Source organism: Notolabrus celidotus, chromosome 13 (genome assembly GCF_009762535.1).
Source record: "Notolabrus celidotus isolate fNotCel1 chromosome 13, fNotCel1.pri, whole genome shotgun sequence".
NCBI classification, from domain to species: domain Eukaryota; kingdom Metazoa; phylum Chordata; class Actinopteri; order Labriformes; family Labridae; genus Notolabrus; species Notolabrus celidotus.
The window spans coordinates 14,596,223-14,668,311 of record NC_048284.1 but is presented as its reverse complement, the minus strand read 5'-3'; the positions used below and the strand labels follow the sequence as shown (position 1 = coordinate 14,668,311).

General features: G+C 43.2%; 1 protein-coding gene across 1 annotated transcript; it reads left to right on the top strand.

Annotated features, from left to right (window-relative positions):
- The first annotated feature begins 30,279 nt into the window (after window positions 1-30,279).
- Window positions 30,280-64,516, top strand: LOC117823926 (prospero homeobox protein 1-like). The gene is made up of 6 exons (XM_034699207.1): window positions 30,280-30,353; window positions 33,257-35,332; window positions 39,162-39,269; window positions 44,782-44,976; window positions 59,688-59,869; window positions 64,102-64,516. The coding sequence occupies exons 2-6, from the start codon at window positions 33,323-33,325 to the stop codon at window positions 64,124-64,126; spliced, it is 2,520 nt and encodes an 839-aa protein (XP_034555098.1). The 5' UTR covers window positions 30,280-30,353; window positions 33,257-33,322; the 3' UTR covers window positions 64,127-64,516.
- The last annotated feature ends 7,573 nt before the right edge of the window (window positions 64,517-72,089 follow it).

The following is a 72,089-nucleotide window of genomic DNA, read 5'->3' as shown; positions in this document are numbered from 1 at the left end:
TGTTGAACCAAGGAGTGGGGGCATCGGCTATCGCTAATCACTAACACTGATGCTAACGGTGGTGCAGTGGAGGCAGTAGCCTTGCAGCCGTGTGATCTCCAGCTAACCTTGCCCACGGGCCTCTTTTGTCTGCACGCCGCACACGGCTGGCTCCATCCTCTCTCTGTTATGAGCGGGTTTGGGGGGGGCTTAATCAATGGCAAATCGCTGGCACTGTTCTCAGGACAGTGACCGAAGCCCAGTCTGTTGGCCCCCTTTGCCTCCCTTCCACCAAATAACCCCCCTACTTTCTCCTGCCGTCCCTCGACCGGTCCTCCACCCCTCAGCCACCGCCGACATCCCCCCTCCCCTTCCACAACCCCTCCTGTCTGATTGACACTTGAAAGGTGGCCGAGGACGGGGCCGGAGGCGATGTTCCACGCTCTGGAACCCTCCGTGCAGGGGAACAGCTGGTGACATCTGCAGAGAGGCCCACAAAAGGCAGTTGAAGCGTGCAATCATGCCCCCTCCTTCTCTTCTTCCCTTGTCTCCCTCACTCTCTCCTTCTCTGCCTCCCCCCCTCACCCCTCTGCTCATTCGTTCTCTTTCATTCTCTCTGCTCCTGTCTCCCCCTCTTTCTTTCTCTCTGCCTCAGATGTCCCCTCTATCTCCTAAGAGCTGGCCCTTTTGTCTAAAGCAGTGATACAGGCACCGAAGCGCCTTTGAAAAGCATGCTTTAAACTTGAAGAGCGTACGCTGTAGCATGTGTGTCTGAGCAAACTAAAGAGGGGGGACAGAGAGAAAAGGGAAAAAGAGGGGGGGGCGGCAAGTAAACGCCTGTATGTTGTACAACAGCAAAACAGAAACACTTTCCTCTCTTTTAAACATACTCCCTCCAGTCATTTCATTTATTTATCTGTCTGCTTCTTCACTGAGAGTTCGCCCAGTGTCTCTGCGTTTGATCTTCTTACATGGAAAACTATCAGCCGTATTGATATCCACGTGCACACGCCCAGTTAAAGCTGCCTTTTAAGAGGCCCCATTGTCCCTGTTCCAATGGCATTACCCCGGCCTCAGCTCGCAGTGAGTGCTTGGGCAGCGGAAGGGGGTATCGACTCCCGTTAAAAGAATCCAAACGCGTTCACTGACGAGACACACATCGCCCACAGGAATGTCAAACTTCCGACCCGTTCCCCGCTCCCTCCCTCTCTATCTTTCTCTCATCACTGCATTTCACTGTCCTACAGTCAAAGGCTAAATCTGTGTTATCTCTCCTTTAGTGTGTGTTTTTCTCATTTTTTATGTCATGGGGTTTTTTTATCCTTTGAAATTGATGCAACTTTCTTTGAGATGGAATTCCTTCAAAGTGCCTCTTATTTTCATCTCCTGTATTCGGTGATTTTCCGTAAAGCAAAACAAAGTCTTTCCAAAAGTCGACCAGCTTTTCTACCTGGCCACACCCCACACTTCCGGCCTGCTATTCCTCCTCCCTCCATCTCCACCTTTAAGAATGTAAAGGAGAGGTCAAAAGGTCGACGTGCTGCAGGTATCAATATTTCAGAGCTGTGTGAATCCCTCCTTTCAGGTAGTCGGCCTCGCTGACTGAAGGTATCTTCAGGACCCAGGGGCCGGCTGACGGATGAGCACAAAGCGCCCGTCAAGCTCTAAGCTGTGCGGTACCTTGCACTGTCTGGGTGATGTGTGTGTGTGTGCGTGTGTGTGTGTGTGAGTAAGCGGAAGGCTCGGGCAGCTCCCCTGCGGTCTCCTTTGTTGGGCTAACCTGCTGTTTGAATGGAGCAGGAGCTGTGAGTGACAGAGTAAAGTGTAGCAAGCGGGTAAAGTGAGATATTGACCTCCCAATCGCCATGGAGGATGAGCTGGGGGAGTAAAGCGCTGTGTGTGTGAATGTGTGAAAGGTGTCTGCGGCCTATGAATAAGATTGTCGATCAAGAGAAAGAACCAGGATGTAGAGTATTTGAAAGCATGCGTGTGTGTGCACACAAACTTGTCTCTGAATGTTTAAAGAGCGAAGAGCTTCTCTCAGATGAAGTGACGGCGCACCCAGCTAACTAGCTTAGCCGCTCAGTAACATGAAACAAGATTCCCCCCAATGATAATATTCAGTTTCAGCTCTGCCAGCGCGTCCTGTCTGCCCCGTCCTGAGCCCCTCCAAGACAAAGGGGGAAGGAGCCCGGCGGGGAACAGTAGCTTCTTGTTATTATGACACGCTGTAACATGAACTCCTTGGAAGACTTCTCCTGTCATCCCGGCCTGAGGTCCTCTTTATTCCACGGGCAGGGGAAGTGGAGGTCACGACCTCCCGGACAGATTATGTTGGAACACGCCGCGCTGTGTTGAAACTGACTTGATAAGTTTATTGGCTAAGCCGCCGACGGCTCTTTGTACCGACTCCATTGGGAGGCTGAATACAGATTAGTCCATGGATTGACTATTCATATCAGATTGTGTTCACCCACAGTTTTCTATCTCTTCTCACTGTCTTTACCTCAGCTGGAGGAAATCTGCTGCAGCACAAACAGAGGATGGTAGCGTTTTAAATTTGAAGAACTATTTTTTATTCGTTTTAATGTCAAAGAACCAAAGGTTTTTATTATTTGTGAGGTTGATGATGATGAACTGTGATGTGAGTCAGACTTTATACTCTGGAGTCACCAGAAGCATCAAAGTTTTATCAGTAACAGACTGTGTCAAGCTTTTAATTAACATCTTTTAAAGTTAAACTATTAAAATATTATGAATACTAGTTTGTAACTTAATTTCAACGCCATCAATGTGTCAGTTTTGTAGTTTTCATGAAATGCAGCTTGATGATGTGTGACAGTGTGTCTGGGCCAGGTTACAGGAAAGACATTTCAAGAAAGAAGTTGTGAAGTAACAAGGATGAAGTCTTGCACTTACAAGCACAAATGGAGGAAATTGTCATAATTTTAGTCTGCATTAGCCTGAATTTTATTTTGAAAGGGAAGCTCAGAAGAGCAGCCTGCAATAAGATGAGGAGCGTGGAGCATTTTGTGAAGTTAAACTTTAGTAAAGGTCTCATAAATAACTTCATCTTTTTGCACATCAGCACCACCTTGTCAAAAGTATCCTGATACTGAATCCATGGTGCAAAAGAGAGTTTATTCTTAATAAGGGCAGATTAATAGGCAGCTTGTGCACACTTCTGCAACCGCTGTCTATCCTCAGCTGTGGAGTGTAACTTCACAAGATGATCCACACTCCTCGTTTCAGTGCAGACAGATGGCTGGCCTGTTATCCCCCTATATGTTATTATACACATAGATCAACCATAGCCTACAATATGACCTCTTTCTCATCAAAATTAAAACTTTATTCTCATGAGATTACAATTTAAATCTTAATTTATGACTCTTGTAAATTAGTGACTTTCATCTCTTGTTACTTTACTTTAGTACAGTAATGACTTTATCTCATTATTTTACAACTGACTCACATAATATATGACCTTTATTTCTTACGACCTAATTCTCATGAAATTAAAACTTTATTCTCATAGAATAACACTTCTCTTGTAAATGTAAAAATGTTTTTTTCTCATACCACTTTATTCATGCAAAGTTATGAGTACACTCTTGTAAATTTACAAGTTCTCATAAATGTAGGACTTTTTTTATAACCACTTTCTTCTCATGAAATAACAACTTCATAATTATTATCTTTCAACTGTGACTTCATTCTCCTTAAGTTACGACTTCAAACTTTAAAAAAGAAATCCAATTTTTTTAGAAATGTAAGGCATGGCAAGGCAAGTTTATTTATAAAGCACCATTCATACATAGAGCAATTCAAAGTGCTTTACAGAGTTAAAAACAAAAACCAGAACAGTAACAATCAACAAAACATACAGCAAACACTTCAAACATTACAATTTTATATGAGGCCAGTTATGTTTGATCTTCTCTCTCTTTCTCTCTCTCTCTCTCTCTCTCTCTCTCTCTCCTCTCTCTCTCTCCTCTCTCTCTCTCTCTCTCTCTCTCTCTCTCTCTCTCTCTGTACTTATGTAACTTAAGGTACATAGTAAATAGTGTTGGGTCTTATTATTTATTTAAATTAGGAGGGATTATTATGAATTATGAGCCCCCTTCGCTGCTCTGAAGTCCATAACTTGCAGAGTCTCACTGTCACGCCGGACACAGAATCACAACTGGTCTTGTCTTCACCGAAATGAACCTTTAATTATTCGGTTCATCTCAGAACTTCTTCCCAAGGATTAACACTCACACATTGAATCTTTTCTGTCCGTATGCCTTTTTTAAATCTTACGATATGTTTCTTGTAAAATAACTTGATTCTCATGAATTTACATCTTTTGTAACCATTTTATATTCATGAAGTTACAACTTCATTCTGGTTATATTACAACCTGATTCTCCCAAATGTACAACATTTTTTTCTTAGGATTTTATTCTCATCAAGTCACGGCTTCATAAATGTAGGAGTATTTTATTGTAAATCAAAGGCTTTTTTAATTTACTAGTTTGGTCTTAAGTTTTGACTTCATTCCCATGACTTTCTTCTAGTACTTTTAAGACTTTTATTTCTTACACTTTTTTCAATTTTCTCTTAAAACTTTGTTTTTATATTATTCAGACTTTATTCCTGAAATCGCACTTTCTCACTGTCACCCTTTTCCCTCTTTGTAAGGATGAACTTGAACACTGAACAGTTGCTTACTGGCACCTGTTACACTTTAACATTGATATAAACACTCACTCTCTTGAACTGTAAGTATTCTCTGTCCTTCATCCTTAAATGTTCAAGCTTAAGATTGTGAATGAGCTTCCACAAAAGTTGTCTTAAACTTTATCAGATTTGTTCAGTATAAATAATTTGGTGACAAACAACAAGCATTTATTCCGATCATAAACCATGTGACGCATTTGACCTCCTACAGGTCAGTCTGCAAGACAAAAAGTGTTAGTGACACCCGGCCTCTGACAGAAGCCTGCTATTTTTAAGGTCTTGTTTGTTGCACTATTAATATTCTCACTCTGTAGTCCATGGCAGGGTTCAAAGGCACACGCCACGGTGCAGGAGATGACAAGTCTGCTGTGGCACCAAGCGAGCCAAAAGACTGACAGCGACGTGGCCGCTCGCTCTTGTTAACGAAATAAATAAATGTGCTCTGAAAAGCCAATAAGCGGCAGGCGGGAAGCGGAGCCAAGGATCGCTGCGTCAAAAACAACAGCTCCAGCCATTAATCTCTCTAACTCTCTTAGCCCCCCTTCTCACTTTCTCTCTCTCGTTCTCTCGCTCTCTCCTCTGAGAGAATTACTGCCATAGATGTATAATTCACGGTGGTTTGGCTTTAGAAGGCAGCGGTTCTGTTGGAAAACACGGTGACAGCCAAGTTAGCGCACCCTCTCATTCAACTCAGCCACCTGTTCACAGGGGAGGGGGCAGAGAGAGAGATGCTTGATTTATATTTCATCTTTCCTCGCAGTCTAATGACTTTGTTGCACGGCCCGGGCTGGAAATCGTCTCATGTATTAAAGATGACAACTTAAAGGAATCCTAAAGCCCTGACATGATTGAGCACTTAGGCGGACACTTTTGCTTGTATTTTAGATTGCTTGTGTCAAGTTTAACTTGTCAGCTTTCTACTCCCGAGACTGACTCGTCATTTCAAGTCCAATCAGTGTCATCAAGTTAAAAAGAATGGCAAAACTTTGTGCTTTCGTGTGTATTAAACTCTCATGAGCGTTTTGGCAGCCTTCCCAAACTCTCTCTGGAAGTTTGATTTAAAGCAACACTTCTTCGTCTTCCTTCAACTCATTCAAATGATGATGAATAAGCTGTGTATTTGTCTGTGATGTATGTATCTGTACCTGTGACACTGCAGCTGTACACGTGGACGCCCGTGTCAGCGCCATTTATTAGCATGGCGTGATTTTTGGAGGTGAGGAGAAATAACAAGTTAGAGCTTTGGCAGCCGAATGCTCTTGCCCATCTGTGCAGCCCCTGCATCAGTCTCAGGGTTTTCCTCGCCGATGATGAGGGCTGTCAGGGGCTTTTTAACCTCCTAACTGCTGCTCCCCACCGGCCCTAATCACACATTAATGACATCAGTAGGACCCCGGGGCTGGCCGCGTTGCTGCCTGCGCAGACAGAGTACTGATGAAGAGGGCAATTACCGAGCAGCAAATAGCATAACCTCCACTGATCTGTACAGAGGTTATGGGCTATTAGCGCGCAGGTTACACTCTAAAGATACAGCAGAGGCTTAAGAAAGGATCTGGTGCTGGGAGTAATTGGGGAGCTGCGTGTGTCTGCGTGTAACTGTGAGGATGTGTGTGTGTTTGAAATAATGGTGAAGGAGGTTTTATTGTTATTACTAAAAAGCAGTTGCCAGTCATTGTTTTAATTTCCTCCTGGATCTGTGGCCAAAATCTCACCTACAACAAAAAAAGTGTGACAACTGATTAACATGCACAAGATATTTAGCTGTGAAGCACCTCTGAGTGGGAAAACTATTCATATTTCATCAAAATGTCTTTGATTTCAGGCACACACTTGCCCCTTCACACAGACACACACACACACACACACACACACACTCACACTGCGCTCTCAGCCCTGTCCGTTTCCTTGCTCCGAGATGAGTGAGAGTGTTTTTATGAAATATTAACAGGCCATTTGCTCCTCTGCTCCTCTGTTTGAGAGCTGGATGTTGGCCCCGTGTCTCTGGTCCCCTCTTTGAGGCCATCTGTTGGGTACGGGCACCAGGGAGGTTTTTTTCCAGGAGGGGGCCCTGTCACCCAAGCAGGCCAGCCCAGAAAGCAGCACCACCCTGGGGATCGATACACCCGACCTGCTGGGTGACAGAGCATCAAAGCTCCCCAACCTGCCAGATCACTGTACATGCTACGAGGGGCCACTGATATGTAAACGCTGCTGCTTACCATGAGGCCCTCGGGGAGCTGTGGCAGTCTTTGTGCCACTTCTGAGGGACTGTTTTCACTTCAGTTTATGTGCTATTTATGTTAACCTTTGTAGAACAGCAGTGTGGTCACAGAGCACTTGACAAAATGCCCAGGATCCCTTTGGAGAGGTTATCTCTACTTTGAAGGCTTTCTTTTCTTGTTTGAAAAATGTTAATTATGATTTCCCAATTCTTGAAAATTTAAGATAGAAATGACGTCTTCATTTTAGACTTCTGGTGGAATTGAGGCAAGCATTGGGATGTCCCTCGAAACCAGTAAATCAATCATGAATAGTGCTGAAAAAAAAACACCACCTTTTTTTTGTACAACCAGGAACAAAAGTACAAACTAATCACAGAGGCATGTCAATAATTACAGCCACTGTTTCTTTCCCTGTACAGTTATTGTAGCATTAGACAGAGACACTTTCCTCTCATGATATCAATCAATTTAGACAAGTATATACAATCTGTGTGTGTGTGTGTGTGTGTGTGTGTGTGTGTGTGTGTGTGTGTGTGTGTGTGTGTGTGTGTGTGTGTGTGTGTGTGTGTGTGTTTGTTGACATTTGATGTCCTTGTTTTGGGTAATGGATTTGTCCCTGGCACAGAGATAGGGGCTGGGCCAGAGGCAGTCTTATGAGGCCCCTGGGTTAAGGAGGCTGCATTAGCCCACTGCTAACTGATTACTGATCAGACAGCTGGTGCGCACACACACACACACACACACACACACAGACACACACACACACACACACACACACACACACAAATGCCTGCATGCATACATATGTGCAAACACACACATACATGCATGCATGTGCACACTCACTCACTACTGAGCTATTATCGTGATTAAATGCTTGAAATTAAAACGCACTAATGTAGATTGTAGACACAAGGAATTAAAAAATAAAAATCTAAGGTTTTAAGATGATGTTATTTCTTTACAGAGTGATGAAGACACAATCTTTTTTTGTACTTTTGTTGTTTGTGGTAATAATTTGCATATTCTTAATGGCATTAAAAGCATTGCATGACCTAAATAAGCCCAATATGAAAGCCCTGCAAGAGGATATAGCAAAGCAAAGATTAGATTTATATTATAAAGAGATGGATTAGCATTAGCATGGGGGTATCATCATTACATTTATCTGCATTCCAGACCAGCATTGGCTTTTTCTCAGGCAGAGAAATCACACACACACACACACACACACACACACACACACACACACACACACACACACACACACACACACATACATTCACAGGCAGAAACAGAAACAGATTCAGAAGTTGTACACACACAATCCTCTCAGCCATACAAACCACGTCTTGGCCCTTCTGGTTGGCCGGCGTGTGCCAGGACACTGGTGCCATGAGTGTGTCCATGTGTGACGCTGGCAGCACCTGGGGCCTCACAATAAAAATACAGCCATCATCAGAGGTCTTATTCACAGACCAGCACACCGTTACCTCTCAAACACGGGAGCGCCTGCTACCATCCTCTGGCCTCTATCAGTGAATTCAAAGACGACTGATCTACACTTTATTTGTTGTAAAATAACACAAAATAATCAATTTTATTTAAAAAAAAATGTAGGCTTTAAAGTCAGGCTTTATTCTTTCACAAAATGTGCACAGTCAGTGTTTTGGCTTTAGAGCCGTGAACATATCTTTAGAGACCGTATCCTGTTACCATTCACTGTGAGCTACATTAAAGAGGCTGGGAGCACTGAAGCCACAAATGGCTCATGGAAGTGTGACACATCAGAGAAGAATAGATTTGATAGTGTGTTAATGGACAGTTTTAGCATCGGATTACACCCCATGGGAGCAGCTATACTGCAAAGTGTATGCTCACAATGAGGTTCAAAGGGAACTCTATAACACACACACACACACACACACACACACACACACACAGAGAGAGAAGCACACACAGATTTTGCTGTTTAAAATTGGAATACAATTGTTAAAATTGTGATTGGTTGTCATGTATAAAAAATGTGTGTGTGTGTCAAAGCATATTTAGCAGAAACAGGAGTGATGCATTTGGGTGTGTGTGTGTATGAGAGAGGCAGCGTATGTAATGGTTAAATAAGGCAGATTGAGGTGTTAACATCATTATTGCGCATTTCCTCTCATGAAATAAAGCATTGTTTCCTCTGTTGCCATCGTGATGGGAATACCATAATCCCAGATTAAAAAGGGATGGGTTAGCGGACACACAATGAGCCTTTTGTGTTTGTGTGTTTGTGTGTATGTACTTGTGTGTAAAGCGTTATTGTTTACTGTACAGCTTAAACACCTGCAAGAGAGGGAGGGGGAATGTTCTCATGCGTAGATTTTTTTCCAATGTGCAGCTCTCTATTCAGTGCCAATGGTGTCTTTGAATGTGGGCACATGGTTACAGAACCAAAAGAGAGGTCTCATATTTTAGGTACTTGACAGGATGGAGTTGGAAGTTTTCCTATCCATTTAAATGTGTCCTGATTTGTATATTCCTCCCTTCATAGCCTGACAGTGCATAAATACAAATCCAAACATTGAGCAGATTCCGCGATTCACTGTTATCTGTCATGTCTGCTCCATCCTATGGGGACTTTACTTATCTAGGCCCGTATGGGGTCTCCCAGGCTGTGCGCAGGGGCTTAGGCCCCCTCTAAAACTGTCATAGTTCTTGGTCAGTCATGCAAGAGAATCCATGGGTCACAGAATGGGCTGGAAAAAAGCAGCTCACAAGTTGTTCACTGCGACAGATGTCCTCTGGAAGATTTCTCCATCCACCCCCTTCCTCCTCCTCCCAGGCCACTCTACCTCCATCACCCATCCCTCCCATCTCACTCTCTCTCAGTGCTTCTAAGCTGGGAGAGAGCAGCGAGAGGTGATCCCGGCCTGCTTAACCTACTTCCCAAGACCTTGCTCTTAAAATGTGTGTGAGTGTTTGTTTGTGTGTGTGTGTGTGTATGTGTGTATGTGTTTATTAACCAGGATAAACTCTCAATACTGTCTGAGTGTCTGCATTTGTGCCTGCAAATGCTACTGCTAGACTCAGACTTGATGAGATCTTCCATACTTGTCAGTATGAGTATATGAGTGTAACATAGTGTGTAATGGAATGTACATTAGTGGCAGTGAACACATGGATTTCAGTGTTATTATTCATGCTTTCGAACAGACTTGAATGCTAACTTTTCTTTCACTTTCAAATTGCTTTTAAAGTATTTAAAATCATGGAAATTACATTCCCAGAACTTCTTGTGATGGTGCCACTCATAAATGACTGACTCCTTGCCCAATTTCATTAGGTAAATTTGTTGATGATAAGTTGATTGGAAGCAGACTTTGGGTTGTAGTGTCATCCAGGTATTGGGTTTAGACCATAGACTGTATAAGATATGGACGTAGTATCCGGGACGTCACCCATCTGTTTCTGAAGCGCTGTTTTGAGGCCAATCGGCGGCGGCAGCCATATTGCTTCTGTGGAGCGATTGTGACGTAAAGAGACGGGCTTTGAGCCTCCTAGTCAACAGCTACAGTGTTCCCACCTGTCAATCAAGTCAGCTGTGCCTCTCATTGGAAGACTCGTAATCTGAATATCTTCAAAATTGCTGCGTTAGAAAAAAATTCACCCCCCCTACAGTGTGTGCCCATCAAGAAATTATCTATCCAGACTACACTCGTCTTTTGTACCAGGCTGTAAACATGTTTATTTCTGCTGTAAAGATCATCTTTTTTGAATTGCGGTGTAAGTGATTTCCGGAGCCAGCCTCAAGTGGATCCTTGACGAATTGCAATTTTTAGAACTTCCACATTGGACTCATATTTTTTGACCAGAGGTTGCCGCTTGGTCCTGACCCTGCACGTCAATCAGATCAAACACATTTCTGATAAGATGAAAAAAAAATAGTTTTAGTGACTGTCACTGCATTGATGGAGACACAATGACGAATCTATGCGCATGACCTTAAACAGACCATTGCATGAAACCTGGAATTTATTTATGTCAAAATCATCTTTAAAATGTGTTTTTACTATTTTTTTTTTTTTTTATATTTTTGTGTAAATATGTCAAACAGTGCCATGGCAGTGTTACATTATCTCATCCCGGGCAAAACACCTTAAACAGAATAAATAGCACTTTGTAGAACCATCTTTTGTAAACAGTTTGTGTCTGTAGAGCTAAAGTCAGCCTGACACTCTGTCCCCATCACAAAGGATGGATTAAGGGCCTCATGGTAACCAACTCTTCATGTAATTTGCAGTGAGACAAAGATCAATCAATCAGATGAAGGGGGGGAGTCTTTAGATAAAGAGAAATTAAACAGAGGGAGGCAGCAGTGACGGGAGGAGGGAGTCTCTTAAATAAAGAGAAATTAAACAGATGAAGGGGATGGTGTCTTTAAATACCGCTCAGCCACTGTACAACCTCCCTCATCCTTTAATGTAATGAGAAGAGGCAGAATAAAAGGCTTGGCCTCAGGATGAAAAGGTGATAGGTTTTTATTCTTCTCTTTTTTTTTCCTGAGCGGTGAAAGCCTTATCCTAATGTAGATTAGATGTTAAATCTGACAGAAGGGTGAAGCTTTGGTTAGAGTCTGTTCACCTCGTTTCACTTGGCCGCCTGGCCGAGGGTGACTGCAGCCAGATTGTGCGACGCTCTGATAAAGACTAAAATAGAGAAGAAGAAAAAAAACAGAAAGAAAGGTCTGTGTGTGAAATATGACTTTAAACTTCTCCCAAAGCGTGTACCTTCCTGTCATTTATGTAGACTGGTTAATGGAAGAGTCTGGGTTGGAATGTGTCACAAAGAGGCAATGACTTGTCACACACACACATGCACGCACACGCACACACACACACACCCACACACACACACACACAAACACACACTCCTTACCACACACTTTGAAGAATATCACAATGTGCGTTTGTCTAACTGCAGTGAATCTGAGGATAAATATCAATTGTTGGTCAAGCAGGTCATTAGTGAGTGACAGAGAAGAAAAAAATGTGTGTGTGTGTGTGTGTGTGTGTGTGTGTGTGTGTGTGTGTGTGTGTGTGTGTGTGTGTGTGTGTGTGTGCATGTGTGTGTGTGCGCGTCCGTTTTTTTCTGTAATAATAATCCCTATGAAATCCAGATTTCTCAATCCGGTGGCTCAAGCTGACACTTTAAATAAAATCATTCTAATCCCACATGGTCAGAGAAATGAAAATGAGGAGATTAACATGGAGGGGGTTGAGGGGTGGGGGGCTGGCTGCCCTCCTCCCCCCTTATCCTGTCTCTCACTCTCACTCATCTCTCTCTCTCTCTCTCTCTCTTCCTCTCTCTGCCTTGAACTCCTGTTGCTTCCTCCATTGAGACTTTCCCTTTCTACCATCATGCTGAGGACGAGAGAGAGAACATGGGCTTGTTAATTGCTTAGGTTATCCAGTTCCAGTTTTTACCTAACACACTTCCTGTATTTGTGTGAAAATAGTTTTGAGTGCAACAACGGTTATTACTGATATTTACCTTTTAAGCTGTTAGTATTTACAATTTATTTTTCTAAAGTTATATTTTTGGGGGCTTTTACACCTTTATTTTATAAAGGAGAGGATAGTGTATAGTGTAGGAAAATGGGAGAGAGTAGGGGAATGACATGCAGGAAAGGAGCCGCAGACTGGATTCAAACCTGGGCCACCCAATATATGGGCGTGCAACTTAACCATTAGGCTAAGTCCACACCATACAATTTATTTTTGGGTTAGCAGTGCATGAATTAATTAAATATATGTGCAAGGGGTTGCTCATGAAGCCTAATTGCCCAGCAAAAAATATATAAATTTAACTTAGAAAATAGTGGAGTATTGAAAATTGTAGAGACTGTGTTTCCCAGTAGTTGGTGGAGACCAAAAACAGCGCTCAAAGTGAGCAAATATTGGATTTTAATTTGTTTGGAAGACATACTGGACTTCAGACATTCAATACTTTGCTCCATGTTATTACCTGGATTTCTTACTAATCCACTGTGTTAAATACTTGATTCTGATTGGTCAAAACTCTATAACAACGATTATTCATTATGACTACCAAAAGGGTTGCTGGGCACAATCTGATCACACACTACAGTATATATCAAATTAATCCACTGAAAGGAGTGTGGCACAATTACAAAGTTTTTGATTTCACCTCTTTTTATTTATTTATTTATTTTACCTTTATTTTACCAGGTAAAAAATGTTTTAGAACCAGTTCTCATTTACAAACATGACCTGATGTGGCGCCAACAGGAACAGATACACATGTAAACTACAGTCACATATAATCATAACATAGAACAAAAGTGAACAAGTAAGAAGCAATGTGCGTGAGGTGTAAGAAAAGTACGTGTATATATAAGTATGCACGTAAGTAAAGTCCAAAGTGATCAGCAGGAGCAACAGTTGACTACAATCTGTTGAAGTTTTAGCTTGAAGGTTGTGAGTGGAGTCAAAGTTGAAAGTGTGAGGGTGTTTTGTAAGATATTCCAGTCGTTAGCTGCTGCAAAACGAAAAGAATTACGGCCGAAAACAGCAGAAGTACTGGGGATGATGGACTTGATGTATTCACTGGACCTAGTGCGATATGAAACATGGGTGATGTGAAGAAGAGAGGACAGGTAGGGAGGTGTCCTGCCCAAGGACTCTTCCTGTTGACAATGTTGCAAATCTGTTAGTTTTCAAAAACATGGTGAACAACATTGAGGATAATTTTAACATTACCCTCAGTATATTTGGAAAGAAAAAAACGAGGAGGAAACTAGCGAAAGTTGTTAAAAAACACGAGGAAAGAGACATACGCTCAATTGAAGAAAACAAACAGGAAGTAACCACAAACTTTAACACAGTGTGGGCTTTGGCAGCATTACAAGACTGGTTGAGGTTTAATAAATAAATAGTTTTTAAATAATTAAATACTCTTCAATAAATCAAACCTCACTGTCAATTTGTTTGTACTTTTGCTGGGTAATAAGATTGGCGTTGGGTCTTGTCTCACTTTGTGGTGAGTCTATTTTGCATAACCACCAACTAATCATATAACATCCCTTACTTAGAATTGATGTTTCATGTCTGTGCAGCAGTATAGATATATGGTATATGGAAGGATGCATGAATGGATGTACGGTTGGATGGATGGATGGATGGATGGATGGATGGATGGATGGATGGATGGATGGATGGATGGATGGATGGATGGACGGACGGATGCACGGATGGATGCATGGATGGATGGATGCACAGATGGATGGATGGATGGATGGATGGATGGATGGATGGATGGATGGATGGATGGATGGATGGATGGATGGATGGATGGATGGGTGGGTGGGTGGACATATAAAAAATATGTTTGATATCAAATTGGCTACATCAACTTATTACCCATAAAGATTTTTGGTTGTAGGTATTATCATGTCACTTAGAATCGATGTTTCATGTCTGCGCAGCAGTATAGATATATGGTATATGGAAGGATGCATGAATGGATGTACGGATGGATGGATGGATGGATGGATGGATGGATGGATGGATGGATGGATGGATGGATGGATGGATGGATGGATGGATGGATGGATGGATGCACGGATGGATGCACGGATGGATGCACGGATGGATGCATGGATGGATGCACAGATGGATGCACAGATGGATAGATGGATGGATGGATGGATGCACGGATGGATGCACGGATGGATGGATGGATGGATGGATGGATGGATGGGTGGGTGGGTGGGTGGGTGGGTGGACATATAAAAAATATGTTTGATATCAAATTGGCTACATCAACTTATTACCCATAAAGATTTTTGGTTGTAGGTATTATCATGTTAAACTGTTGGTTTATATGATCACGTTTTTTGAGGCTACATTTTTCTGTGTACGTCCCCAGTTCTCAGCTGTTACTTTAGTTAGCTAGTACTATATGGAAAAACCAAGAAACAAGACCCATGCTATAATGCCTATTGATTCTCTAAATAGCCCTTTTTTGTTATCCAATCGAGTACATAAAATAAAGTAATTTAAAAATGAAATAAGAAAAAAAGGTTATGTAATCAATCTCTAAAGTAACATTCTTTCTGTATTTTAACTATAAATCACTTCTTCCACTGGATTGCCTCTTCTCCTGTTGCTGTTTGACAAATACAAGTTGGCGTTTACACCCCATTACCCATAAAAAGCAGAAGGTCCTCAGTTTGGTCAGTGAACACTTCACAATCCTTGTTTTTACTGCTTAATCCAGCCCTTGTCCTCATCCTTCCTGCTTCCTCCTCCTTTTATCTCTCCATCTCTGCCTCTCTGTCAACCTTCCTCCGCTCTCTCTCCCTCTCCCTTGCTCTGTCACCTCCACCTCAGCTTTTCATTTAGTCGTTTCCCTCCATGCCATATTCCTCTCCTCACTTTTTTGTTAACCCTCTCCCACTCACACTTTATCTCCATATGATTCATTTACCCTCTCTCTATCTCTGCAACTGTCCTCGCAATCTCTCCCTCCATCCGCCCCCTCTATATCCACCTCTTAAGCACATCCTTTTTCTCCTTTTCTCCTCCATCTCCCTTCCTTTTAAAGGATAATCTTCAGCTAAATGGACAGCACTTCGCTCACTCTCGCTCCCTCTTAAGTGAGCATCCGATAATCTGAGGATTCTCTGTTGAAGCCACACACAGAGGGGAGGGTGGACAGATCAGAAAGCCCAGAATGAAAGGCCTAAACTGGGTCAAGAAAAGGCCAGAGCCTGGGTCCACTGGGGGCCGCTGGGAGCAGAGTGGGATGGAGAAACGATAGATGCCAAACTAAGTTGGAGAGAGATCATCAGAGCAGATGGACATGATCTCGCTTTCCTTCTATATCTTTCTTTTCAAGGTCATGTGGCCTTGATTTTGAGATGATGAAAATACACAAAATAAGCATGTAAAAACTGAAATGTTTCAGTAAAGTGCAGATAAAACTAAACATGAGGACATAGAAGGGGTGAAAAGAGGGAGGCTGCAATTATATTGGTGTTGTTGCCAAAAGGACATGACACTGAATGCAAAAACACATACAATAACACAGACGCACCGGCTCACAGAGGTTGTGCTGATGGTACAAAATTGGACGCACCTCCTTACACGAAAGAAAAGAAGCCCTTAGTCAGGTTACACACTCACACACACACACGTTCTTGTTTTTTCTTTCTTCCGTTGTCCTCTTTATGGGTCAGCGGGTGAATCAAACCTCTGTCACTTTGCTTTGGGAGACATCAGTGACAGGCGGGCTGACCACGATAAACTTCCGCACAGGAAGAGGAGATTCCTGCAAGGAATAGGCCAGGAGGATCAGGAACGGCCCTGGGCATCACTTGTCCTCTGGCTTAGCGAAAGACACTGACAACAGCACCAGCGTGTGTGTGTGTGTGTGTGTGTAGAGGAGGAGGAGGGGACTGGGATATGGCCTGAGGAAAACATTAGCGTCCTGCTGTAACAGAATAACTCAATTGTGGGGTTATATTTTGGACAAATAATCTGAGATATTTTCAACTTCAATGGTATTAGAAAACGTATTTATTTCTGAGTTAGAGGCAAAACTCTGATCCATTAAAGATCTGATCCATTTTTAAGAGCGACCTTTTGTTGTTCAAAAAATAAAGATTTTTTTGTCAGTGTTTTGGTTACTGGTACAACTTTTTATTCTGAGATATTATTCATGGTTTGTTAAGTCGAAATTGGTTTCACCACATACTATGCAAAACTAAGCACAGAATGGCTTTAAGGTACGATGCTAACGTGCTTCTGTTAAAGGTACAGTAATTGGGGGCATTTAAAAATGTTTAAATTAGAGTATAATCACCTAAATAAAATAATTGTTTTGTTTTTGCTAACTTAGAATGAGCCTACATAAGAGGCAGTTCCCCTTCCACAGCTGTAATCTCGAAGGTTTCTACAGTAGCACTGAATAGACAAACTAGTAACATATGCATTTTTGTACTCAGTGATTGGCTGTGCAAAATGCATCTGTTAGAAGACAAAGAAGTAGAAATGAATGGTTGTTTTGCACAAAAGATAATGTATTGAGAGATGTTTTTGATGGTAGAAACGTGACAAATGGAGGATCATACTTAATAGGAATCACATTACACTGGAAAAAATGCCCCTCCAAAAACAAGAAAAAAAACTTATTTCAAGGTACTTTTACCTTGAAATAAAAAATGTCTGCCAATAGAACAAGTGGAAATCTGCTTGGTAAGATTTCTTAAAATAAGACATATTATTTCGAAAACTGTGATCTTAAAATTAGCAAGGAAAACTTATTTTAAGTAATATTTTACCAGTATTTTAAAGCTTAGCGTCTCAGAATAAGCCAGGAATGCTAACAATTAGTATTTTTCACTCAAAAAAAGATTTCTGCGCTAATGCATTTCATGTCAACTTCTTCATTTGAGATGTATTCACCTTAATTTGAGTTGTATTATAGCGGTACTTCTCTAGGTTTAAGACCATCTTGTACTTGATGTAAGATTACAAAGTTTAATTTGAGCATTGTAAGATATAATGTCTCTCATAGTTAGCTAGATATACCAATATTCAGTCATGTTGTTTTTTAGGATAAGCCAGCTATGCTCAAAGTAGGTGTTTCATTGTGTGCATGTAGTTTGAGGATGTTTATTTTTATCTGATTTAGAAGAAACAGTGCCTGAAAACTGTAACCCACCCTTAAAAAAACAACTTTCTTTCTTTCTTTCTATTATCAATGGAGCTGTTTTCTGATAGATTCTCCAATAAAATGCATTTACTTAAATCAAGTAAAGGGTTTGTCTTAAATCAAGATTATCCATCTTCTACAAACAAGATCTCAGCTTGAAAAATGTATGAAATGTAAAATAAACATTGTTTCTTCTAAATTACAACTCAAAACAAGATAATTTCAAGATTGTTTGACTTAACAAGATATTTAAGATGCATTGTCTTAAAACAAGTCCATCTGTCTTGCTCAAATGTTACTTGTTAAGTAAATTTATCTTAAATCAAGTGGGATAAGACAAAATGAGACAAATTCACTTGGTAAGATTTTGAGTTTTTGCAGTGTAGCTTCTCATCCTCGCAGACCCCCGTAGCCCCCCAAAGGGAGCGTTTCAATCTAGAATTTGGCCGCTAGATATCGCTGAATATTCCAGTTTCTACACTCTGTAGCTTTAAGTTGTTGTCATGGATTCATTTGTTTTTAGGATAACATAGTTTTTGTGATTTGCACAATGAGGTAAATACAAATGCTGACCAGATAATGGTGCTGGATTAAAAGTTAACCACCGATGTTCATCCCGTTTGGGACCAAGCAGCAAAAAACTGCAAATCCTCAAGTGTCCACTTGAGGCTGACACTGAAAAACAATCAGTTTTGAAGATACTAAATCAAGAGTTACACGTAAGTTTGTATAACTGGGAGCGTGGTTGAGTTAACAGGCAGGCAGGCATAACTGTTGGCCCACCTCAGCTCCACCTTTATGTCTATTCATAGGTTGACCAGAAGTTAAGTCGAGTCAGTATTTCCAATAATGCAACCACCATGGTTTGGCTTCATAAGAACTTTTCAGACACATCTCTGAGACTACATCCATGTTTTACACAGTTTATGTTGGAGACCTGTAAACTTTGTACCAAATCCCATCGAATGTCAGAAAAGGATTCAAATACAACATCAAAAGTTAATTTGATTGTGGTACTTGAAGCTGTTTTTTCATTAAAACTTATCTCTAGTTTGAAATATTTGTGGTTAAAAAGGATAAATATTGTCTGAGTAATAGGTTGGATGCTACCTTTCGCCTGTGTTACAATAGACTAACAGAGTACAATAGATTAAGATAGAGATAAAACTGTAACAGCAGACTTTTGATTATATACTTTAAATAGGATAAGACCCTCTGCACTTTCTCTCTGGATTAACCTTTGTCATTTCCTTCTTCTTCTTCATTGGATGTTCTCTTTTTTTTTCCTCAGGTACCTTCTCCTGCTGTGTAGAACAAAAGCTGCACCTTAAGTTCATCTGAGAACATTAAGAGGAGGGAGGAGGGGACATTATTCTTAGAGCACATATTCATACCAACGGAACAAACGAGACAGCGTCCTATTATGGTCCTTTCCTTTGTCCTAACACTGGATCTGTACTGGCACAGGCCATAGGTAAAGCATGGGGCCCAGGTATGGCTCTCTCTGACAGACACACACACACAAACACACACACACACGCACACACATGCACACTTTGTACAACTGATCGAAAGATTCTGCTTATGGGTGTATAAAGGGATTACTTCACTGTCTCTTCCAGGAACTGTCCAGTGAGCCTGTGTGTGCCTGTTGGCTCAAGTTTGCATGATTTGTGTGTGTGTGTGTGTGTGTGTGTGTGTGTGTGTGTGTGTGTGTGTGTGTGTGTGTGTGTGTGAGAGAGAGAGAGAGAGAGAGAGAGAGAGAGAGAAAGAGAGGAGAAAGAGATAATGGGTGTTTCTGTTCATGCATAGTGTATTTTAAGTTTGTATAGTTGTACTTTAAATCAGTGACCAATATGTATGAGCTAATATTCCCCCCTTGACAGTATCTTACAGTATTGAGTACCATGCATGATTGCTCATATGGGTGTAGGTGTACATGTGGCTATGTGCGTGTAAGTGTGTGTGCACGTGCACAACAGTAAGATCTTTTATCTCTATAACAATGATGCCACAAATAGGCACATGCCTCGCTATTCTTGTCCTCTCAAGGCTCCTCTGGCGTTGTGGTGAATGTACCCAGGCATACGAGGGGCTAGAGAGATTTGGACCTGAGTGTATGTGTGTGTGTGTGTGTGTGTGTGTGTGTGTGTGTGTGTGTGTGTGAGCAGTATACACTCAAATGAAAATTCATGTTTGTGCCATTGTGCTTGTACATGCATTTGTTTTGTAACTAAAGGAGTCGTTTTGTTCCAAAATTACTTTTCTGACATCAAAAACATGCGTTTCCTTTTTCTCACACTCTGCCTTTTTCAAATTAAAACACACTGTTGCATATCAGTGAATTTACTGGCAATTCTGAGGCTTTTACTTAGAAATTGAATTTTAGAGGAGGTGATTATCAGAGCGGTTGCATGCCAAAAATCACACAGGAGGGTTTTATCTTTTCCAAAGTGGGTTTTGTTGTAAAAAAAAAAAGAGTTAAACTGAATGCCAGGAGCTCTGTGTAGGCTGCTCTGTTTGCTTTACTTCTCACTCTGCAATAAGAAAATCAAAGGAAACGATCATGAGATAACCCAACACTCCACACATACTTTATCCTTTGTTCACTTTTATGTCTCTGTTGGGTGGTGAAGCCTGCACACAGGCAGTAAAATCCTCTCCTTTTCTTTCCAGAAACATTATACTTCCTCCAGAGGGGGACATGACGGAAAGGTGCATCATCTCAGCCAACTAGGGCACACCCTGAGGTAAAAGGAGCAGAGGGATCTGATTGGCCCAGATTACCTAAACTAAGCCGGCACACGACAGGATGAGGGTGTCGGCACCCTCCTGTTAAATCACGCTTCCTGCTGTTTTTCTGTTGTTTTTCTCCCTTTTTTCTTCCACTCATCCCACTTTTCAAGCAGGAAGTCATTGGGATGAGGGGTAAAAAAGTGTTAGATGAAGATGAGAAGGGGAGTTAGGGTCAGTCCAGGCAGTCAAAGCTCTACCAGGATGCCCATTGCAAAAGCTGAAATTCCTAAAGATAGATGAGTTAAAGAGAAGAGGAGGAGTAACAATGGCAGGGGTGAGATGAGAGATGAGATGAAGCAAGGGAGGAGGAGGTGATGAGGGTGCAGGGGTGGGGGTCTTCTCTAGGGTCGTGCTCTGAGGGCGTCGGGCAGCACGAGAGGCAGGATGTTATGGTTTATTCAGCCCAGGAGTGGGGGCGATGTGGACAAGGTGTGCCTTGCCCTCAGCAACAGCCTCAGCGTGATTTATAGCAGCGCTGGCAGACGCCGCTGTCCACGGGGAAGTCTTTGAAAATGCCGGGAGTGATTTGCATGGATGTAGGCCTGTGAACACACTGTATGTAATAAAATGTGCAGCCTCGATGTTTGTGTTTAGTTTTTATGTGCGTGCATTCACTTGTGTTCTCGTTTCTTTATGGGCTGATGATTTTTAACCTGTGGGTGAAGAATGCTCATGCAAGCACCCAACAGAGGATAGACGGTCAGGCCACTCTGATTAATTACAAGCTACGCTGTAGATTACTCTATAAAAAGCCTGGATCCTATAGAGGCAATGCACAGGAATGTAAGGAGAAAAGCTCTCTAATGGAAGATGAAATCACAACTCGTACTATAGTAAAAGAAGCGCTACAAGACTGTCAAATACTCAATCATTGTTCTGTATTCAATAAACCTGCTGCATGTATCCAAACAAGCAAAATAATTCTAAGATCAAGACTCTGAAGAAACCTGTCCTCTTGTCAGGTTTGTGGATGCTGCAAGGAAAGTGAGACACTAAAATATTCAAAAGGTATGATGTCATAGGTTTGCTTTAACATCTAGACTGACCAGCAGTAACATTATAACCCATCTGCCTTATATTGTGTCGGACTGCATACCCGACGGAGCCATTAGACCTCAAGTAGCTCTTAAGCAGGGTACACACTAAAATATATTCGGGCCGATTTTGGGCCTGATTTCCTCCCATCTGATGGTCCTCAAGAAAGATCTTGCCAGACTCTAATGTGGTGTGAGATGTGTTAAGGGAGATTTCCCTTCCCCTGATCTGCTCAGAAGATGGCAGCCCTTGTTCAATATTTTCAATCCTGTTGTGTCGGGGAACCCTGAGGAAGACCGAGCATGCACTCTGTGGATTATCACAAGTAACAGAATGACAACAAATCAGGAAGCAAGCTGACTAAAGAAGGAAGCACATCAAACACAGCTAAAACAACGATAGTAAACACAAAGGATAAACTTAGATGGATGTCATAAATGGAGGACAAACTTGTTGACTTGTGGAAACATTGCAAGTTTTTTTGACAGCGTGGATGGTAAAACCATTGACTGTATAAAATACGGACGTAGGATCCGTGACGTCACCCATCTGTTTCTGAAGCGCTGTTTTGAGGCCAATCGTCGACAGCAGCCATATTGCTGCTGTCAAGCAATTGTGACGTAAAGTGGCGGGGTTTGAGCCTCCTAGCCAACAGCTAGTGTTCCAGCAGTCAGCTGTGCCTCTCATTGGAAAACTCGTAATCTCAATATCTTTGAAATTGTCGCATTAGAAAAAATTCATCCATCGTACAGTGTGAGCTGATCGAGAAATGAGCTATCCAGACTACACTTGTCTTTTGTACCAAGCTGTAAACATGTTTATTTCTGCTGTTAATATCAGCTTTTTTGAATTGGTGTGAATGTGGTTTTCGGTACTTCCAGAGCCAGCCTCAAGCGGATCCTCGATGAACTGCAGTTTTTAGTACTTCTGCATTGGACTCATATTTTTAGACCGGAGGTTGCCGCTTGGGTAAAACATACCACAATCAAAATGACCAGTAGCGGAGTTGAACAGTCATTGCTACAGCAATAAATGTACCCAAAAGCTAAGCAGCTCACAACAGTTAGCACCATGTTTGTTTCTCTAAAGTTACGCTTGACCACAAGATGTTATGAGATTTTTAGTTTTGACAGTCAGGACTCTGGTTGCTAGTGAAGGGTATTTTAATTAATTTATTTATTTTAATGTGTGGAGGGCTATAGTGGCAAACTCATTGCAAACCAGACTACAGGAACAAAACTGTTAAATCTGTTTATTATTTATCATTATGTGTGGGGTCTCTCACATTTCTCAATCAGTTAAGATTAAAAAAATATTTTCATGTGTGCTAGGCTCTTGTCTTTGCTCCCTATGTGCACCAGTAAACCTTGGCCACTCAAGTGCCTGTGGCCAGGTTACAAGTTTTCCTTCCTTGGACCACTAATGCTAGGCAGGGGTGTGCCTTGAGGTGTGGTCAGGTGGAATGGGTCACCTTGTGTGTTGTGTGCACATCCTTCATGCCACCTCTGCATAAATCAGAGCACTAGTTGGGCCACCCCAGTCAAAAAAAGTCTAGACACACCCCTGTTAGTGGGTTCTGACCACAAGTGAGCGCCCATAAGAGTTGCAGTTTCAGAGATGCTCTGACCCAGTCATCCAGCCATTACAATTTGGCCATTGACAAAGACGCTGACATTCTTACCCTTGTAAATTTATCTCATTTCCAACACATCAACTTCAGGATGACTCATTGTTACCATGTTAATGTATTTTTGTGTTTTTTTTTAGGAGCATAGGGACAGATTTGTAAACTAACCTCCATTGGGATTAGCACTGTTTTCATTGTTACATGTTTGTTTGGGGGCTGCTATGGCTCAGTGGTTCAGTCCATCATGTCTCAATCAGAAGGTTGGTGGTTCATCATTTTTAGTTAGGAGACTTGTATTTTTTTTTTTATTAAAAGTCAAATTATTTAAATAGACTTTTAATTTAAAAAAAGGAATACATAGCATATGCATTGATGTGAACTCCACCACATCCCTGCATGTTATATAGTGTAGTGCTGACAAGAGTCAAAACAGTGTATATACTTGTTTTTCCTCCATTGGAAAAAAGTGATGCATCATTTTGATGGAGATAAAGATTATACTTTCAACCATTAAACAAATAAATTAGTGTCTTAAATAACACTTTCCTAAGTCAATGTGTATTTGCCTGTGTCTGTCTGTGTTTGCAGGCCTATTATACAAGTGTTACCCTCCGCCTGACCTCCCCTGAGGCAGTCAAACCTCCTCTGATGTGAGGGGTCATGGAGAAGTCAGGAGAGGTCACCGGAGAAAGGCCTCTGTGTGGTGCTGAGGAGCCTCACTGGATAGCAGACCCAAACATCCACACTGAGGGGGGGTTCAGAGGTTACGCAGATACATAAACCAGACAATAGGGTGCCAACAGGTACAAGACGTGTGAATGTCCACTGCTGTAACAGGATAGCAGAGTGTTGCAGGGAGCTAAACTTATAGTGTGTGTGGCGAGAGTGGCACTTTAAGCTACTTAAGCCTTGTAAATGTCACTTCATACCCTATAGACGCCTCTCTTTATGGTATTTGGGGAAGTGCAGAAAGGCTGAAGCACAGGTAACTGATCACTAATTACTCTCAATTGCAGCAGTCACATGCAGCTTTGCCTGTGTGTGTGTGTGTGTGTGTGTGTGTGTGTGTGTGTGTGTGTGTGTGTGTGTGTGTGTGTGTGTGCAAAAGAGAGAGGGAGTAGCTGTTTAACAACCATACAGTCGTAGAAGCCATTAAAATCTCATTAACCTGCGTTTTATTTGAAGCCCCCTGCCCCTGTCCATCAAACCCTTAATGTGTTTTCCGTGAGGTTTTTTTTCCCTCCTTCAGATTTAATTTAGCTCCTCTTTGATTTTTACAACTCGCCCCTGTTATTGTAGGATATCTTCTCCTTTTCCTTGTAATTTTATTTTATGGCATGGAGTGAGTCGAGTACAATACGCCCCCCGGGGAGGACCACTTACCTCCACGCCAACAAATATAATTACGGCTGATCAGAGGAGTGAAAACAGACCGCCGCTTATCTCCCACAGCCCCTTTCTTTTTTTTCAGTTTTTCATTTCCAGTATATTCGCAGTGGAGGATGATGGACATGGAAATCTAAATCAACAAAAACGCTTGGAGAGAAGTGTACCTGCATGAGGAAGAGCGCATGTGCCAAACTGTATTGGAAAAAGGTTGAATATTGTTGCTTTGTTAAAGAACAACAAATTAAAAGAGCACAGACAAATATGATGATATTGCATGAATCAATTAAAAGCAGTTCTTAAGTACGGGTAGCATAAAGTACCATAAAGCACCTTAATCAAAGTCAACCTGTTAACTCATTCCTCTCTCGTGCGTGTGCAATCTGCACCAAGGGGCGGCAGCGAGCAGTGTGGGTAAAATCTTGGGTAAGAGTTGATCCACGTCGAATTGATGCAATCATGACAACTTGGATGAACGCCGATTGCATCCTATTGACCGGGGACACATGCGTAAAAAAGTATGTACGTCTTATCTCGCAAACTGTGCAGCCAAGGAACGGTCGTATTAATATTGACATATTATTGAACGGAGTTTGGCGTGGATTTAACCTCGCCTTGACACGCACTCAAAAGCACCCGGAGAGCCAGCTGTGACCGCGGCCTTGCAGTGGGGGGGAAATAGGCTAAGTTGCCGGCAGAAGTAAACAGCTAAAGTCCTTTCGTGTTTACCAAGTAAAGTCCTCTGCTCCATGTTGACAGGTGAGAGTTCATAGGAGCAAAGTTGGTCCCCTCGCTCCCGAGCTGCCAGCCCCGGCTGTGTAACCCCCAAGAAATGGTTAGTGTGTGCGCGCGCGTGAGTGTGTCAGACAGAGGCAGAGATAAACAGGGAGAGTTGCTGAAGGGGCTCTTTGACTTTGAACGCATAAGCCTTTATTTCATGGTGCCATTGTTTGTTTTAAGGACGACAGGCTTAATACAGTTCCAGGCGATTTCCCAGCATGTCTGTCCGCACAAGCACCTCCAAGGCGCTCTGTGTGTGTGTGTGTGTGTGTGTGTGTGTGTGTGTGTGTGTGTGTGTGTGTGTGTGTGTGTGTGTAATTGTGTACGCGTACTGACGTGTGCGCATGTGCCCTTTTATTCCTGTTGACTTTAGCCTAACTGCTTTCATAGGCAGCGATTTTTTTTTAAAGCGTATACTTTCAAGGTTGTGCGTAAGACATTTGAATTGACCCAGACTTTTTGCAGACTTTACTGCGTCATTTTCTGCGGTAAAAACGTCAAATATGTGGCTCATTTCGATGATATTTCAAGTGATAACGAGTAATCGTGATACTTGGAGTGTATCTGTGATTTTAATGAGTTTGACTGCAGCCATATTCCCATCAGCTTCACTGAGCAGCATCCTTTTAATTGCCTATTATTTTCATCTATGCAGGCCAGACATGGAGCGTTATTTAACAGTGGAGCAAACAGGTTTGAAATCAGGATTTGTTCAGATGTTCAGAGAGAAGTGTTGCAATACTGTTCTGTCAAACTGTGTGTGTGTGTGTGTGTGTGTGTGTGTGTGTGTGTGTGTGTGTGTGTGTGTGTGTGTGTGTGTGTGTGTGAGGAACCGTTGACATGGTCTTACTGAGAGAAGTGTTCTATGATTGAAAACTGTAATTTCTTCACAAAAGAGCACAGAGAAGCCTGGCATTAGGCTAATGGTTTTCATTAATCACCTCGTTTTGTTTCTCATATTTCATTCATTGTTTAGTGTGTGTACGATCTCGCTTTTACTTGTTACGATTTATTTCTAACATTATGTCATACATTTGCTTCTGCACCAATAGTTAACACCCATTCATGCAAATAAAGCAATGTTGAGAGATAGTGTTTGTGTAGCATTTAATAGCTTGCATAAACAGGCCACAGAGGATGACCAACTTCTGTCTCTCCATCTCTCTCTCTCTCTCTCTCTCTCTCTCTCTCTCTCTCTCTCTCTCTCTCTGTCTCTCTCTCACACACACACACACACACACACACACACACACACACACACACACCCGCACGCCTCCATAATCAGCACTACTTGTAGCCCAGAAAGAGGGATGTGGGTCATTGGGGGCCACACTGTTCCAGCTATCACAGCCCTGGCAGCCAATAAGTAATCTCACCAATAATAACATCAATGCAAATTTCTGCCATTTTTCTGCAGACGTTCCTTATATTATCCTCAAACATGCAGACTGTCTTTTTTCATAAATGGATTTTACCTTAACAGCAGAAACAAGTGTGATGCTCCACATATTTTCCTCATCTTTGCTGCTGAAAGCTGAATACATTAAGTGCTGGACATGAGGCCCAACAATGACTGTAGAGGCTGCTGAGAGTCAGACGCCTACTCACTTTAGTACACTTGGACTAATCCTGTCTCCTCCTCTCTTCTCCTCCTCTCCTCTGTCCTGTCTCCTAAACCTTTTTATTCAGAGACCCGGAGACCTCTCCGGAACAAAACAGCTTTTAGCGCTACCATCTCTCCCTGCTTCTGTTTTCGCAAATAGCTCGCCCCTCTCTCTCTCTCTCTCTCTCTCTCTCTCTCTCTCTCTCTCTCTCTCTCTCTCTCTCGCTCCCTTATTCCTCTTAAAAACAGTCTGTGAAAAGAAATGGAGCTGTTGTAGGAGCTCATCAAGTCATTATCTGATTAAAGCTATTTTCTGACCGTTGCTGCTCAAGAGATTGCTGTTTTTTTCAAAATAAAATTCAATCTTTCAATAATAATAATCCACAGAACTACAACTCAGGCAACCTGTGTGATGACGTCTGTTGATTTTCTGCATTCAGCTCACTTAAAAATAAGGCTAAAGGGTAACATCCATGCTGTCATAATAATATTAATAATAAAAATAATAATAATAATAATAATAATAATAATAATAATAATAATAATAATAATGTTGACCTGTCGTTGATCCAAATAATTGCTGAGGAAAAAAAGGCCACTGGCTTCTCTCCATTTCGCATACCATCACCTCGTGCGCGCTTTTATTATCACATTATTGTGTTCAGAACGTGTTAAAAAGTACCTTTATAGCACCCCTGGGAGAAATATTGTTTTCATTTCCTCCCTTCTTCTGCCTTTGGGCCCGGCTGTAATAAATATGTCAATAAATTCAGCCATCAGTGCGCAATGCCAGCGCGCATTATCAGTCTTGGGCATCGAGGTGTGTCGCTCTCGACCCAAAAGAAGAGGGGGGAAAGTGAGTTTGAAATAAATCCCCGGGCTGATCCACCTGGACTGGGCCGCTGATAAGAGCAGCCAGAGTTAAGCAGCACGTTTCCTCTACACCTCATCCGAGTCTTCCTTTTCCAAACACGCGTTTCTTTAATGTCCCGGCCTGTTTTTCCAGCCTGTGTGCGCACCGACGGCACCCAAGGGAGCCGAGGCCAAACGAGCCGCATGCAGGCCAGTGCAGGGGAGCAGAAAGGGCCGGCACACCTGCTTTGGAAAAGACACTCCAGACACTAAAAGTTTGCTGACTTCGTTGCAATTCGTTGGTCCCAAAAAACACTTGCTTGCGGCATGGAAAAGAGACTCGCCTTTTCCCTTTTGGCAGCTGACAGACGAGCATATGGAAAATAAGATTTATCGTTAAGTACCTCAGGATCCTGTTTGTGCAGAGGATAAAAAAAGAAGATTCTGTGGGCAATAAATGAGGCCAAAGTGAGAAGATGGAAAAAAAGATCAAAAGCTCTTTGAACTGATTACTGTGAATGAGAAACGCTTTCTACACTGGCGTAAAAATGGGCAAACGTCACTTAAATTACCACTGATAATGATGATAATAACATGCATTTCATACGTTCGTTATTAGAGAAAATGTATGTTCATTTCTTGCCTGAATTCTTAATTCGAGGCTTTGTCTATTACCTTAAACCTAGACTGAGTCAGGTGGATGTGACCTGTTTTTATCCGTTAAAAATAATTATTTTACGCACAAACTAAATACAGTGGCACACAAATATCTAATTTGCTTAAAATTATAACGAAACAATATGTGTAACATATACACCTGTGGTAAATATCGAATTTCAAAGTATTTCAAGAGCGCAAAATATGTGATGTAGTTATACAAATTGTTCGAATAGAGGAGGATGAAGACGAGCAGCCATAATCATTTCATAAATCTGAAGCGTCAAACAGTTTTTTTCTGCGGACAGGATCAGATGTCAGAGTCGGCGGGGCTCAGCCTAACAGGTGGGGAGGTTTCAAAATATAATAACTCATTAAGAACAATTTAAATTTTTATTAAAATGTGAACATGCTCTCCATTTCTTTACGATCAGTTTGACTTGCTAATCGTTGTGTGGTGACGGTGCAGTCTTTGCGCGCGGGGGGGATATTTCAGTGGCAGCCTGTGGATCCGAGTGACAGACGTTTCATGATGATATTCGGCTCTTCACTGAGCGTTTCCACAAAGAGACGTTTAGCTCTCCGCAGATATTGGCTTCCCTAGATAATCTGAATTCCAGAGCAAAGCTCGGAGCCTCTGTGCTGTTCTGCTTGTCCATAAATCAGACTTTGCTGCAACCAATGAGGAAACTGCACGTAAAATATCTCTACATGCCACTCTGAACCTCCAATACCCAGAGGATGCAGCAATACTGTTATTCTATTTGAGAAGTTGTGGTCTAAATATGTAACTACTGATGTCTGAGTAGAAGAAAAAGGAAATGTGTGTATTAAAAATAATCGTATAGCCTGGAACATTTAAAGATCAAATTACACAGTTGGCAATCTTTAAAAATGACTGGGCTTCAAGGAACGTAAATGTGTTTCAATAGATCCTCATAAACACCTTTGAAACAATAACACGAGCTTTAAAAAAGGTAATAAAATTAAATGGTCCATTGGTGATTTTACAGCCACAAGACTGAAAAGTGTCTCAAACATTAATCATCCATGTTACAAATCCATTAAATGCAACATTCTCGTTAAAGTCTTACTTTTTTACTTTGATGGTAATAATCTAAAAAAAAAAAAAAAGAGGGCAAGACAATTTCAGTGTTTTCTATACGAGTCAATTTATTTTATGTTTTGTCTGAGCAAATAACGCGAAAGTGTCCTTACTGTGATTTCTTACACTTTATTAGATATCTCTCGGGATAAAGCGACAGTATACGACATCAAAAGTAATAATTGAAACCTTCTCTTTTAAACTATAACACACCAGTGACTATCATCCTAAATTGTGGAACATGTGTTTTAATAGTGTAATGTCAAAGTGCGTAACGATTCTTACTCGCGCAGTCGTTGATTTGAGAAGAAAGAGATTAGTAAGAGTGCTATTTCCTTTTTCCTCTCTCTCTCTCTCTTTAGTTGCATGCTCAAGTCCCATTCTCTGGTCAAGTTCAGTGCGTTGTTCTCCGGACCGGACGGACGCTTCTTATTGGTAGGTGGCGACAGTTACATCACGCCGCTCGTGACGCGCACGTCTTCCTGTTTCCTTCAGCCGCATCTTAAAGTGAATCTTAGTGGCGGAGGAGCGCTCCAGCATCCAGTCCTCTGCATCCAGTGCGCCTCGGAGACGCACACACGCAGTCTCTCTCTCTTTCTCTCTCTCCTTCTCTCTTTCACTCTCTATGTCTCTCACTCTTCCAGTCACAGCAGAGGATAGCGAGAGAGACCGACGCGCAAGAGCTCTTTTCATCTTCTATATTTTTCCTGTTTTGTTCCTTTCGCTCGTGTTGCTGACTTTATTCCAGCTCTTCCGTATCTGAGAATTTTTTTATAGTATCCCAGCATCCAGCTGTCCACTGCACAGAATTCTCTTCTTTTTCTCGCCGTAGGAGTTAAGGTTGTCCCCCTCTTCATCTAAAGGGTAAGTAACCTTGTCCTCGGATACCTCCCTCTCTCTTGTTCTCTTTCTGCCTCGCCTGCGCGCGGTGGGCGGAAAACAATAAACAAACCAAACATCATTAACGCGTAAATATATTCCGGTGATCAGCAGCTAATCATATCTATGCGACATTTATTTGCTCTGTTTCGTTCTCCTCATCTGGATGTGTGGTGAAGAGTTGCGTGAGCAGCCCGTGTTTTTTGCGAGGATGATTTGCGGACCGTAGCCCAACCTTCCTCATCAAAGCGGAGATCAAGTTGATTTGAAACTTTGCGAAGTAAGTTTGGGAAGTGAGTGTTTTATGGCAAAGAGGGCACCAGATTTTAACAGGGGTTGATTTTGGACTAAAACTGAGATTTACCTACGTTTCATCCTTCATGTGAATTTGCTTTTATTGTCTTTGTCCTGTGGGCTAGGTCTTCTTTCAGCACCTCAAACAAAAATCCTTATTCAGGAAGCTAGAGAGAGGGTGTTTGGTGTCTGTTTTCCACGGCAGCACTTTAGGTCATATTGTGATGAAACGCTGCAGGCATATACAGTAGTTGTGTGTTAAGTGTACACAGGTCTATCTATCAGTTTCCATATCTTGGTCTGTTCCTGAACATAAATTGTGCCAGACAGATCCAGATTGAAGTGTAGCGTTGATGTTGCACTTTCAGTCTAACCCCTAAATTGACAGGAGCTGTATATTATTCTAGTTTTGACCAAGTTCCAAAAAAATTCTTTCATTATGTTGTCCTTTTTGCTCTTCACAGATGTAAAGGCTCAGGCTCTAAAAAAGTTTCCATGTGTAGACAGAGGTTTAAAAACTGTTTGGAGAGCTATAAAAGTGGAAGTTGTGTGCACATAGCCAGTTGTTCTCATGTGTGGTTCATAGCTTGAAATTGTTGGAAGCTGTTTTTAAAAGAGAGAGAGAGAGTGCGCATGGGCAATGAGAGACAGGTGCGCCTTCAGAAAAGACAGGTGCTTGTGACTATTTCAAGCTCATTGTTAAGATCCTGAGGCGATCAAGTCAAGTATTTTTCCTTGGAGATAGATCAGCTCTTGTTTGAACTGCTGATATGGCTGTCAAGACTTGGACCAAAGCCATTTTTCAAAGGGCTACAGTTTAAAGCAGTGTTGATAATAGGATGAAACGGAAACCTTCAACCTAATCTATCCTCCTCAGTACATTTTTACTTTTACAGTTTTATCTTGAGAATTTAGAGGATGTTTAAGAAAGTGAAAAACCTTCCAATATATGGTACTTGTGTGCTGCAACACATTACACTGCATAGCATATAACAAAGCCAACAGCAAAGTTACGTGTGTGCGCCTCTGTGTGCAGTGTGTTTTTGAGATAAGGTGGAAAGATAGAAGCCAGTCTTCATATAGATACTTTCACGCAGCGTTTTAACAAAAAATAATACAAATTATTTTAGTTAGAGCAGATCAAATTTAAGAGAAAATGTCCTTCTATCTAAGTTGAGTTTATTTTTCCAAAGGAAGGCTCAAACTGAGCCTTAAAATTATGTGTTGGTGGTGTTTTTACTCTCAGAATCTTGATGCAACATTTTTGTATAAGAAGAAGGGTACAAAATGAAAAGCTTTTTAAATCAATGTAAACATTAAGAATATTTGAAAACTTTCAAATTTAAGTAAAGAAAAGAATATTGTATTTTTAACATTGCACATTTTGTATCTAAGCTTGTATGAATTTTAAATGATGGTGATGTTTTCCTCACGAGTGTGAAAAGAGAAATTAAACTGTTGCAGCACCTCTTTCTCTTTTCTCCTGTTAGGAAAACACTATCAAATCTACAATTTACAAACATGACATACATTTTTTAAAGACTCATACAGATTAAACTCTTTCTGACGATATCACTACATTTGAGATTTGATGCAGCTGATTCGACTCTGACTAAGACACTGCCACTGCTGCTTACATAGCATTATTGATGCAGGCCTGTTCTGACAAAACGTTTTGCTTTCAGAGGGGCATTAGGGTTTTTGTATGAGCGCTTTAAGTTGCTCCTTGCCAGAGTTGACCCGTGCGACCTATTCATTTGAGCAGAATTAACTGCCCTTGCCAGATGAAAAGACAAACAAAAAACACAGAAGTGAGCTCACGCTGGCACCAAAATCAATAGGCCTATTTTGTGTTTCTTTTATGTGTCACCCTCCCCATTGCTTAATATACGACAGTCATATTGATTAATGTGAACATGAATGTTGAACTTTAAAACTGCACATTTTTAAACATGTTGCATTGAACATTTTGTTGAACTTATGCAACCACAGCTTACTTACTTTATGAGGTTTTGTGCTTATTAGGACATGCTCTATTCGGTATTCCTCCCCTTGTACGCCGCAAATTTAAGATACTCTTAACCTTGTTTCTTTTAATTTTATTTTGTTAGTTAATAGCTCCTATGTTGGCTTACACCACACAAATATGGAAATGAGGACAAGTACTTAAGTAATTATCATAATTTTATGCAGCTTTGTGTTCCGTGGGAACTGGTTCAGTGTCGCGCGGCGTGTAACAGGGGACAAGATAAAATGTAGGACTTTGCCCTGGAATGTCGAGCCGAGGCCTGATTTTGACCTCATCTTGCGTGTTCATTTTCCTCATCCCCTTATACAATATAATAAACGTGTTGTTCTTGTAAAAACATACAGGGGGGGTTGCTTGTTTCCTTTTTTACACAACTCTTTAGTTTAATCCAAAATATCAGAAGTCAATAGATTTGATTGACTGCATTTATCAGCTTTTCTTTTTAATGCTGTCGAACTTTTATAATTGAAGTATTGTAGGACATGTTCTGCCTAAGTGTGTGTGAGAGACTTAGAAAATATTTTTCACCTCTAAGAGTCTTGTATCTGTTCATTTTTGCCAACAGGTACTTCAAGCCTTTGATCCTAGAGGACTGGGTTTGTGGGATATGGCCCAATAGCAGCAGCCCGTGATGCCGGACCATGACAGCGACTCCCTCCTGAACAGACAGACGAAGCGAAGACGTGTGGACATTGGTGTTAAGAGGACCGTGGGCAGCACAGCCTCCGCAGCAGCAGCCACAACAACTACTGATAACATTGCCCGCGCCAAAGCAGCCATTTTCAGTGCCATGAACTCTCTGAGCTCCCACTCTCACCACGGATCAGACACCGACTCCATGGAGTGCTCTGTAGTGCAGCCACATGGTGGGCCTGGCGTTGTATCAGCCAGTGACAATGAGTCCAAGTCCAATGTACTCCGAAAGCTACTGAAGAGGGCCAACTCATATGAGGACGCCATGATGCCCTTCCCTGGCACCACAATTATCTCCCAGCTTCTCAAGAATAACATGGCTAAAAATGGAGGAGGGCCTGAGAGGGGAGAAAGAGGGGACAGGGGTGATAGAGGGGACATCGGTTTCCCTGGATCAGGGCTTTCCAATGCAAGTTCAGATGCTCCCCAGGAAGATGCCTGCAGTAACTCTTCGCAGGACAGCACCCCTCAAGAATGCTTGTCACCTTTTGGTCGTCCTCCTGGCCTGGCTGCCTTTGACATTGAACGTCTCAATGATGAACACCTGCGTGCCAAGCGAGCCAGGGTAGAGAACATTATACGTGGTATGAGCCACTCACCCAGCGTCGTGGTACCTGCTGCCTCACGCCATGAGCGCGACCATGAGATGGATGGAGATAGGGAGATGGAGCTAGACTGTCCACCACCTCAGTCTCAGCAGCAGGCCCCAGGCAGCCCGAGGGGAGGAGAGGTGTGCGGCGGTAGCAGCCGAGAGAACAAACGCAAGCAGCGTCTCCCTCAGCAGCAACAGCAGAGCTTCACCCAGCTGGTGTGCCAGAGGAAAGAACAGAAGCAGGAGGAGCGGCGACAACTGAAGCTTCAGCTAGAGGACATGCAGAAACAGCTACGTCAGCTGCAGGAGAAGTTCTTTCAGATATACGACTCAACTGATGACTCGGAACACAACGACCTCCACAATGACCTCCACAATGACATAGGAAACATGTCAGAGGACAGCCCAGTCAGGTCTGATACTGGCGGTGATGACCGGGGTGGAGATGACTTGCGCTCTGACAATGAGATGTCTGATCTGGACCCAGGCCATTTCCTGGACAGGGCAAGGGCATTACTTCAGGAGCAAGCCCTGCTGGCAGATGGGCAGAAGCCAAGAAGAGAGGGGCTTGGCCGGAGCAAAGGACAGGGAGGTCCAGGCTCTTCCATGCATGCTGAAGGTAAACAGCTGGCAGAAACACTGAAGCAGGAACTCAATTCAGCCATGACCCAGGTTGTGGACACAGTGGTTAAGGTGTTTGCCAAGCCTCCCCGCCCTACACCCCAGCAGGCCTTTCCCACCTTGTCCATACCTCCAGAAAGATTTCCCACTGTTGTGAACGGAGACAACCCCAACTTCCACACCGCCAACCAGAGGCTGCAGTGCTTCGGTGATGTCATCATTCCCAATCCACTAGACTCCTTTGCCAGCATGCCAGGGATGCCAGGCGCCACCGATGACCAAACCGAGGCACTGCCCTTAGTTGTGAGGAAGACACCCAGTGAGCACCACCACCACCACCACCACCAGTCCTCAGCTGTGGGTGCCCATGGTGGACACCACCACCCCGTCCTTCACCCCTCCTCGCTCTCTGCCTCCATGGGCTTCAGCCCTCCATCTTTTAGACACCCATTTCCACTGCCTCTAATGGGCTACCCTTTCCAAAGTCCCCTTGGTGCACCTACAGGTGGCTACCCAGGAAAGGACCGCTCCTCACCAGACTCCATGGACCTGTCCCGGGAGACCACCAGCCTCAGGACCAAGATGGCATCAGGCCACCACCTGGGGCACCACCATCGTTCTCTTTCACCAACACATCCTGGCAGCACAGCTGAGGGACTCTCCCTGTCCCTCATCAAGTCCGAGTGCGGTGACCTCCAGGACATGTCTGACATCTCGCCCTACTCAGGCAGCAATGTATCCTTTCAAACAATCAGTGTGCTGTGTGAGAGCGTGTGTTTTTAGGAGTCGTGAAGGTAAACTAAAAGTCTGATGTTTTAGTCCTGCTAAGTCCAGTTTAAACCAACTCAAGCCAGGAAAAATCTTGTGTCAGGTGGTAGGGGTAGTAGAGGCAGGTGAGCAACATTATATCTGAGCCACAAAGAGTTAAAAATCAAATCTTTTTTAGCCTGTTATAAACTAGCCTAAGAATCTGAGAAATTGTTGATGAATCACTTTTCCTCCCACTGCTGTTCTCGTCTCCATTGTACTGCATTGTTGTATTTATTTTTACACTCATACCTCTTCCTTCTCACAGCGCTGAGCTGCCTTTTCTTCCATCTTCAATCCTAAGTGCCTTAAAAGCTTTCTTGTCACATATCACTTACTCACAAAGATTAGGTCCCCCCGACATTTACTGCCCCAATTCCTTTTATAAAAAATGGCCTGAAAGAACAAGGAGGAAGATAACATCCTGAAACTTGGCACACAATGGTGTTATATAGCCTCCCTTATAGGTTAACCCCAGTGTGCCCCAATCATACCCTACGGATAAAGAGGCTATCCCCTATGGGAGGCTCAAATTGGATCCCCTGGAGACTCAGGACTAATAGCTTAAACAGATACGTTCAGTCCCTTCTCTGTTTCCCATTTACCTCCATAGCCTGTAACTATTCAACACCCCGTAACCCTTATGAAAGTTTGATTCATGTAACAATGGCTCTCCTTAGCAAGCAATGTCTTCAAGTCACTGAGGTTCATTACTTTCTTAAGAAATTAATCAAATTGCTGCTGGTTTGCATCTATCTACCTGTAAAAGAACGAACGTATTTAACACTCTGGATGCACTTCCAGTCTCTTGTTTTTACCTGAGTGCTTTGCAGGTGTGTGTGTGTGTGTATTTATCTTTTGTGTGTGTGCGTGTCACAAAAGGTTCGCCTGAGGACTCAGTAAAGATGTATATTTATGATTGCTTGTGTTTTCTCTTGTGTTCCTCTTATCATCCATCGCTGTTGTAAAAAGCCCACAATCATTGTCGTTTCTTTTCTCTTTTTTTCATTTCATAAAGATCTGTCAACAGCCCGGGGGGCCCTTCGGCTGTTGCTTGGCAGCCAAATACTTCTTTTTTTGTTTTCCCTCCCTGCACACCCTCCCCCCCTCCTCCCTGTCTTTTCTTTGAAGCGGACGTTAACAGGTGTTTGCAGCGAGCTGTTTATCTTTCATTACCTCGCCTTGTCTTGTCTTCTGACCCAAGGGTGAACGCTTTCCAGAGATCCATAATCCTTTGCTTCTACGGGCTCCCGATGGAGGGATGAAAAGAGAAAAGGGAGAGAGAGACGTACAGAGACAGAGAGAAAGTAGAAAACAATCAAACAATAACCACATATGCCAGATGCTGTGGCTTTCATGGTAGCATTTATAAATTCAGGGCATTAACAGATGTACTCCCCTAAATGAAAAGAAAGCGAGAACATGTCAATACACTTTTTGTGTTTTATGTTTCATTTTTTTGATCCTACAGGTATATGGACAAAGTTTGGCATTTACAGGATTCAGTTGTGTGATTTTTTTAATTAGAAAAAGTCTTACTTTTAAGAAGGAGTTTATCTGAATTGTTCTTTCTGTTTCAAAGCGGGCTCCTCGGACGTAGACATTTTTGATATTTCAGTCGCTTTCTTGTTTCAGTAGCCTCTGAAGCCAGAGGCAGCTTGTCAGACATTTTGCAAGGTGCGTTCAAGTTCACCAGCTTTCGGCGACGTTACAGAGCAGATGGCCGCTATCAATTTCCCCATTTGTTCTCAGACCGACTCCAAATATTCTTGTCCTTACACCTGGAATTAGGAAGTGGTGTAGCTATTTTCTCTCATGACTTTGGGCTTTGGGGAAGTGTTGTGAGAATGATGATGTCTTGTCAGATGTGGCAGGCGAACACTGGGCCAGCTGGTACGAGTGCACCATCATGACAAAATAATAGCCTTGCACGTCACCCCTAAGTCCAATCACAATTACATTTGCAAGCTGTGAGTGAATTGGAGATGAAAATGCCTCATCAGGAGATATGAGGCTTCTTAATTGTCGTCTGAAGGGAGGTGATACTGTGTTTATGGCCGGAGTGGTAAAAACCAGGACGTCTTTGTTTTTAAAATAATTTTTAATTTCACTGATAAGGGGAAAGCAAAGCTAATCCTAATTGAAAAAGCAAAAACAAATTAATCTAAGTGTAAGTGCATAGCTTTCAAATAATTCCACCTTGCCTTGCCTGGAAAAGAGCTCTCTTTCTCTCTCCCTCTCCCTCTCTGTCTGAGGATCCATTGTATCCCCTCCACTTGGAGCAGATGGTGTGGTGTGGAGAGTGAAGTGCTGCTCTTTTGGCCAGGCCTGACAGAGTAACACCAGTCTGCCAGGGTTTCCCCCACAAGACCCTCGCTGCGTATACAACCAACTCTCTCTCTCTCTCTCTCTCTCTCTCTCTCCCTGAATCAGACAAAGTAGACAGGGTCTTTAAGGAGCCAGCCCAGTGTGGTTCAGCAGTTGCTGGCTTTGCTGTATAACCCCGAGGCCAAGGGCAATCCAATCTAGCAGCTGATGCCTTCTTCCCATTCTATAGTTACAGCTACATCTGGACACTTGACTGATTTTAATGATCACAGCCTCCACGGTAGATCATAAATAATGTCAAGCGATGTATTTTGTCCACTGAAGTGTAAACAGTCTTCATGAAAACTTGGGCTTGTATCTTCGGTGTAATTTAAAGCCCTGTCTTGCGTGTGCATGATGGAAAACCCTTGTTGAAACAGCCTGAGGTTTTAACATGCAGCCCGCCCCCCCATCCCCGTTCCCCTTTTCAATGTCTTATCCTCCAGATTGATATTATCAGATGCATTATACGGCCGTTAATTCACCATGGAAATGGCTTGGGCCGTTCGGTGGCGCAGATGTGTTTCAGTCCCCCCCCATTGCTGGCTGTGTCCAAAGCCTCAGAGCCCCTCTTCTCCTCCTTCTTTTTGCTCCTCCAAGGGTTTGGCAGCGGCAGAGAGGCTGGGGGGCAGGGGTGGAGCAGAGGGAGGAGGAGGGGGATGTAATTGAAGGTTGGAACCATACTGTCCCTCAAGGTGCCCCCACCAGCCCATCTCCTTCCTCTCTGCTGTTCAATCCAGGGGATCCATTAGGAAGACAAGGCCTCTGACATGTAGTTTTGAATATGGCCTGTGTGTGGGTGTGAGGAGGTTTTTTCATGTTGCTTGAGCCAGTGTTTGGTACCATCTCCTGGACCTTGTTTTGTCACTGATATAAAGCCAACTTCAGACAGTCATATTCAGGCTTGGCATGTGTTGTCGCCAAGCCATTAGGCCTTCTTGCCCGTCACTGGCATTAACTGCTGTCTTTGTCTGTGATATGCAAATGTCTCCTTTTTTCTTCCTCCTTTTTTTTTGGGTGGAGGTTAGCGCAGGGTGTAGGCAAAGGCGTTTGCTTACTTTGACTGTGAAATGAGCCTCCTTATGTAAAAGCATCGGCTGCCGTGCTGGACAGCGTTTTATTTAGCGTGACGCTCTCACTCCTGAAATGGGTGATGGTAATAGCAAACAAATGGTTCTGCTTTAGTGCACTGTCTTCAGACTCACCCTCCTTTGAACAGTGCTGCCTTCATGCCTGAAAGGAAATTTGGTTACTCATCATCCAAATGATTATTTCTCAACAAACCTTCTGCCAGTTATTAGCACGCACATCTTGTTTTGCATCCCTTCACCTGCCTTTAATTTATTCCCTCTCAAAAGTTGTTGATTTCCTTAACAGCAGCTTTTCTCAGATCCAAGAGGGTCTCTCTCCGAATCATCTGAAGAAGGCCAAGCTCATGTTTTTCTACACCCGCTACCCGAGCTCTAACATGCTCAAGATGTTCTTCTCTGATGTCAAGGTAAGTCCAAACATCGTCTTCCTCTTCAGTCTTTAGTTTAGAACCTTTAACAACATCCTCCTTTTCAATGCCAACACTTTCAAATCGTTTCCATTCAACTAGAGTTGTTCTGATGTCTGTACCATTATTGTGTATTGGTGAGTATGCCAGTCATTGAACCAGTCCCATACCAGAAACAATAAGCCCCTCAAAATTACAGCTAGCTACAAGTGAATTTTTATGCAGCTATAACAAATAACAACAGGGGAACTGGTTGGCCGAGCCATTCAAGAGTGTGCCCCATGTACAGAGGCTACAGTCCCCGTCACTGGTCTGACTCCTGGCCCAGACTCTTTGCTGCATGTCTAGTCACACTTTCTGCTGCCTACATGTCCAGTCCCCCTTCAACAAAGGCAAAATGCCCCAAAAAATTCACTTTAAAAAAGACAACAACAGTGTGATACTAGCCAAGAATGTGATGTTAGATAAAGCTAGAAAAAAGTCAGCAATCTTTGTTTTTACCACAAGATAATGTTTTGCATTGGTAGAAGAAGAGTACTCGACATTTGCAAATATTAAAAAGAATGTGTACAAAAGAATGGTGTCAGAACAACTCTAGTTGTAACTTCTTTTATTGAAAAAAAACCCGCACAGATGAGTAGCAATCAATTGCCTTTTTTTTCTTTCCTTTCTCTTTATGCATTTCTGACTTGAACACTTGTTAAAGCACCTGCTTCAAAAGGGGAAGTTTATTATTTGTGATGTGCAAGCTTCAGTTGCCGTGAACACTGCATCGTTGTCTGTCTCGAAACGAGGCCCCTTCCCTCACCAAGTTATGGTTTTATGCAAAAGATGAAAGAAGAGGAAGTTGAATGGGTTTACATGAGGGAGCTGGAGAGCCTATGAGTATTCCAAAGATAAAGAGCGGGATGAGTAATGGAGGGGTGGAGAGGCCAGCGAGGAGGATGGAGCCTAGAGACGGAGGAGTGGTTATCTGAGCAGGTGTAGGGAGGATGGTTGGACAGAGAGAGGGTGGGGGAAAAGAGGGGAGAGAGTCTAGAAAATGGCGAGGATGAGCGTTGGATCCACAGGGAGTTTAATGAAGGAAGTTTGGCAAACAAAGCCCCGATATGTACAAACAACAAGTACAACAACACAATGGCGCGACCGAGTTTGTTTGTTGTGGCGTTTTTTTTTATTGTGTGTGCGCCCCTCTCAGACCATACGGAGGGGTAAACACTGTGACATATCCAGGCCATCTTATTCAAATCAGAAGATAAAGGTTCCCTTTTTTCTCCAGCTGCCCTCTCTTGGATGCTTTTGCCACCAACCATGTCTGTGCACTTTTTTCTCAGCGTATGATTGGTCAGGCTGAAAAGAGGGTATATACAGATCGGCACCTGAAACACGCAGATTTGTTACGAAACTCCTCGATATCTGAACATCCCACATTGATGTTATTTGCTGCAACAAATTTAAGATTATGACCACTTTGTTACACTGACTAATCATTACCAAGTAGGTGGCCTCTTCATGAATAGCCTCATCAGATACTTAAACAAGGTCAAGATAGTTAAGGGGATTATGAGTCACATTGGTTTGTTTTTGTTTTCAGCAGAGGACAAAGGACTCCAGCTTTCACTTAGTAGACATGTATGGGAATGAGACTGACTATCTAATGAGATTCAGCTAGCGAGGCCTCTTAGCGAGCGGCGGTCCTCAGACTTAAGACTTGAAGGCTAATCAGGTCTCGACTAATCAGGTCTTGACTGTCAAGGACCTAATGAACGTGGGAAGTGGGTTGCCCTTACAACCAGGGGACGCCGAAGCTGTTGTTCTCCATGACTAAGCTCCTTTTAAGACTATTGTGACTTTTTTTGTGACTTTTGGTGTCTCTGAAATGTTTTGACAGATGTGTCATAATACCATTGTTGACGCTGCTAATGACGGCCTATGGTATCATCCCACTTTCTTTAAGATGTCTCGTTACTAGAGCAGATATTGTTTTAATGAGGGGTGAGTGATAACAATAGATTAAAGAAAAGATTAAGAAATGAAAGTCAATTAATGAAGTCAGCTAAAGAGAGCGTCACAGACGATCATATCTGGTTTGTGTCATTCAGATTATTTTCAAGATGTCTATCTTTAGTTTGTTGGCGGACTCAATCTGAGACAAACACACCTTGCTTTCTTTGTCTATCTCTTTAAATGTTTGGAGCAGTCATGTGCTGTGGTGTATCAGAGGTCAGGAGGGTTTTCCCCCTTTTCTATATGTCATTCCTTCTCCTTTCTTTTTTTTCGCTGATGGTGGTGGTGGTGGCATGGTATGTGTGCCCTCAGTGGGGCCGGGGAGAAAGAAAAGCCAGCCGCTGGATTTGAGTCGTTGCAGTAACAAAAGCCCGCTTTCCAGGGCCGCTTTTTGTGTGCAGTCAGCCAATAGGCAGCCGGAGATTATCTCCCACAATTCACCCCTGCGAAAACAGGAAACGTTGGAAAGCCCTGATGACTGTGAAGGGGCTTACGAGTGAGAGCGAGAGAGAGAGAGGGAGAGAGAGAAAGAGAGAAAGTGAGGCCCATACTGGCTTCTCTGTCTTTCTGCTCTCCTCTCTGGTTGTTCTAGATGTAGCTTAGCAGTGTGAGGTCATCTGTGTGCTTTCTGCTCCATTGTTGACCACTGTGACAGAGAAAGTGTTGGCCAGAGACACACCTCTAGTAAATACAAAATAAACTGTAAAAAAAAAAGCTTTTAAAATTAACTTTTCAGTGTGCAAAGTTTCTGACTGGTGGCTAGAATACATTCGGCAGGCGACTGATATAGTTTAGGCAAAAGATACTTGAGTCTTTTCCTATTCTGGACTTAAGTGTGCGTCCGTGCATGAGCAGAACATATGTGGTGTGTGTGTGTGTGTGTGTGTGTGTGTGTGTGTGTGTGTGTGTGTGTGTGTGTGTGTGTGTGTGTGTGTGTGTGTGTGTTTGTGTGCGCGCCACCTTCTATCTTACGCTGTTAGCACTAAGCGTTGACCTTTCACAGGCTCTTGAGTGTGAGTGTGAGAAACACGCTCTTGCTGTCGCTCTCTCATCTGCCTCTCAGCCTGGCGCACACACACACACACACACAACTTATACACACCAATATGCTGAAACCACATGCCTTGACTCAAACACACACTTTTACACACACCGCACACACACACACAAGGACACACATTTTCCTCCCTACATCTCATGTCTGTGCTGGCTGACCCCTGCCAGCTCTGATTAAGGAGCTGCAGTGATGTGCTCCTTTGAACCCATTCCCTCCTTTTACGCTGAACACACTCGTCCTTAGCCACTATCAGGGGTCCTCTGTCCCCCCACCGGCAACCTAATGAACTGAGACTGCTGGAAACTGCTGGGGGACGTGCCAAAATTGAGTCCTTGAGTGTGTTAGGAGCAGTTGCAATATAATTTTAGTGCATTTACCTGCTTATACAGTATACATTGAATCTTTTGTGTGCTTTCTCTGCTGTAATTGAGCTGCAGTTCAGTTCACTTGCACAGGAACTAATACATCTTCTCCGGAGCTGTCGGTATAATAAAGTAATCCATGTCCAAAGTGGCGAATCTATCCGTCACTCAGCTGCAGTGACACCAAAGGTCTCCTGCATGAGCGATGGTAACTCTTTCACTGGCTTTAATCTAAGAATGTGGCGCTCAATCTTGCACACGCTCACAAGGCCTGCATACGACAACACCAATTCTGTAATGTCGCAGGACCACGGATAGTAAGACTGTTCTGATCTTACACATGAAAAAAAAAAAGGTTGACACGGCACCGGCACCAGCAACTTGACTGATATGATGTTTTTGTGCTCTGTCACACTCCTACTGTCTGCCTCATTGTGTGTGTTTAAGAATAGCCCTGTGCAGCCGGTGTATTTGTAAGTGTCAGTAGTTTGTTTGTTTGACACTCCGATGTCACGACCCCAGCTTGCTGACTGCTCACGTTCCAAACCCTCTTTGCCCCCCCACCACCACCAGCGAAACTCCATTGTCCGACAGCACTGACCTGCACCCGTCGTCCTCTCCTCCCTCCCTCCCTCCCTCCCTCATTTCCCCATTTATGCTCACCCTGCACTTTACGACGGCCACCACACCACCCCTCCTCCTCCCAAAAAAAACCCCTGCCAAACAATGTCAAGCGGACTTATTCTTTTTCCACTCCGCCATTATGTCATCTACGGATCATTCCAGAAAGGCACGGCCCTCTCCTTGGGTCCCCACTCTTTTCCCTCTTTCCTCCTGATTCGCCAACTTTTCCGCCTGTCCTTTCTGCCTTGCCCTCCCATCTTCATGTCCTTCTTGCGTGTTTATTTGACTGCCATCCCAGATCGTGGAGAGTGCGTGTGCGTGTTTGTGCGTGTCTGTGTGTGTTGTGGAACAATAGCCAGAGCCTAATCTCCATGTCAAAACCGCTCTGCCTCCCCAGCGAGCAGTCTGCTCAGCGTTTAGTAGCGTTTTGTCCCCCCATTCTTCGAGCGCCACAAAAAGAGCAGAGGGGAGGGAGTGACGGCCCTGCATGTATGTGTGTGTGTGTGTGTGTGTGTGTGTGTGTGTGTGTGTGGGTGATGGTTAGGGGTATCAAGCATTTCACAGGCTAGAATTTATAAGATGTAATATCAGGGGGTCACTGACAGAAGGACACTGTTGTTTTTATGTTTTTCAGGGTTTGATTAAGACTTTCAGCGGGGGTTTTAAGGGTGACTGGGCTACCCTGTCCTTATCTAGTCTATTGGATGTTTAGACAGTTTGTTTTCACTGCTGAAACCAGGCGGAAAAGGAACCGGGACCTTGCAGAGCCTCTTAATAGGTTTACCTCCTCCTATTGAATCCAGCCGAGCGGCACAGATCAGATAGCCACAGTCTTCTGTTATCTCCCTCTTTCTCTTTTATTCTTTTTTTTTGCTCTTTTTCTTCTTCTTTCTTTCTGCCTGGGAGGTGCGAGGAGAGGGGAGGAGAATCAGGGTGTAATTGGTGAACGGGGTTAAGTACATGTTTGAGCCCCCTGCGGGCCGGGGCGCTTCAGATGATGACTTAATCGTTTTTCTGGTCAATTATGTGTTTGCGGTCTCGCACTACTCCCCTCCCTCCTTTCCAACCCTCTCTCCCTTTTTCCACTCTCGGGGTTATGACAGGGGGGAGGTCTGCTCCCAGTGGGGAAGATGAACCACACACAATCACACACACACACACTCCCCCCTTTTGCTCCTTGCTCCCTGTCTTACTTAATGTCTCTATTATCTTCCCTCTATGCACGACTTGTGATCTCTCTTTTCGTCTTCTCTCCTTCTTTGAAAGTCGTTTAAGATTCACCCTCATGTCTCGGCTCCCTGATGTGAAACTAAGCACTCTCATCCTGACACACACATATTAAATCTAATGTCTTAATCAGGTTTAGACATGACACCTTTTCCTTTTACACCAACTTCATCTTAGATATCTTTGGATCTTATTTGATATTAAACATGACACATCTCTTCCTCTCTCATTCCAGTTTAACCGCTGCATAACCTCCCAGCTGATCAAATGGTTCAGCAACTTCCGAGAGTTCTACTACATCCAGATGGAGAAGTTCGCCCGCCAGTCCATCAACGACGGAGTCACTGGCAGCGAGGAGATGAGCGTCAGTCGCGACTCTGAGCTTTTCCGTGCCCTCAACATGCACTACAACAAGGCCAACGACTTTGAGGTAAAAAAAAACAAAAAACTCACTTTCAGCTACATTAAACGTGGACAAAGTTTTAAAAGCTTTATGTTTAAGTTGGAGTCAGAGCTGAGAGCGGATGTGGCTCACATGGAGAAAAAAATTGTAGAATTTCACCTGATACCTCGGGATGTAGGCAGATAGTGTGACACCGTCTAATCTTGTCCTCTTTGACACCGCTTCACTGCTGTGTTTCAAGTGTCTCATACATCCTGCTGCACTTGCCTCACAAAAATACATTTACAACTATCTCTAGAAAAGCTTGTTTTTTAACAAATAAACAGAAATATCAATTGATTTTTGAAGAAAGGAGGACAAATCCTTCCCTTTCTTTAAATAAAATTTAAAAGTAAAAGTCTAAAATCTGGAATTTGGTTTCAGATGTCTTTTTTACCCATCAGAAATGATTTTAAGATTTTTTGTTTCAAACTGTGCATCAGAGGTTTCTGTGGTGTAGAGACGTGAGGAACTCTTATCCAATGAGGAAGAAAAGTTACCGTCACTTCAGGTTGCCTCTTCCTCACGTTTTATTTCCTCTCTGTGTGTGTTTGTTCGCACGTGTGTGTGATTCTGAGAACTTCTACTTCCCTGTTCTCATTTTCCTATCGTCCGTGGTGAGATGTTTATGTGTGTGTCTTCCAGTGTATTATCATAAATTCTCGGCAGTCAATTTCACCTTTCGTATGTTTCTTTTTATACACTTCTCCTTTTGCCACTGCCCCTGTGTGTGTGTGTGTGTGTGTGTGTGTGTGTGTGTGTGTGTGTGTGTGTGTGTGTGTGTGTGTGTGTGTGTGTGTGTGTGTGTGTGTGTGTCTGCTAGTGTGTGTGTGTGTGTGTGTGTAAATGTGTGTGAGTGAAACCCTTCAGGATCGCCAGTGCTCTCTCAATGTCAGCTGACAATAGACCTTTAAAAGGCTTGTGTTAAGAAGGACCTGGAGTGATCTGGGTTTGTGTGTGTGTGTACGTCCATGTATGTGTGTTTGTTACAAAGATCGAATCTATGTGTGTAAGTGTTTTGTTGTTGCTGCATTTCCCAGTGTCCTGTTCACCTCGAAGGGTACAGCCGTCCCTTGGACCGGCCTGGCATGCTGGCAAAGCACTTCTCCAGTGTGTGTGTGTGGATGCGTGTGTGTGTGTGTCACTTTGAGGGGGGAAAAATCTCACTGTTATCAAGGTTAAGCGTCCTACTGTTTTAGTGAGAGGAAGGGGAGAGAAAGAGGGGGAGAGGGGGAAGAGAGAGATGGATAGATAGGGGATAGAGGGTGAGAGCTCGGAGACAAAGGAGAGAGCGATGAAGGGAGGGAGGGGTGAGGGAGGGAAGGAGAAAGGGAATCAGGGGGAATGGAAAGGGGAGAAAGAAGGGTAGAGGGAGAGCGGGGGAAAAGAGAGATGACGTGCAGGAGAGAAGTGCCCTTGCAAGCAGTGGGAGTTTTGCAGCGCTCACATTTAAAGTGCTTCTCCCTCTTTCTCTCTGTTTATCTCTCTCTGTCCGTTATTTGTCCACTGGGGCTCCTCTGTGTGCACATGAACACAAACACATACACGTGCACGCACTTTGCCACATCCATCTTCAGGCCTCTTAAGGGAGGCTTTAAAAGACTCTGGCAGGCAGGAGCACTCGTACATATGAGGTCTCAATAAGCCCGAAGTCCATCAGAGGAAAGCACGGAGAAAATTGACACTCCATCGTCTGTTCAGCAGCTCAGGGCCCATGCTGAACAAATGTGTTTAGTGGGAAGTTTAAATCAAGAACGTAAAGTGGCCTTCAATGTTTGCGGAGAAGTTTAGATTTTAAAGAACAGAAGGTTTTGAAAAACAAAGCGATCAAGAAAAGGTGCTGGTTTTGAGTTTGTTCTCTCAGTACTTATTCTCTTCAGACGGGGAAAGAAAATCCTCCCAGCACACGTCTGGTGACCAATATTAACTCGATAATGAATGTAAAAATCTAACATATTTCAGTTTCTGCATTTACCTGGTCTTCCCTACCTAATAACACAAAGTCACTAAATTGTGTAAATTCTGCACCGATTGTGAAAACCAGGGCTGATACTGATCCCAACGTCCTGCTGCGTTACTTCTTTGTGATTATTCGTGTACGATTCTATCGTGAGCAATGGGGTTTGATATTTTTAAATTGTTTCTGGCAGTATCTCCTCTTTAAATCTCACAGGAACACGTTTTACAAGCTGATCTTTCTCAGAGATTATACTCCCAACACTGCCGATATTTTCTTTCACGATTGACTATGAGAACAAATTTAGAGTTTGTCCAACAGGTGATGTCTTCAGCTCAATAGTAAGCCTCTTATATGAATCAGCAGTGACATGAACTAGCTTCCCAGCATTAAATTGATGATATAAAGAGGTGATAAGGTACAGGTAAAATAAAAATCGCTGCTGACATTAGTGCCTGGTTCATTATTTGAAGATGTGCCGATGTCTTTCGTTCTAGGAAATATCCAAATAATGTGAATCTGATACATCAGTGCGTCGTGTGTGAGTTTGTATCAAAAGCTTTGATTGTGGACTCAAGACGTCTCAGATCTGAATGTATAGTGAACATCATTTTATCAGATCAATATTTCCAATATTGGGGCGCTGGTGGCCTAGCGCCCCACGTACAGAGGCCACAGTCCTCGTTGCAGGGGTCGCCGGTTCGATTCTCGGCCGGTCGACCATTTCCTGCATGTTTTCCCCCGCTTTCTACTCCCCATGTTTCCTGTCTCTCTTCAGCTGTCCTATAGAATAAAGGCAAAAAGGCCAAAAAATATAGCTTTAAAAATATATATATATATTGGAAATATTTATCACATGATCAAGATTGTAAACTCATATTTATGACACCTTCAGTGCAGATGTTTTACTTCATTAGTTCCTATATAACTACATTAGGGTTGTTTAGCCAAAATAAACCAGGACTAAATCATTCAAAGGTTTAAAAGTCTGGCGACGGTGTGTTTTACTTTAAAAAACTTAATCTGATCTGAAGGAGTCTCTGACAAGCTTACATGACACACTCCTACCTAAATCTAAAAGAAACACTTTGCTCACATCATCCTTGTTGAAAATGCTCTTGCCCAAAAACAAACAACCTGCCATCCCCCCCCCCCCCCACCTTCACCTTCCTGAGTCACATCTCAGTCAAACCCATCGTTTTTCTCCTGGCACCAGGAAGCTGCTGTTGAAACAGGCTTAAGGGGAACAGCCTATTTGCATGCATAAATGTGAAAATTTGCAAGAAGACAGACAGAGAGGAAAAGTGTGCGGGTGGCCAGGTGAATAAGTCTTCTGTTGGCCGAGGAGGAGGAGGTGCAGTGGTGGTGGTGGAGGAGCGAGGGAGGTAGGGGAGGTGTTTTGCATATTAAGGTTTTTTTTTGCTGGGCAGGTGTCTGAGAGATACAGGAGCTGATTAGAGTTTAACACAAGGAAAATTTGCCCAGCCATGCAAATTCTAACCCCCCTGACAAACCAACCGCCTTGGTGAGCACGAAGACTGCGTGTAAGTGTTTGTGTGTATGTGTGGGTGTTATTTGTGTGTGTATGACAGCGTAGGTTGTGTGTGTTTTTTTTTGCTGTTTGATGTTTGTGTGGGACTGATGTGTTTGTGTGTGTGTTACGTATGTGCACGGACACATTTGTTATGTCTTTCCTTCTTCTGTGTGTGTGTGTGTGTTTGTGTGTGTGTGAGTCATAGAGGTAGAAAGATGGAAATGTACTGGATGTGTATCAGGATGCCCCCAAGGCCCTTTTCTGTGGATCTCTCCCCTTTCTCCTCCACCTCCTCCTCCTCCTCCTCCTCCTCCTCCTCTTCCTCCCCTACCTGCCTGCACCACCACTTGAAACAGGAGCCTACGCAGATTCAGCAAGCACACACACACACACACACACACACACAAACCAAGTTTTCCCTTTGCCAGATTCTGCATCATCAAAGTTCCATCCACCTTGGTGGCGTCTTTGGAATGAATATGTCCTCTGTTTCAGCCATCACACACACACATTTCGACACACACTCACACATACACACACACATATACACACACACATACGCACGTCTGTGGCCTTTCTTGTTTGATGCTAATCTGCTCTGTCACTGTGCTGGCCTAATACGCTCCCCACCTCCCTCCCAGCTCCTCTTTTGTCGCGATTGTTTCCCCTTTTCCCTTTCATATCCCTCCTCCCTCGCTCCCTCTCGTCGTTCTCTCTTCCTTCTGTTGCCTCTTTCCTTTCATTCTTTCATCCTCCTCTTTTGCATGTCTTCCGTTACCCCCCTCCTCCTCCTCGTCCTTTCCCTCGCTTTTTCCCCCCATTAGGAAGTTTTAATGGCATAATTGTCACATTCCTTCTGGCACAATGAACACCAGCGGTAATTAAAGAGCTTGCCGTTAATTACCTAGACCCCGGCTCTCTACTTTCCTCTTTTCTCAGCCCCCCTCCTGATCCCCCCCTCTCTTCTTCTCTTTCTTCTCCGCTTCTCATTCACTCCGTCCATCGCCCATCAAAGTCCTCCGAAAACACACACACACTCACACACCGGCCTCCCAAAGCCTTGACTTTGAGCGAGCAGCGCTTTCATGTGAGGACTCAAGTGAAAATTCTCGCTTAGTGTCCTTTTCTAGTTTCACTCTGGAGCCCCCCTCTGTCTTTCTTTGAACCCCCAATGACAACACACATCATCTTTCATAAGACAGGAATGTGTGTGACCTCCTAATGGGTTACAAAGAGAGAGAGAGAGAGAGAGAGACAGAGAGAGAGAGAGAGAGAGAGAGAGAGAGAGAGAGAGAGAGAGAGAGAGACAGAGTTAGTTTTATGATGGCTCTGGGAAACTCTCAGATTTCCATAAGACAGTCGAGGCCAAGTTTCCTCTGTCAGTGACCACTCCCCCCTCAGAGGACACACTCTCTCTCACACACACACACTCTCTCTCTCACACACACACACACACACACACCTGGGCATTTAAAAAAAGGAAGTCCCTATGATCTCTGTATGAGAGGGAGGTACCAGAAAGCGGTGAGAAGCCTTCATCCACACACACACACGCAAGTATCATATGTCCTCCCTTATCAGCTGCTCTTTCTCCTATTAGAAAGACGTCTCACTCCTTTTGTCCCTCTTCCTCTTTTGTCCGTCCATCCGTCTGTCATCCCTCCATTTGAATTGATAACGCCCTTCCCAAAGTCGTACTGTGACTAAATAATGGCAAGAAAACCTACCACTTTGACTTTTTCACTTGTTTCCTCACCTAGTTCTCTTCCTCCCTCTTTTTTTTTACCCCTCCCACTGTCTCTACCTAGCTCTTTGCATCTCCCTCCTTCCCTTCGCTCTCCCGGTGTCTCTCCAACTCTCCATCCATTACCAGAGCCACAGAGAGCTGCGAGCAGATGCTGTCTGTCCAACCGCCGTGCCCCATAGCATTGTGTGCTTCACCTCTCCTTCCCCCCTCACTCCCTCGTTCCTCCTCTTCACGTCCCTCTCGGGGGCTCCATTTGTTCTCCACCCAGAGAGGCTAATGTCTGTTTTCTCCTCCTCCTCCATCTCCTCCTAATTTTTCCTCTCCCTGTCTAGCACTCCTTCATTGCTTTTCTTTTTTCTTCGTTCAGGGGGCACTGTGTGTTTGTGTTTGTGTGTGTGTTTGTGTGTGTGTGTGTGTGTGTGTGTGTGTGTGTGTGTGTGTGTGTGTGTGTGTGTGTGTGTGTGTGTGTGTGTGTGTGTGTGTGTGTGTGTGTGTGTGTGTGTGTGTGTGTGTCTTTGACCGGGGTTCAACCTCTGAGAATTTAAGGTGAAAAGGTCACGGCCGCTTGACTTGATACACAATCAAAAGGCGCAGATTTGAAAACAAACATTTCTGAACATACTTAAGAATCTGAAAACACACACTTGCACACAGGTGTGATGTTCTCAGAAAAAAGGCTCTAGGGTTCTCTTTGAAGAGCGTTTGAAGACAAAAAGACGTAGAAGATAGAAGAAGAGGGATGAAAAAGCAGGGGGTATAGATTTAAGTTCAGAGCTGCCAAAAATATAACCGATACAGCAATTTGCCAGTGGGTTTATGTCAACTACACAAACACACACACCTCCCATAACCGCTTTCTCCCCCTCATTCCCTTGTTCTCTACATCTCCCATTAGGAACTAGGACTTTCGTACGCCAAACTCTCCCCCTACATGTTCATCTATCACTCATGAATGTTAACTTCACAAACAGGAGCAATGAATGAGTTGAGTCCTCTCTGTTCTTGAATACCAAAATGAAACATTGCATGTGTGTTTGCCAACTTCCTATAAGCTTGTACAATTACTCCCAAGGAGAAAGGACGACTTTACCTTGTTTGTTCATATTTATCACCTTCAGTGTAAACTAGATTTTCTCACAGACTGAGAAAGGTGTTTGACAAGACAACATGATGTTCTCGCACATCAGGCAAACATGCGTTCCTGGTGTAATTTTCATTGACATGTCTGTTGATAGTATTTACATTATATACCCAGATTTAAGGAAACACACACCTCTGGAATTTATGTTTGCACGCTAGTTGGATTGAAATGAATTGAATGGAAACCAATCCCTGGTGCAACATGTCCTCCCAATACGCCTCTTAAACCATTCAACAGTTAAATCCCATTTAGCACTAACAGAGATTTCAACATTGAAATGAAAGAATATAAAAATATGATATGTGAAAAAACCGCTATTGCATCAACATGTCAGAAAACTTAATTGTGTCTCTAAATTTCAAAATCTTTAAAAGAGGATGGAAATTGTATATTTTTACAGCATGTTTCACTCAAATATCATAAATAATACACTTTAAATATTTACAAGATGGTTCAACTTTAATCAGTCATTTATTGTAAACTTCTTTCAACATTTTTTAAACATAATTTCAATCAGAAAATGCTCACTTGGGATTGAATTGAAGAGTTAGAGCTACTCTTCCTATAAAGAATTATTGTAAAACCATCCTGCTTTAGAGCAAAATGGAACCAAAACCATCTGAAAAACAAAGATGCTACACACAAAACTGAATCTATTTGATGAAATGTAACAGAAACAAGAGAACTCTGCTAGAAAGTAGACATTTTAACGAATCTTGAATTAATTTGTCATGAGCGATATCTCCCATACCTCTTAGCTCTTTCGTCATGATTGCAATAAGAGTTAGTGCAAGAAAGAAGAGCAAGCGGGATCATCTGCTTCTCAATGAATCGCCGTGGGCTATTGAGGCCCCTGTTTGACGTAGCCTGACAGGTCTTTTCTTCAATGCAAAGTGTGTGTGTGTGTGTGTGTGTGTGTGTGTGTGTGTGTGTGTGTGTGTGTGTGTGTGTGTGTGTGCGTGTGTGTGTGAGAATAAGCCACTTTATTCTGCTCACTGATTAAATGACCAGAACTGTGTGTGTGTAGAGCCTGGGGGCACCAGGGGTGGTAAGGAATCACTTAAACATAAAGAACTACATGATCCCCTCTCTCCTTTTCTCACCTGCTCTCACACACAAACATATCCTCTCACAGCGCTGGTCCAACACTTGACTCCCCCCACTTTTCCTCCTCCCTTCTTCTCCCCTCTCCTCCCTCCTTCTGTCCCTGGTCACCTTGTGAGGGGCAGCCTGCTCTGTGGCACAGCTGCAGATTATGTCATTATTTCTGGACCATTTTGGTCTCTCTCCGTGTGTGTGTGTGTGTGTGTGTGTGTGTGTGTGTGTGTGTGTGTGTGTGTGTCTGTCTGTGTGTGTGTGTGTAAATGTGTGTGCGAGACTAATGAAGCGTGGCAAAGGGACTCATGCCAAAATGACCAGGGCGTGCATCAGAGCTGCAGATGTGTCAAAGCAACCCCCCCAACACGCACACACACACACACACACACACTCACGCACTCCCCTTTTCTCTTTTGGATGCCAGATTCTTCCTTCTTCTGTCCAATCTGCACTTTATTTTTCCTTTCTTCTGCTGCCATCTTGTCCTCTCCTTTCTTTCTCCTTCCGTCCATCTATCCATCTTCCATCCTCCCTCCTTTGCTGCAGCTCCTTCCTCCCCAGCCTTTATTGTTCCCCCCGCCCACCCACACCCTCCTTCCCCTCTTCCCGTTCTATTCTTCCTCTCCCTCCCTCCCTCTGTTCTCCTCCTCTCCAGATGTCCTGTTCCTATCTTCCAGACTCCCTTGCTCCTTTCTTTCCCTTCTGCCTCCTGCTCTCTTGGGCTCTCAGTGCTGTGTTGACTTCCTGACCTCTGGAGGCCCCATTAGAGCGCATCATGACCCCCCTTAGTTTGGATCTGTTTCGCTCAGCCTATCCCTCCCATACACGCTCACATGATGAATTTTTAAGTCCTCAAACAAGAGCTTGAACTGTGATTTCTGGCTTCCCCTGCTGTTAGTAATGCATCTGGTGACATTTCTTCTTCTCTTTGTGTTGTTCAGTTGATATAAAGCTAGCAACCACTGCTACAACCCCCCAATTTGTTTAGAGCGAGGGGATCGTAAGGGGAGGAAAGGCATGTCAAAGAGGCCCTGATATGATATGAATTAGCCTGTGTGTGTAGTTGAGTGTGTGTCTGTGTGTGTGCGAGAGAGTGTGTAGGAGAGGGGGGGTTGAGGCAAGTAAAGGTGTAGGGAGGAGTGAGGAAGATGGGATAGGAGAACGACTTCATCAGCGTCTTTGACCCTGTCCCGTCCTTGACTCCCTGGTTGAGGTGCACCTTGAGAAGAGCCCATGTGACGCTTGCGCTTGTGCTCACATACGTACACACACAATCTAGATAGACACACACACATGTACATGGATATACAACAGCCCCTCAAGGCTTCATGTTCTCAAGGCTATCAGCAGAGTGAGGGTGGCTGGTGTTTGCTCAGCTTTGAGGCCTGTTTCCCGTCCCAGAAGGCGCTCAAGCAAGACGACAAAAACATGCACGTCACAGATAAAGGATTTATTAGGGATTCAAGGAAAGTAGAAGGGGGGAAGAAAATGAAGTAAATCAAGCACTTTGGAAGGAAGTTATCAAAGCAAAGGATCCACTCGGACTCTTCTTTCTTTTCTCTGCTCTTTGGTTGGACTTTTCAGTCTTATCAGTAAGAGAAGAGGGGGGTTAGGGACAAGTGCAGCGAGGGGTAGGAAGAAAGGGGACATGGGTTGTGTTTGCCTAAAGTGACAGTGTGGTCCAAGGGCTTATCAAGGCCTTTGTAGATTATTGATCAGAGCAGATACGTGAGGCACAGGGGCCGTGTGTGAGTGTGTGTACGAGGTTCGGAAGCTCTGGTTTGACTCACTGAATTGTCACAAGCACGTTCTTGCAAAATCTTGTTTTTCACCTATATTTTAAAGTCAGCAGAACTTTCTTAAGGTATAGTGACTGCAAAGGGACATATCACATATTGACTCGCATGGCCCCATCTATGGTATTCATCATATTAAAGGAATCTATAAAGCCCCCTTCTCACCCGTGGATAGAAACCAGTCTCTAACCAGTTTCTAATTCATCATCGAGATATAGAACAATTTTCTGAGCCTAAATTCATGCTGTTATAAATCAAAAACAGCCTGTCTTCATCCGATATTTCTTAAATGTGTCAGCCTACCATTAAGACATGTCCTTGATTGACTTTGGGACCAATCAGATGCCGTTGTTGTAACTTTTCACCACCAAAAGGCCTGTTAACGGATGTTCAGTTCAGTCCAAATCTGTCTTATCAATCGAATTGTTTGAGTACAGTAGCCGAAATATTAAGTACAACGGCATAAAAGCTTTACAACATGTAGACTCTCCTACTATATTAGGAGATCCTATACGATTTTCTTTCTGACAAATATACGTTGCATTCTTTTCTGAAAGCTGTAGCGATATCAAACAATTTCGTCTGCAATAGTCTGATAAAAATGACAAAAAAATCCCGATAATCAAGTACAATGACTGCAAAAGCATGGGAAGTGTTGGTATTCCCAGGCACAGCCGGGGTTAGGAATTAACCTGGCCTGTAGCGGGGGCTTATGTTGTGTCCCCGCATTTCATCCTTCAAGGCTGCAGCTCGCTTGCGCACACACTGACTTACACACACAGCCTTATCTTCCAGGGTCTCGTCTTGTTTGGCCAACACTGTGCAAATAGAAGGTGCAATACATCTCCTGACAGTTCCCAAAAGCAACGGGGGGAGAGAAACATGTTGGCCAAACAAACAGCCAACCCTGAGTCACCGAGAGAGAAGGGATTTCTCAGGCTTTGACTGAAACACAAGCAAAAGACACACACTTGCGCCCTGTGTGTGTAACAGTAGCCTTTATGCCAGGGCTTGGGCCTCTGGCTACCTTTTTAAACGTTTGTCTAAGCAGTCTTAAGACAGGGGGCCGCGGCTGGAGTGAATAGCTCCCAGCAAGCCATCCACAGGCTCCTATTGTCCTCCGTCATATTTTATTATCTCATCAAAAAGCAGGAAATCCGATTCCCGCTCTCTGAAAAAGAGCTTATCCTTCTGTCTCAAAGCAACCTGTCATGAGAGAGGGAGATGGAGAGTGGTGGAGAGAATGGGGGAGACAGTTGTGGGGGAGAAGGGGGAGACGGTGAATGAGAGTGATCAACTGCCTCATTACAGCCTCTTGAAAGAAAAGACCCTTTCTTTTTCTTTCTCTCTTATTTTTATCTCCTTCATTGATGACAACAATGCAAAGGTTAAGAAAGGGAGCAGGTCTTTCTTTTTGCCCGTCCTTTTCTTACCTGTTTTCCCTCTCATATTGTGTTACCCAGGGGGCAACAATAATATCCCTTTTCATGAATGCTTTTGTTTTTTGATCCCCTTTTCTGCCACACACATAATTGTCTCTGTCTTTTTCACACCCCCTCATAGAGCAAAACCACATCCTTTTTTAGAACATAGTCAAATTCTGGTTTTCTTTATTTACTCAGAAAACAACTTGTCCAATTTCGTTGGAGCTTTTTTGATGATCTCCGATCTCCCGCACTGAAAAAAGAAAAATGTCCAACTCCTGGAAACGTACACTGTGATATACTATTAATGTTTTTTTCTGTTAAGTGGAAAAGAAACATAACATAGTGGTTGTCAACAAGGTAATCAATGTTTCCTGGCACCTGTACCATGAGTGTTCTGCTGAAACGCAGCCCTCCTGTCAGTCACCTTGTTTGCCTTTTCCAGCCGTCGTTCCTCGTACACTAAACCTTCCATCCTTCCCTCTATATTCCTTTTCCTGCTTCTCTGCCTCCCTTCATCTCTCTACCCCTCTTTGTACATCTGTCCTTTAATTTTGGGGCTCTGCTGAGAAGTTGTTAAAAAGCCCTATGAAATATGTATGAAGGATTGTGAGCCACGCGATTGGCCCCATTTACCGGACAGCCGAGCGAATGAACGGCCACACTGGATAATCCCCCACAATGCCTCTGGAACAAAGGCCCAACAGCTGACCCTAGAGAGAGAGAGATGAGGCGAGAGGGGGGGGAGTGAGGAGGAGGAGGGGGATGGAGTGGGAGGAGGGAGGGGTTGCAAACAGTTAAGGCCCACCGCTTACTCACATACAAGACTCACAAAACAAAGGCTTGTGGGACAGGAATAACTCTCTCTGTGCTGTCGCTCCGCTCCCTCTCCTTAGACTCTTTTCAGCCCCTCCTTCTCCTGTCGTCTCTCTCTCTCTCCCTCCCTTTCTCACTCTCCCTCACCCGCTCAGTCAAGAGGATCTGAAATACCAATACCCTTTTCTCCTTGACATTGCTTTCTCCTTGCAGTCAGCGTTTTGCTGTCCTTTTATAGTCAAAACGTCAGGAGAAATTCCATGCAGGAATATTCTTAGTAATGCGGCACTCCCTGCGTCTAACAGCCAGGGCGCCGGGCTGCAATCGGACAGTTAGCGAGGTCTTATGGGAGAAGGTTGCGCACACACACACCACACAGATACACACAAAGTTGCCCTCTCGGCGGGGTCATTGTGCCAGTATTTCAGAGATGACAGCAACCCAAACAATGAATTATACGCCCTTCAGAGGGGAATTCAATATTTGGGGAATTAGGTTAGCTTGTGTGTTTTCTCTTCCTCTATATCTGCCAAATGCACAATCACACACACACTCACACACACATACAGAGTGTACAAGCTCCTTATTCATGTCTCACCTTTTCAGTACAGCAGTGGCCACAGATATGCACACACGCCACACACCACACACACACATGGGCATCTTAGCCTCCATTCATCACCCTGAGGGGGGCGGCTGGCTGTCCCATGTGTGCATAAGTGTGTATGTGTGTGTGAACGTGAAGAGGCATGGCTGTGTGTGTGTCCATGTCCGTTTATGTGTGTGTGAGTGTTCCACTGGCCACTAACCTTGCTGTGTCCTGACACTCCTGATGAGTATCTGCAGGACACTGGAGGAGAGGAGAGGAACGGAGTGCGCACTGTCAGGCGTTTGGGCAAGCTACTGCTGCTGTATGTGTGTGTGTGTAAGTGTGTGTGTGGGTGTGTGAGGGTGAGTGTGTTTGTGTGTGCGAGCATCAAGGGAGGCGGGCAGGGAGACAGTCAGCATTATCCAAGCAGGTGACCCCTGAAGGCTGCGTCGCCCCGGAGCTTTGAGTCGGGGAAAGAGACTCAGCCAAATACACCCGGGTATCTAATGTGTGTGTGTGCGTGCGTGTGTGTGTGTGTGTGTGTGTGTGTGTGTGTGTGTGTGTGTGTGTGTGTACAGCATTATGTCGAGCTCTGTAACAGTACAGGATGTGTCATCTCCTTGGCACAAGGAGGTGTGCGCACTGGTGTGTGTGCTCACGCTTGCATGAGTGTGTGTGTGTGTGTGTGTGTGACAGAGTGTTGGCTTGGGGGAAGGTGTCACAGATCTTTGCCAGACTAATCATCTCCATGGTGTCGGTGAGCGCTGCTGTCAGGGACACTAAAGAGGCGGCGTGTCTCCCCGTTCCCAAAGCATTTAGTACTTCCTCTTTCGCCAGCACCTCTCCGACGCTCTTCACTCAGCTCCGCTCTCTTGTTTGGTCACAGATTTACAGTGGGACTCATAAAGTTGTCACGCTTACCATGTTGTGAGGAGGGGAAGTGTGAGGTGTGAGAAAACCTGAGAATTCAGAAGAAGTGACTTTTCTCAGGCTGGCAGCTTTTTTAAGGAAGTAGATAGTCAAGCCATGGGAGATTTATGGTTTTACATCCACTGTGAAAATATGAAGCATGCCTATGAAGGCGGGGAAGGCGGAGAGTAAGATGTAAGGAAGCTTTGCTGTAAAATTATAAAGCTGTGACTGGGATTGAGTTCTTTGATGCTTTTAAGGTTCCACCATGTTGACCAAAGTTCAAGTTAGGTACAATAGAAGTCTTTCTGAAATTTAAAACAAAGTACTTCTAATTTTTGAGTAAACTTTTGACCATTTCAACCTCTATGACACAGTATCCTATTCATATTTTCTACCAACAAGCTTTTTTTAACTTGACACAGCTCTGATATATTCAAACCCCAAAGTAAATTGTATTCGCCATATCCAACCAATGGGGGAAAAAGTGACATACTACCTTATTGACTTGAATATAAGTTCTATTTCCCCCTTGACATACATACATTACATACATTACGGCATGACATGCCACTCATCGTCTAAGGCCAAAAAAATGCAAGGGGGATGAAAGATGGAGCGACAGTGAACAAAACTGCATAAAAGTGGGACAAATTAACCAAAAACTGACATCATTATGGTGCTTTTATTGCAATTACTTTTGTCAGTGCATCAAAGACATCTAAAAAACTGTGATCAACAAAGAAGTATGGTTTCACAGAGTTTCATATCTGAAGATGGCGAGCCCTAAAAGACAGAGCCAATTCTGTGTGTTACTGTAAACAGATCCAAGGGATGCTTATTACTACGTCTGTCATAAACCCAATTGAATGCTGGTTATACAAATTTTATAACATTAACCCTCCTGTTATGTTTGATTCTTAGGGACAACAATAATATTCCTGGGTCAACATGACCCAGGGCATATTAAATGATTCAAAAGTGTCAGAAACCAAAAAAATCCCATTAAACATTTTTAAAATCTCATTATTAACTCCATTATTAACCATTTAAATCAATATTTAGTACATTGATGTTCTTTAATTGTCACAGATCATGGTTCTATGAGTTTTTTTATGAAAACTAATGTTAAAACTTTTTTTAATGTATATTGGAAAGTGATTGGGGTAAAAAATATGTCACAGAGTTGCAAAGAGACATTCAATATCTAACAATTCTGACCCCTTTTAGCCTCCACTTAGATTGCAGGGTCAAATTGACCCACGAACAGTATCTATGTGATATAAACATGCAGTGAGGTTGCAAATGTGTGAAATGAACTATTTTCATTTTCTATGTTGTTCACGCTAATAAAGCCAAGCAGAAGAAGTTTCATAGCGAAAAAATACTTTTAACATTTTTTTTTTTAATTTTTGAACATTAAAATGGGTCAGTTGACACCAAACATAACAGGAATGTTAAGATGCTGATACCATAAGTGCCTCACATACATGTGTTCTCATTTTATTCCATTTTAATTTGACAGTTTTATAAAGTTTGTTGTATCTTGTCTTGCTGTTTTTTCTCCATCTTCTTCCAGATCTATATCTAATCAGCCTGGTACAAGTTGGTTAGGTTTACTGACATCGTCTAGTGTTTTTTCACTTCCATAGATGAGTAACCACTTCCTTCTTTCTGTCTCCGTGTAGGTCCCTGAACGCTTCATAGAGGTGGCTGAGATCACACTGAGGGAGTTCTTTAACGCCATTGTGGCCGGCAAAGATGTGGACCCGTCCTGGAAGAAGGCCATCTACAAGGTCATCTGCAAACTGGACAGCGAGGTCCCCGAGATCTTCAAGTCCCCCAACTGTCTCCAAGAGCTTCTACACGAGTAATTTTCCCCTCCTCCTCCTCCTCTTCCTCCTCGCTTGACGCTTTGCGCTTTTTTTTTTTTTTTTTTTTCCTGATTTCATAGAATTTAAAAACAATATTATCTCTTGTTTTCTCTTTTCCCAAACTTTACTTTGGATTTCCTGTTTTTAATTCTTTTTTTTAATTTTTGAATGTATGAAAGTTATGAAGTAGCATTCCCAATCTAAAGCCTCTGTGGCAGTTCCTAAATGACCTAGCTATTGTGTTGTTGTTCTTATATGATAATTACCATGATGGTTATTATTTGTTTTTGTTTTTCTATGATTATGAACTGAAGAGACTCTAATCTTATTGGGTGTTTTCTTTTTGGACCGTGTGAATCCTCATCTGTTTGGCCTGTTTTTTGATCTACACTAACTAAAAGCATAGGCTGGGTTCCCTAAAGACTTTACTCATGGCACTCTGGGATGTCCCTCCAACCCACTGGGCGTCACAATGAACTGTTCCTGCAAAGTGCAAAGTGGGTGTCAAACGAACTGTGCTACTGAGGATGTCCCTAAAAAGGACAGTGACACACACACATGCACACGAAAACAAGGCCTAGTGAGGTTAATGACTGGACTTAGACTGGACTCACGTTCCTGGTCTTGGGACTTGGAGCGGTTTCAAATAGCTACTGAGCTCTACCATGTTTTGAAGTGTGTTTTCCCTGAAATTAGGGCATTGTGTTTATGGGCTGTACATTATTATTTTGATGATTATTATTATTGTTGTTGTTTATGGTTATTATTATTTGTCATCACTGCTTGCTGAAGATTGGCACTTCGAGATTTGTTTGTCCCTTGATGCCGTTGCAGAAAAAAAATAAATTATTGCTATTAATATTATTCCACGAGAGTTTAGATTCTGAAATATTTTACCCCCATTTTCCCATCCCTCTCTTCGCTTTTGTTCCTTGTTTTCAGTGTCTGAAGTGGACTTTGATTTGTTTATTTGGACTTATTTCAGTGGTCAGGCTGTGGAGGCATTGATTACATTTGGGGTTTTGAAAAGGGGACCATCACAGTAGGCTTTCTATATACAACTATAGTGACTGGCTTGCTCCTAACAAAAACACGTGAGGTCAACAGTGCCGAAGTTTAGAAATAAGAAATAATAGAAAATCAGAAGAAGTGTGGCCTTTAGGTGTTCAACTTGAAGTGTTAAATGGCTAACTTTACATAGCCTCTCTAGCTTTGATGACTAAACTGCTCCCTCAAAACTTGCCAGTCATTCAGCTACAAAATAATCTCATTATATACACAGCAGTTTTGTCTTCTGAAGCACTGCTCACCACATAGCTTATGTGTGAGATGAAGTCAGCCTGGCTTTCCTTGGGGTACACCTGAACGAGGTGTAAACACATTATGAAGGTATTTTAATAACAGGTGATACTTGAATATATCAGAAAACTGTAACAATTTAAATACAGTGTGGCTCAAAGGATAGATGATTCACTACAAATAAAAGCATAAAAAATATGAAGAGGGCAAAGACGGAGGAGAATATAAACTTTAATATTGATGTCATTTAATTCTACCGCAAGTAGGAAATCCTCGCGCACATACAAGCACACACACGCACTGCTCCTTCCCCTCCATGCTCACCTGCCTGCGAGTGATCTGGCTTCTCTTACTGCAACAATACGAGGTCAGAGGTGCACACTCACCCCAGGGGTAGATGGAGAAGCTCTCAGCACTACAAAGAGCGGGGACAAAGGCACAGAGTGAGGAGAAACACGCACCTGAAACCCTCTGCTCTGTCCCTCTATCCTAAACGGGCAGCTTTTAAGACCAAAAGCAAGTTTCTGCTAAAGCCACTGTGCCCAGTTTGGTAAATGCCATTCTACTTACTTTACAGAGTACTTACACCAGAGTTGTACATGTGAATGTCCTGTTTTATTAATTCCATCTGCCCCCTCTTTAAGAATTCAAAGATGCAGGCAGTATTAGCATCTTTTTAATGAGAAATTTGAAGCTAATGAGAAGACTTGAATACTTTCTAGAGTGCGTGCAAGCTAGCTGTTGATCTCCTCTTGGTGACATTCGTTTATAGTGAGTGTGTGCGTGAGTGTGAGCGCATCTGCGTGTATGAGTGTGTCACAAAAGATCAAAAGGGCCAGGTTGCTTAACCTGCTGACTTGTCTAAGCGAGACAAAACGCTTGACAAAAGGAGGCAGAGAAAGACGGAGAGCTACTCCCTTCATTATGTCCCCCAGCTCCTCCGCCCCGGACAGTTTTCTTCTTAAGATCTGGCGCCCTGAGAGAGCGGGCCCAACACATTTCTCACTGAAGGATGGGATAGGCCCCACATGTCTCAGAGTCTCAAAGCACCAGCCAAGGGCTCTAAAGCGCTACAAACAAAGAAGTAAGGAAAGGACACTTTTATCTGATGCACAGATTATTATCGCCCGTCCACCCGCAACCCTCCCACCCCCCTTTCTGCAACCCCGCCCTGAAGTTAAAGAGTTCCTGCGCCTAAAAAGATTAATTCAGGATAATGAAGACTTGTGTGCAAAAAAAAAAAAAAAGGAGTGGATTAGCAAGACCGTAATACCACATTGAAAATATTTTTGTCAAGGTTTCTTTTTCTGGTGTCGTCTGATTTTGAGGATAACATTATTGAGATACGTATAAAGGCTTTTTTAAGAATTGTAAAAAATAAACCTATGGAAAAATATATATCTCTACAGCAGTGGAAGGACTTTGAAAGGCACTGGTAGAACTTGTTTCATAACAGAAATCTTGAGGGTATTTTTAGTGACGGCTTTGTTTAAATCTGTATTCTGAATAAGTGAGTTCTCGGTAGTTTAGGAAGAATAGTTGTAGGTTTTTTGCAGGTTTTGTGACCACTTTTTCCTTTTTAGTTTCTTTTTGTATTACGCTGAACGGCTGTCTTCTTGAGATTGGATAAATAAACTTGGAGTATGTTTTCAGAGTATGAAATATTGTTGTTGCTACTGTAAATACTGTCAGGATGAAACAAAGAATAGCTGTACAGTTTTTCTATTATCACTGAGTGCTACACAAGGAGGGTGAGAGTGGTTGAAAAGAGAAGGGAGGAATAAAACTCTCAAACTGAACTCATAACCACTCTTCCAGAAAAATACAATAGGTTTTGTTTTTGTCATTTTTTCTCTACCATGCCTTTAACGGGGGGTCCGTTTCCCCGTTGGCAGTGCCCTTGAAGTTGCACCAGCATCCGTTTCTTTAATTTTTGCTGACAGAACGATGCATCAGGCTAGCGGTCGGGTAATGATGATGTCACAGAGCGGCCCGTTGGCAGTCTGTGGAGCAGGTCTCGTCCAAAAACAAGGGCAGACTGGCGCAGACTAAGCTCTAGATCTGACCCAGGGAGAGAGACAGGAACTCATTGTCATCTGAAGAGTAGAGTCATGGAGGGGGCACATTTACAGTAATGTTTTAAAATAAGAAAAAGAGACTGCAGATGGAAAAAAAGTGATTTATACCCTTTTTTACCGGGTTCAAACGTTTGGCAAAAGTTTGGATTTATATGGAATTTTTTTGTAGGCTTTGCATCGTGTGTGTGTGTGTGTGTGTGTGTGTGTGTGTGTGTGCGTGTGTGTGTGTGTCTGTGTGAGAGAAAAGACCGATTATGAGAACCTGTGAACCAGTGAGTGACACAATTCTCAACACTGTGGCCCCTCCCCCACCCCTGGGAGTACCATCCTGACATGTAAATGATTCTCATTAAGCGTTGGCAACGTGTGTGTGTGTGTGTGTGTGTGTGTGTGTGTGTGTGTGTGTGTGTGTGTGTGTGGCGATAATTTCCTCTGATCTGTTTTCTGACCTGTTTGAAAGGGGTTTTTGTTTCTCGATGCTTTCAGTAGTAATTCTTTTTTTTATTATTATTAAGACATTGTTCTTCTTTTTTTCTGTAAATATCAATGACGTGGACTTACAGTGATAAATACTGCCTTTGTGTAACTTAGCAATATGTTATGTAAATAGTGTTTTGTTGAAGCTTTTTGTATGACATTATTATACGATTCTAGTGCAGTAATTCCAACGGGAGCAGCCATGTTTCAAACACAGTCTGAGTAGATACACACAGGTTGTTAAAATAAAAACTCATGACATGGCTGCTTTTTTTCATTTATTGGTGTCTTTTTGTCTTGCAGATTTTGTGTAATTTATTGGTTTAATTTATCCTAATTTATTTAATGTTTTTTTTTGTTTGTTTTTCAAACAGGGAAGGCTGTACTGCATTTCATTAAGTAGAACCAACCTAAAAAAAATACTTTAATTCTTATCTACCCAAATTTGAATTTAAAAGAAACACTCAACTGAGGAATTGAAAAAATGGATCTTGGCAGCTAAATGGACCTGGACATTATTTTTCGTTCTTTTTTTTTTTTAAATAAGGGTTGTTAAGTTTTATTCCAGGACAGGGCCGAGGGTGGACTAGAAAGTTGAAAGTAGTTTGAAGCATTTTTGTATATCTCTGGAGATTTTTCCCCCTGTATTGCTTTGGCCCAGCCCAAAAACAACCAGTAGTCAAATTGCCTTTCGTGCCTTCACCCTCTATGAACTGAATGTATGTGCAGTATATATGCAAGCTTGTGCAAAATGAATAAAAATTGGAAATAAAAATGAAAATGAGAGTAAAAAAACCCTGCCTATGGTTTCTTTTGTTTATTTATATTACCTTTTATGAAATACATGCACTTAAAAATAAGGTACCTTGATATTTTCCATCTGGTTTACTCACCTATATGCATTGCTTCTTCCAATACAGTGTATGCATTTACTGTATAGTTACTACGTCCTGTCTGTGTGAATCAGTGCCTCTCTGCTCTCTGAGTGACTCAGTGCACTAATGAGGGATTTCACAGCAGAGCAACAACCTCCCCGTCTAGTTTTCTACACGGACAACTACAGATGCCGCCTCATAAGACTGAAAACAACAGTTACAACACACAGTTGAACACGCACACTCACATTAAAATCGCCTTATCAATCTCTCTGGAAGAAATAATGTGTGAAATAATTCTTAAGTATGTGATTAATATAATTATAAAACGTGAAAAATGAGGCATTTAGAATTGTTGTCCTATTTGGAGATGCAACTTGCGACTTACAATGGATTCATGTAAAAAATGATTTACCTGCAACTAGTTATACATTTCAAAGCCCAGGAACATGTATGAAAAACGTGTTTCTTTTCATACGCCTAAAATATATGTTTTTAAGCATGCATCACATCTCAATCATTTAGATAGCTGGATTTTGAAAATGTGTCTTTTACCTCAAAACAACTAAAACAACAAACTGTCTATAATAATAGCAACATATTCCCTGTTCATCATTTGATAGGATTAGTTGAATTTTTGCACCAGCATTTGTTAAAACCTATTAATTCTAAGCATGTGTGTGTGTTTATGTGCACTTCTTCAAACTAGAGTAATTTTATAATCTACAAAATTCAGAGGAAATATTTCTCCTAGTTAAGACATCAAAGAATCTCTTGACATATTCCAACCTGTTCTATTTTCTTTGAGGTGTTTTTGTTTCCTGATGAGTCGGGGGGTCTTTTAAGGAACATACAAGACTATTTTCAAAAGGCTCCGTGTGTTCTCTCTGCATCATTTTGCTGTTTTCTCATCATGACCTCTGTTGTACTTTCCACCACGCCTGCCCGTTCCTCTGTTCCTTTTCTTCCTTTTGTTCTTGCCTCACTGCTTTTCATTCCTTTTCCTTTGATGCTCATTTTTGGAGTTGCTTCTTTTGTGTCTTTCTTTCTTGCCTGCTTGCTTTTATTCTTTTTTTTTTCTCCCTCTCTCTCCAAAGTGTTTCTTTTCCCTCTCGTCCTCCGCCTGCCTCCCTCCGCTTGCCTTAACCGGAGGCTACAGCTCCTTAGGTTGGGCTGAGACAGCATCTTTGTACAACACCGACCGTCTGCTCTGTAATCAAATACCATCTGTCGCTACATCTGAAGACTCACTCGCTCGCTCACACACACACATACACACACACACACACACACACACACACACTTATGTAGGCACACATCACATCTGTGCCTCCCACTCTCGAACAATGTGTGTGCGTTTTATGTACAATGACCCGTGTACTTACAATCATTCCACCTGATTCATTCTTGGCCTGCAGGGAAGAAGTCACAAGAGTCACTTTCACCACTTCCTGTTTTTTCCACCTCTCCCACTGGGGGTTCAAAGGTCATTGTCTTCAGGTATATCGATGTTTGTTCTGCAGCTCTGTGTGTCAGCAAGACCTTGGCTGCTGTATCAGACAGGAGATAGTGGACTTTAGCTCCTCAGTCTTAGATCAACGGCCCACTATCTCAAAGTCTGCCAGTCTTTCCCAATGTTTGCCCAATGTTTGTCCCTGCTCCGGCACAGAAAACGTTGACACGGTCCCCAAGGTCCCTCTGTGACTCCCTCCTCCCTTCGTTTGTCGCCTGTTATAACACGCTCAGGTTCAAGAACATTTTCCATTCAGAGTCAAGCATGTGTCTTTTAAAAGGTGAAATGGTCTTTTTTAAACCCTTCACAGAGTCTGTTTAGCAGCTTGGCGGCGGTGAGGTATTTACAGCACGCCAACCCAGCAACAAACAGAATTTATTTATCTTTTTGGTAAACATCACCACACACTTGCACTGATGTAACTCCCCATGCCGAGGAACCTTTGTGACGAAGAAAAACAAGGACCTCGTTTCGATTTCTTCTCTGTGCGATCCTCCTACCACCGTTTGAACCACTTTGACACCTACTCCTGCAAAATGACTGTGGGCTTGAAAATAAAAACTGCAGAATACTATTGAAGTTCTTACCATCAAACACAGAAAAAGACTTCTGTTTACAGAGGATGGCAATCCTCCTGTATCTGTGCATCTCCTTTTATTTGCTAAACAGTGCATTTATTTCATGATTGCACTGAGAATTAACCTTTCCACACTAAATGGCTCCTGTTTCAATCAAAATCCATGAAAACAGATTTTCATATTGCACAAATTGATGGATTCATTCTGCATGTGTCAGTAATTAAACACTGGGATTCATCTATTGTGGATGGAGCAACACTTATGCTCCAGAGCCACTGGCACAGTGTGGGATTAACTCTGGGTTGCCCACAGTTGGCACCAGGGATGGGGACACCTAGTGGTCAGTGTGTGCAGAATACACTCTGTTTGGTGCTTTTTTTGTTTCTTCTTCATATCAGCCTGAATCCATCTCTTCTCCTTTTTGTTTTTGATCAGCTCTTCTTCGGCTTTGTTCATTTTCTTTTGGTTAATTTGTTCTTTCTTTCTCTACACCATCCTTTTTTTCCATCTCCACATGACTTGCGTGTGTGTGCATTTGTTTTGTGCAATTGGAAGATTCCAGTTGGACAGATCATTGTGCCCCCTTTTCCTCCCAGCCTCTCTCTCTCCCTCTCTTTTCTCTCTCTCTCTTTGGAAGCCTCCAACGCAACTGGAGCCTCGGAGGCTCAAGAGAGGAGCCTGGGAAAGGAGGAACAAAGGGCCGTCCGTCTGCAGCCATCACCACTCTGCAGCTCCTCTCCTCTCCCCCCTACCAGTTCTTCCCTCCCTTGGTCCCCTCGCCTCTCTTCCCTCTCCCCACTGGCCAGCGCCCCAAATTAAGACTTCAGACAAGAAAATGGGCTCAGTAAAAAAGGGAGAGAAAGCAAGAGAAAGAGAGAGAGAGAGAGAAGAGAGAGAAGGAAGTCCATAACAAGCCAAGAGGAGCAGAGCGACAAAGCCTCTGTTGTTGGATGGCAGGGCCCCTCTGTCGCTCTGCGAGGAACTGTCACAGTGTCAACTTGGAGCCCTTGTTGTGAGAAACACAAACACAAACCATAATGAACACACACGCAAAACATACACGCACATGGCAGAAACATGCTGCAGAGAACACGGCTCACGCATAAAAAAAGAGGCTGAGCAGTGTGAAAACTGACATTCAGAAGCACGAACAAATCACGCCAGGCACATACTGATGCCCCAAAATGAGTATAGACAGTATAGGTGAGAAGACAGGAGGTGTCATTCCCTACAGCAAACCTTATTTTTGACTGCCAAGAAAGGTAAGCCAAGGGGAGGAAAATAAAAGAGGAGGGGGAACTTCCTCAAAAACTGAATGGAAGTAAAGGTGTGGGCACGTGAGAGCGTGTTGAAGGTAGACAATAGAAGGATAAATGAAGTATCAAAGGGTGTCCTGATGTCATTTGTAAAGGCCTTCACAGTGCGCAGGGGGCCCAAAGGGCAAACACCTGTTATGGGGTCATAAAAATGGCTCACACACACACACACACACAAACACACACACTTTTGGTAGAAAAGGCTGTGCATGGTAAAATCTCAAAAGATCAAAAGACAGTCTTTTGTACATCCTCGGACGAAAAATAAAGGCCCTCATTAAGATGCACTTTAACAGAGGATGTGGTCACGAGAGGTGTGCATGATAGCATAACGGTGCATCGAGGGCAGTGATAGAGACTGAACTGGTTTGGCTTCTTCCAGTCTAAACTGGGTCTAGTGGGTCCAAGACAGATGGCACTCAGGGCAAAGCTGGTCTGGGGCTCTCTGTCTCTGGCTTTCTCTCTCTCACACACACACACACAAACACACATCTCTTTTAATAGCCATTATTGGCATCCTTTGCCACTTCTAGATCCCTGAATCAGAAATCACAGAGGCCCATTATATTTCCTATTGACCCATTTGGCAAGATGGTGGGAGCATCGAGTGCTGGATTAAATGGAAAGCAGTTTATAATCCAGTAATTCTAATGTTTTAATTACTTAGATGAACAGGAGGTGTTTGAGCAAAGGCTAATCTCTGAGACATAAGGGGGAGAGAGAGAGAGAGAGAGAGAGAGAGAGAGAGAGAGAGAGAGAGCGAGAGGGGCAGGAAGAGATTTGCCCTTCTCCTTTGCAACACACATACACAGGCTTACTCGTAGAATATTAGCGGCATATTAAAGTTTATCACCTGTTATCAACACAGATTAAAAGATTCACAGACTTTATGATTCACATTAAGGTAAGGTCCACATTAAGGAGGTGTAAAACCATTAACGAGCGATGAAGCTTTGTACTGGTATGTAATTAACAATTAACATTGTTGTTTACATACCTGTATTTTCGTTTTGAATAGGCTAAATGATCACAAGTATTTTTATAAGAGAACTGCTGCATCTTGAGTGACACCCATGGCTGTAACCGATCCCACAATTGTCTTTGATAACCATCCCTCACGTCAATCAGCCTGCAGGACAAAGGCTGCTAAACCAAGGATGATGACCTCATGCCTGGGGTCCGCTCCATACCGAAGGGGTCTTAACACCGTTCAACTTGCCTTTTGTGTCTGGGGCCGTTTTTCAGATGCTGCTGAGTACCGAGAATCGCCTATCTCTCCAGGCTCAGGATCACACACACACACACACACACGCACACACACACACACACACACACACACACACACACACACACACATACACACATATGTGCATTTGAGCCAGGAGTGAGCCTTAAGACAAGGAGTGACAACCGGGACAGCTGCAGGGGCTGGAAGCCAGTCTTAGTCCCCTCGCCCACCCCCTTCTACCACCACCACCACCACCACCACCTCCAATACCGCCTCCAGCCAGCCAAACAAGCCATTGTTTCTGGCCAGGGCCTTTGGTATTTCATTTGTCATGAAATGGATACGGACACGGGACTAGCATGAGGCTCATTCTCTAAAAAGAAGCTGCTACTGCTGCCACTACGGCTGCTGGCTGCTGAGCCCAGTTTGTTAACTCCCCTCATCCTTAACCTTCTGGTGGAGTTTGCCCCAAGCACCCTGCTCAGAACTATTAATAAACCTTTTTTCCTAGGTAGATTTGTAGGGAGGGGTGCATCCAAAGAGTATTGTTCTCCAAAGGGATGTAAGAAGAAAAGAACAGTAAGAGAGGGTGTGAGGGGGGGGGACAAGCTGACATGCCAAACTGTTTCTGTCATCTTTCATAATCTTAATTCTCTCAGGCCTCTCAGTAGACATTAGTCAGGTTAGGCCTCTGAGCCAGGTAGGTCATCAACTGCCTGCTTGAGCTGCTGTCAACCTCTGCTGAGAGTCAGTCGAGTTTTGAGGGTATTACAAGAGATGGACATTATCAGCCTGCCAACGATTGAACAAACTTTACACGTTCAGAAGACGGCTTGTTGATAAGCCCCTCACACATGCCCGTGTCTTAGGACGACTTTCAACACGTTGTTAAGGGGGAACTGACAGCATACAGCTGCACTTCTTGGGGCGTTAATGTAAACAGTAAAGACGCCGAGACGTTCATCACCTTTGTGGCTCCATCATCATCCCCAAGACCACAAGAGTTCACGGGCATAAAAACAATACCCCTTCATCTCCATCAAGGGCATTCCTTGGCACAACAATAGCCCCCCCTCCTCCCTTATTTTCCTTTCCTCCCCTCCCTACTCATTCTCCAGCCTCTCCATCAAAGAGCATTCCAGCTCCAGAGCCCCCCTAAGCCCTTCACTCTGGGCCTGTCCATGTGACACGGCACGCAGACAGTCATCTTTAAGAATTGATTCACTCTGGTATCCAAAGCCTATGGAGCCTGGCTGCCAAGATACCCAGCATAGGCGCCGTTGATGGGCTCCAGGTACCCGACAGCTGCTCTCCAACAATAAAGGCAAAAAATGGGAGGCACTCAGGGGGAAGATGCAGCCTTAACCTCCCTCTCAAGCCTGAACTGGTCACCTTGAGCCAGTTGTTGCCTGCCTGGCTGCCTTCAGAAATGACAAAGGATTGGGTCCAACTTTGGGATGAGGGCTCTGGAAAGGGGATGTCCATAGAAAGACACTAACTCACAATGAAACTGGCAAGAGGGGAGCAGGAGGACTAGCTTTTGTCTTCCTTGATGCCAGCTTGCTCATCTTCCGAAAAGACAGCACTTTGGGTCCAACTTTTGAGTGAGGAGAGTGGAAGGGATGTCCTTTCAAAGACGTTAGCCCAGTTTCTAAACAGTGTTTCCCACACAAAGATGATACCTGGGAAGGCCCAGTATTATTTTGGCGGCCCATTTTTCATTTGCTTTTTGATCCACATTGGATCCCCATCTGTGATCAATTCATTAGACTATCTCTCATTGCTTTCTACCCCTCACATCTGATAACCTTCAGCATCCGACTCATGTCCTGCACATAGAATGTATAAAACATGGACATAGGATCCATGATGTCACCCATCTGTATTGGAAGAGCTGTTTCGAGGCCAATCGTCGTCGTCAGCCATATTGTTGCCGTCGAGCATTTGTGACGTAAAGAGGCAGGCTTTGAGCCTCCTTGCCAACAGCTACAGTGTTCCCGCAGTCAGCTGTGCCTCTCATTGGAAGACTCGTAATCTCAATATCTTCAAAATTGCTGCGTTAACACCCCCCCCCCCGTACAGTGTGTGCTGATAGAGAAATTATCTATCCAGACTACACTCGTCTTTTGTACCAGGCTGTTTATTTCTGCTGTAAAGATCGTCTTTGTTGAATTGGTGTGTATGTGGTTTCCAGTGCTTCCGGAGCCAGCCTCAAGTGGATCCTCGATGAGCTGCAGTTTTTAGCACTTCTGCATTGGACTCATATTTTTAGACCAGAAGTTTCCGCTTGGTCCTGCAGTAAATCCCTCCCTGACTGAAGTGTGATGTCTTGTGTCAAAAAGGAATCTTCACATACAGCCATTTCTAAAGTTATGTGAAGCTCGCTGCTGCAAACGTCATCGTGCCCTTTGTTGGTTTTGGATCATTGAGAAACGTTACATCATTAACACGCCTTGTTCATACGTGGATGATGACGTGATATCAAGTGGAATATTACAAAACCTGAGTTGTGCTATCTGAGTGTCAGAATAAAACGTGCTGCCGATATTGTTGGAAGATCAGACACTAGTGTTGTAGTCAAGACCACATCAACCAAGATCAAGACATGTCCGAGACCAGAGTGCACAGAGACCAAGACAAGACCAAGACATTTAGGGATTGAGACCGAGTCAAGACCAAGACCAAGGCAGGGCAAGACCGAGACAAGACCAAGACCATATATATCAATGAAAAATCATCATGACAGTTAACAAACTAAAAGACTTCTGTTGATTTTATTTAGGTTTGCTTTGAATACAGCAACAAACAAGGTTTGGTTTTGTCTTTGTTGCCTTTCTTTTGACTAATGACAC

Excerpts from the sequence above, each read along its gene's own strand:
- LOC117823926 (XM_034699207.1), top strand. The coding sequence starts at position 33,323 with ATGCCGGACCATGACAGCGACTCCCTCCTGAACAGACAGACGAAGCGA. Across the intron at positions 39,270-44,781 it reads TGTTCTTCTCTGATGTCAAG|TTTAACCGCTGCATAACCTC; the intron begins GTAAGTCCAAAC and ends CTCTCATTCCAG. Across the intron at positions 44,977-59,687 it reads ACAAGGCCAACGACTTTGAG|GTCCCTGAACGCTTCATAGA; the intron begins GTAAAAAAAAAC and ends GTCTCCGTGTAG.